We start from the raw sequence: 72089 nt of genomic DNA on the forward strand, positions 1-72089 counted from the left end.
TTCGGTGGCGGCAGGAGTCCATGACAGGGACTTGGGCTTCTGACGAAGGAGGTTGGTTAGAGGGCTGGTGATAGAACTAAAATTCTGAATGAATCGTCAATAAAAGTTAGCGAAGCCAAGGAATCGCTGCAGTTCCTTTATGGTGGTAGGAATGGGCCAATCCCGGACGGCGCTTACCTTCCCCTCGTCCATCCGGATGCCACTGCGGTCGATGGTATAGCCAAGGAACTGCACTGAGGGTTGGTGGAATGAACACTTCTCTGCTTTTAGGTAGAGCTGGAAATCCCTCAGGCGTTGCAAGACCTCCGCAACGTGGCACTGATGTTCGGCCTGGCTCCGGGAGTATATCAAGATGTCATCGATGTAGACTAGGACGAACTGATGGAGGAACTCCCGGAGCACCTCATGCATGAAGTCCTGGAATACGCCAACTGGCGTGTTGTTTCTTGTTGCGCTTCAGTGGTTGTCTTGCAGTGTGCCTGCTTAGATGCTGTCGAATCAAACCAACGTGGGACTACAGTAATTGGATGCCGTGCAGGCAGTGCGCGTGCTCTCTGCATACATACAGGTGGTGCACATTTTTTTCACAGATGCAGATACACTGAGAGCGGCGCAGCCGTGTGAACATTTTTTTCCCCCATGTTTTCATGGGAAGTAGCAAGTCTTCTCGAGTCAAAAGGCGCAAGTCCAAGTGAAGTCACGAGTCATTGATGTTAAAGTCCAAATCGAGTTGCAAGTCTTTGTACATTTTGTCGAGTCGAGTCTGAAGTCAACAAATTCATGACTCGAGTCTGGTTCGAGTCCAAGTCACATGACTCGAGTCCACACCTCTGGCATTTATGACCTTAAGGTTAGATTATTGTAATGCTATATTGGGTGGTTGTTCTGCACGCTTAGTAAACAAACTACAGCTAGTTCAAAATGCAGCAGCAAGAGTTCATACTAGAACAAGGAAGTATGACCATTTTAGCCCGGTCCTATCAACACTGCACTGGCTCCCTATCAAACATTGTATAGATTTTCAAATATTGCTTATTACTTATAAAGCCCTGAATGGTTTAGCACCTCAGTATTTGAGTGAGCTCCTTTTACATTATAATCCTCCATGTCCGCTACATTCTCAAAACTCAGGCAATTTGATAATACCTAGAATATCAAAATCAACTGCGGGCGGCAGATCCTTTTCCTATTTGGTGCCCAAACTCTGGAATAACCTACCTAACATTGTTCAGGAGGCAGACACACTCTTGCAGTTTAAATCTAGATTAAAGACCCATCTCTTTAACCTGGCTTACACATAACATACTAATATGCTTTTAATATCAAAATGCGTTAAACTCCGTTAAATTAGGTAAACCAGAACCAGGAACACTTCCCATAACACCCAATGTACTTGCTACATCATTAGAAGAATGGCATCTACACTAACATTAGTCTGTTTCTCTCTTATTCCGAGGTCACCGTAGCCAGCAGATCTAGTCTATATCCAGATCAGAGGGTCACTGCAATCACCCGGATCCAGTACATATCCAGACCAGATGGTGGGTCAGCACCTAGAAAGGACCTCTACATCCCTGAAAGACAGCCCCAGATACAGATCCCCTGTAAAGACCTTGTCTCAGAAGACAATCAGGACAAGACCACAGGAAACACTTCTTCTGCACAATCTGACTTGGCTGCAGTCTGGAATTGAACTGCTGGTTTGATCTGGTCAGAGGAGAACTTTCCCCCCAACTGAGCCTGGTTTCTCCCAAGGTTTTTTCTCCATTCTGTCACAGATGGAGTTTTGGTTCCTTGCCGCTGTCACCTCTGGCTTGCTTAGTTGGTGTCACTTCATCTACAGACATATTATTGACTTGATTGCAAATAAATGCACAGACACTATTTAAACTGAACAGAGATGACATCACTGAATTCAATGAAAAACTGCCTTTAACTGTCATTTTGCATTATTGACACACATTATTTTCCTAATGAATGTTGTTCAGTTGCTTTGACGCAATGTATTCTTACAGAACTTCATCACATCTCAATAGATCTTCCAGTGCTTCGTCATATCACAACAGATCATCCAGAGCCTGGTCACGTCTAAGCTGAACTTGCAGAGCCTCGTCACATCCTGTCTGTTGCACCCAGCAATGCTCTCTCAGCCTGTTTTATTGCTGTCAAGGAGACTATTATGGCTGTGGAACCTCCAGAGGTGGCGGCAACTGCTGCAGATCCTTCGGAGGACATCTACCCTCTCGTCACGTCTATGGAGGCTGCTTATGAACTCATTGCCTGTCCTGTTATGGCCATGGAGGCCATCTTTGATCTCACTGCCTGCCCTGTCATGGCCATGGAGGCCATCTACCATCTCATCATGGCCACGGAGGCCGCCATTAACCTGTTCATGTTCTCTCTTTCAGTCTTACCTGCGCCGCCCCAGTAGGCTCCAGTTCCGCCTGTGCCAGCCCGGTAGGCTCCAGTTCCATCTACTCCACCCTGGATTCCTGCTCTGTCGGCACTGCCCTGGCCCCCTGAACTGTCTGATCCACCCTGGCTACCTGCTAAGCCATCACTTCCTTTCCCTGTTCCCCTCTATGTCACAGTGTCTGGTCTGTGTATCCCTTGGTGTCCACTAGAGGTCTCACTTCCCCATATCGTCACCCCACTTCAGTACTGCATTTCACACTAGCCTTTATCTGGACTAATCAGTTCACTGCACACAGCTGTTCCCACTCACATTGATTTCACCTGTCTATATATACCCTGTTTGTTTCTGTCATTGTCACGGAGTCCTTGTTTAATGTCACCCTGTATTTCGTGTTTCCTTGCCATTGTTTATGTTTCTTGTTTTTTGGACTGCTTACCTGGTTCTCTTACAAGAGCTCTCTCGTACTGCGTCTTAGCTAAGACGCTACAGGAAAGTCTCTTCGCGCCCTTCATGCCACTTCCCGCCGAAACGGGTGTGGCCCAACCCTATAAAAGGAGCTCGAAAAGGCTGACTCACCTGATTTTTCATCTCTTCAGCAAAGCTCACGCATCGCTGGATCACGAAGGAAGCAAGCGCCGTCTGATAGGCATCTCAGCGGGACGAGCCATATCTGAAACTGCTGGCCTTCGCCGCCTTCCACTGCCGTTCCTGCTGCGCGTTCCGGCGCACATATCCTTTCAATTCTGTTATATCCAACTGTTCTTTATGCGTGTGTGTGTGTTCGCCCTGCGGCACACACTCGTAAAAGAGCTTGCGTCTTTTTTAAGATGCCTTCCTGCGGCTCGTCAGAGCCCCACTCAGCGAGGGAGACCGGTACGTCATCTGTGTCTCCTGCCTGGGTGAAGATCATGCAGCGCTCGCGCTCGCTGACGGCGGATGCCCTCACTGCGAGCTGTTGCCATGGTGACGCCTCATTTCTTCCTGAGCTTCACGAAGAGGTGGCAAAGGCTTGGAACGCTCCATATTCAGTGCGAACTCGTTCGTCTGTCTGACTAGCATTCTCCACACTGGATGATGCTAAAAACAGGAACTACCAGTCACTTCCGCCGGTGGAACAGGCGATAGCGACGCACCTTTGTCCGCCCTCTGCTGGATGGCGGATGAAAGCGGTGTTGCCATCTAAAGCCTGCCGCATGACGTCACCTCTGCTCGCGCGAATCTTTTCTGCTGCTGAGCAGGCTGCGTCTGCGCTACACACGATGGATGCCGATATTCCAGGGTGATCTCCTCTGTAAACTGGACGAGATGGGACCTGAGGCTATCTGTCTCGCGGATTTTAGGAGTGCTTCGCTACTAAATCCGCTGCACAAGCCATGGGACGAGTTATGGCTTCCGCTATGGTGGCTGAGAGGCATCTAGGGCTGACGCTCTCAGACATGGCAAGCGCTCCGGTTCTGCAGCGAGTCGTGCTAGACCGGCCTCGCAAAGCTCTCAGCCACACCCCCCGCCTCCTGCTGCTTCATCGAAGTGCCGGTGTACGAGTTCCGCTGTGGCCGAGCTCTCACCCAAGCGCGCCGCTGTTTCAGTTCCAGGAATTGTGACTTTTATGGTTTTTATGGTGCTGTGGTGGATGAGGATCAGGTGGTGATGATTAGAATTCAGGTGAGGGTGTGCGCCGTGATTGTGTGGAGGTGGAACCTGGCGTGTTTGTGATAGTACCCCCCTCCCCAGGGCCCGCTCCTGAGGGCCGGGGATCACGACGTCGTGGTGGGCGTACTCTTCCCCTGGGAGCTGGTCGGTTGGGGTGTCTGGAGTGGAAGGTTTCCAGTAAGGCGGGATCCAAGATGTCGTTGCATGGAACCCAGGAGCGTTCCTCTGGACCATATCCTTCCCAGTCCACTAAGTACTCCAGCTGCCCACCACGCCGCTGGGAGTCCAGGATGTCCTTGACCGAGTAGGCTGCGCCGTCATCTAGGAGGAGAGGAGGGGGGGCTTCCGACTCGCCAGGTTCTGTGGAGGGAAGAACAGAAGGATGGTGAGGTTTCAACAGTGAGACGTGGAAAGTGTGGTGAATCCGGTACTCAGGTGGAACTTGAAGCTTGTAGGTAACCGGATTAATCTGCTGGATGACTGTGAACGGGCCAATGAACCTGGGACTGAGCTTACGCCAGGGTAGACGCAGGCGGATGTCCCGGGTAGACAGCCAGACCTTCTGACCGGGTTGATATTGGGGGGCCTCGGAACGGTGAAGGTCGGCTGCCGTCCTGCGTCTATGGAGCGCCCGTTGCAGTTGGTGATGGGCAGGGCAAGCTTGATGGCAAGTAACTCCCTGTTACCGATGTCGTAGTTTACCTCCGCCGGGTTGAGCTTCCTGGAGAAGAAGGCACATGAATGGAGGCGGCTGGGGGCCCCCTGCTGCTGAGATAGGACCGCATCCACTCCGGTGGTAGAGGCGTCCATCTCCACGACGAATGGCAGTTCGGGGTCTGGATGTACGAGGAGTGGGGCGGTCGTAAAGGCCAGCTTCAAGGCCTGGAAGGCTTCGGTGGCGGCAGGAGTCCATGACAGGGACTTGGGCTTCTGACGAAGGAGGTTGGTTAGAGGGCTGGTGATAGAACTAAAATTCTGAATGAATCGTCAATAAAAGTTAGCGAAGCCAAGGAATCGCTGCAGTTCCTTTATGGTGGTAGGAATGGGCCAATCCCGGACGGCGCTTACCTTCCCCTCGTCCATCCGGATGCCACTGCGGTCGATGGTATAGCCAAGGAACTGCACTGAGGGTTGGTGGAATGAACACTTCTCTGCTTTTAGGTAGAGCTGGAAATCCCTCAGGCGTTGCAAGACCTCCGCAACGTGGCACTGATGTTCGGCCTGGCTCCGGGAGTATATCAAGATGTCATCGATGTAGACTAGGACGAACTGATGGAGGAACTCCCGGAGCACCTCATGCATGAAGTCCTGGAATACGCCAACTGGCGTGTTGTTTCTTGTTGCGCTTCAGTGGTTGTCTTGCAGTGTGCCTGCTTAGATGCTGTCGAATCAAACCAACGTGGGACTACAGTAATTGGATGCCGTGCAGGCAGTGCGCGTGCTCTCTGCATACATACAGGTGGTGCACATTTTTTTCACAGATGCAGATACACTGAGAGCGGCGCAGCCGTGTGAACATTTTTTTCCCCCATGTTTTCATGGGAAGTAGCAAGTCTTCTCGAGTCAAAAGGCGCAAGTCCAAGTGAAGTCACGAGTCATTGATGTTAAAGTCCAAATCGAGTTGCAAGTCTTTGTACATTTTGTCGAGTCGAGTCTGAAGTCATCAAATTCATGACTCGAGTCTGGTTCGAGTCCAAGTCACATGACTCGAGTCCACACCTCTGGCATTTATGACCTTAAGGTTAGATTATTGTAATGCTATATTGGGTGGTTGTTCTGCACGCTTAGTAAACAAACTACAGCTAGTTCAAAATGCAGCAGCAAGAGTTCATACTAGAACAAGGAAGTATGACCATTTTAGCCCGGTCCTATCAACACTGCACTGGCTCCCTATCAAACATTGTATAGATTTTCAAATATTGCTTATTACTTATAAAGCCCTGAATGGTTTAGCACCTCAGTATTTGAGTGAGCTCCTTTTACATTATAATCCTCCATGTCCGCTACATTCTCAAAACTCAGGCAATTTGATAATACCTAGAATATCAAAATCAACTGCGGGCGGCAGATCCTTTTCCTATTTGGTGCCCAAACTCTGGAATAACCTACCTAACATTGTTCAGGAGGCAGACACACTCTTGCAGTTTAAATCTAGATTAAAGACCCATCTCTTTAACCTGGCTTACACATAACATACTAATATGCTTTTAATATCAAAATGCGTTAAACTCCGTTAAATTAGGTAAACCAGAACCAGGAACACTTCCCATAACACCCAATGTACTTGCTACATCATTAGAAGAATGGCATCTACACTAACATTAGTCTGTTTCTCTCTTATTCCGAGGTCACCGTAGCCAGCAGATCTAGTCTATATCCAGATCAGAGGGTCACTGCAATCACCCGGATCCAGTACATATCCAGACCAGATGGTGGGTCAGCACCTAGAAAGGACCTCTACATCCCTGAAAGACAGCCCCAGATACAGATCCCCTGTAAAGACCTTGTCACAGAAGACAATCAGGACAAGACCACAGGAAACACTTCTTCTGCACAATCTGACTTGGCTGCAGTCTGGAATTGAACTGCTGGTTTGATCTGGTCAGAGGAGAACTTTCCCCCCAACTGAGCCTGGTTTCTCCCAAGGTTTTTTCTCCATTCTGTCACAGATGGAGTTTTGGTTCCTTGCCGCTGTCACCTCTGGCTTGCTTAGTTGGTGTCACTTCATCTACAGACATATTATTGACTTGATTGCAAATAAATGCACAGACACTATTTAAACTGAACAGAGATGACATCACTGAATTCAATGAAAAACTGCCTTTAACTGTCATTTTGCATTATTGACACACATTATTTTCCTAATGAATGTTGTTCAGTTGCTTTGACGCAATGTATTCTTACAGAACTTCATCACGTCTCAATAGATCTTCCAGTGCTTCGTCATATCACAACAGATCATCCAGAGCCTGGTCACGTCTAAGCTGAACTTGCAGAGCCTCGTCACATCCTGTCTGTTGCACCCAGCAATGCTCTCTCAGCCTGTTTTATTGCTGTCAAGGAGACTATTATGGCTGTGGAACCTCCAGAGGTGGCGGCAACTGCTGCAGATCCTTCGGAGGACATCTACCCTCTCGTCACGTCTATGGAGGCTGCTTATGAACTCATTGCCTGTCCTGTTATGGCCATGGAGGCCATCTTTGATCTCACTGCCTGCCCTGTCATGGCCATGGAGGCCATCTACCATCTCATCATGGCCACGGAGGCCGCCATTAACCTGTTCATGTTCTCTCTTTCAGTCTTACCTGCGCCGCCCCAGTAGGCTCCAGTTCCGCCTGTGCCAGCCCGGTAGGCTCCAGTTCCATCTACTCCACCCTGGATTCCTGCTCTGTCGGCACTGCCCTGGCCCCCTGAACTGTCTGATCCACCCTGGCTACCTGCTAAGCCATCACTTCCTTTCCCTGTTCCCCTCTATGTCACAGTGTCTGGTCTGTGTATCCCTTGGTGTCCACTAGAGGTCTCACTTCCCCATATCGTCACCCCACTTCAGTACTGCATTTCACACTAGCCTTTATCTGGACTAATCAGTTCACTGCACACAGCTGTTCCCACTCACATTGATTTCACCTGTCTATATATACCCTGTTTGTTTCTGTCATTGTCACGGAGTCCTTGTTTAATGTCACCCTGTATTTCGTGTTTCCTTGCCATTGTTTATGTTTCTTGTTTTTTGGACTGCTTACCTGGTTCTCTTACAAGAGCTCTCTCGTACTGCGTCTTAGCTAAGACGCTACAGGAAAGTCTCTTCGCGCCCTTCATGCCACTTCCCGCCGAAACGGGTGTGGCCCAACCCTATAAAAGGAGCTCGAAAAGGCTGACTCACCTGATTTTTCATCTCTTCAGCAAAGCTCACGCATCGCTGGATCACGAAGGAAGCAAGCGCCGTCTGATAGGCATCTCAGCGGGACGAGCCATATCTGAAACAGCTGGCCTTCGCCGCCTTCCACTGCCGTTCCTGCTGCGCGTTCCGGCGCACATATCCTTTCAATTCTGTTATATCCAACTGTTCTTTATGTGTGTGTGTGTGTTCGCCCTGCGGCACACACTCGTAAAAGAGCTTGCGTCTTTTTTAAGATGCCTTCCTGCGGCTCGTCAGAGCCCCACTCAGCGAGGGAGACCGGTACGTCATCTGTGTCTCCTGCCTGGGTGAAGATCATGCAGCGCTCGCGCTCGCTGACGGCGGATGCCCTCACTGCGAGCTGTTGCCATGGTGACGCCTCATTTCTTCCTGAGCTTCACGAAGAGGTGGCAAAGGCTTGGAACGCTCCATATTCAGTGCGAACTCGTTCGTCTGTCTGACTAGCATTCTCCACACTGGATGATGCTAAAAACAGGAACTACCAGTCACTTCCGCCGGTGGAACAGGCGATAGCGACGCACCTTTGTCCGCCCTCTGCTGGATGGCGGATGAAAGCGGTGTTGCCATCTAAAGCCTGCCGCATGACGTCACCTCTGCTCGCGCGAATCTTTTCTGCTGCTGAGCAGGCTGCGTCTGCGCTACACATGATGGATGCCGATATTCCAGGGTGATCTCCTCTGTAAACTGGACGAGATGGGACCTGAGGCTATCTGTCTCGCGGATTTTAGGAGTGCTTCGCTACTAAATCCGCTGCACAAGCCATGGGACGAGTTATGGCTTCCGCTATGGTGGCTGAGAGGCATCTAGGGCTGACGCTCTCAGACATGGCAAGCGCTCCGGTTCTGCAGCGAGTCGTGCTAGACCGGCCTCGCAAAGCTCTCAGCCACACCCCCCGCCTCCTGCTGCTTCATCGAAGTGCCGGTGTACGAGTTCCGCTGTGGCCGAGCTCTCACCCAAGCGCGCCGCTGTTTCAGTTCCAGGAATTGTGACTTTTATGGTTTTTATGGTGCTGTGGTGGATGAGGATCAGGTGGTGATGATTAGAATTCAGGTGAGGGTGTGCGCCGTGATTGTGTGGAGGTGGAACCTGGCGTGTTTGTGATAGTACCCCCCTCCCCAGGGCCCGCTCCTGAGGGCCGGGGATCACGACGTCGTGGTGGGCGTACTCTTCCCCTGGGAGCTGGTCGGTTGGGGTGTCTGGAGTGGAAGGTTTCCAGTAAGGCGGGATCCAAGATGTCGTTGCATGGAACCCAGGAGCGTTCCTCTGGACCATATCCTTCCCAGTCCACTAAGTACTCCAGCTGCCCACCACGCCGCTGGGAGTCCAGGATGTCCTTGACCGAGTAGGCTGCGCCGTCATCTAGGAGGAGAGGAGGGGGGGCTTCCGACTCGCCAGGTTCTGTGGAGGGAAGAACAGAAGGATGGTGAGGTTTCAACAGTGAGACGTGGAAAGTGTGGTGAATCCGGTACTCAGGTGGAACTTGAAGCTTGTAGGTAACCGGATTAATCTGCTGGATGACTGTGAACGGGCCAATGAACCTGGGACTGAGCTTACGGCAGGGTAGACGCAGGCGGATGTCCCGGGTAGACAGCCAGACCTTCTGACCGGGTTGATATTGGGGGGCCTCGGAACGGTGAAGGTCGGCTGCCGTCCTGCGTCTATGGAGCGCCCCTTGCAGTTGGTGATGGGCAGGGCAAGCTTGATGGCAAGTAGCTCCCTGTTACCGATGTCGTAGTTTACCTCCGCCGGGTTGAGCTTCCTGGAGAAGAAGGCACATGAATGGAGGCGGCTGGGGGCCCCCTGCTGCTGAGATAGGACCGCATCCACTCCGGTGGTAGAGGCGTCCATCTCCACGACGAATGGCAGTTCGGGGTCTGGATGTACGAGGAGTGGGGCGGTCGTAAAGGCCAGCTTCAAGGCCTGGAAGGCTTCGGTGGCGGCAGGAGTCCATGACAGGGACTTGGGCTTCTGACGAAGGAGGTTGGTTAGAGGGCTGGTGATAGAACTAAAATTCTGAATGAATCGCCAATAAAAGTTAGCGAAGCCAAGGAATCGCTGCAGTTCCTTTATGGTGGTAGGAATGGGCCAATCCCGGACGGCGCTTACCTTCCCCTCGTCCATCCGGATGCCACTGCGGTCGATGGTATAGCCAAGGAACTGCACTGAGGGTTGGTGGAATGAACACTTCTCTGCTTTTAGGTAGAGCTGGAAATCCCTCAGGCGTTGCAAGACCTCCGCAGGGAGATCGTTTTGGAGGGAGATGGGGCCCACGCAGTGGCGTACATACTTTTTGCTCAACGGCCTGCCGGTGATTGTGTGGATCTGGTAAGCGGCCAGCGTGGCCGCGGTTGGGAGCCTGAGCTGACGGCAGAGGGCGCCAGAGATGAAGTTGCCGGCTGACCCAGAATCGAGGAGGGCGGAAACTGGAAGAGACACATCAGCCGCAGTAAGTGTCACAACAGTGGTGAGTGATTTCATTTGGTATCGTGAAGGAAGGATGGCACTCACCATGGGACGAGGAGGACGAACGGGGCACCCAGCTATGGTATGCCCCGAAGCTGCACAATACAGACAGAGATTCTGGGCCTGCCGTCTTTGACGCTCCGCCATAGAGAGGCGGTAGGAGTCCACCAACATGGGCTCTCTGGCTGGTTCTGGGGAGCTGACGTTCTCTGGTCGGCAGAGCGGAGAGGAGGAATGCGCCTGGCCCTGGTGCTCTTCTAAGCACGACTGCATACGAGTGGCGAAGCGGATGGACAGCTGGATGAATCGCTCGAGGCCGATGGTATCCTCGTATGCAGCGAGATGCAACCGCACTCTGGGCTCCAGTCCTTGGCGATAGGTAGTGAGAAGGGCCTGTTCGTTCCACCCACTAGAGGCCGCCAGAGTTCTGAACTGCAAGGCATAATCATTGACAGACATATTCCCTTGTTTTAAGTTGTATAGTCTCTCACCTATCGAGGAGTCCCAGGCTGGTTTGCCGAAAACTTCCCGGAAATGTTCGATGAAGCTAGAATATGACTGGGTTACAGGGTTATTCTGAGTCCAGAGAGAATCTGCCCACTGTAATGCCTTGCCTTGCAACTGGGAGATAATGAAAGCTACCTTTGATCGGTCCGTTGGATATGAGAGCGGTTGCATCTCCAGGACCAGTGAACACTGAAGCAGGAAACCGCTGCATTCCTCCGCCGAACCAGAGTAGGGCGCTGGCCGTGCCATGGGACTGGCGTGCATGGCAGGTGAAGGAGGGATGACGGGGTTAGCGGAAGTGCTCGCAGGTGGTGGTGATGCAGGTGCCGACATGAGTGTCCGACGGAGTGCATCCACGAGTTCCTGGAAGGGGTCTGTGAGGCTCATGCTTGTGTCTCTCGGTGCTGGTCCGGTCATCTGTTACGGATCACTCAGAGACAGAGGAGTAACAGATGAAAGATGGTATTTATTGAATTGACATAAGCAGAGGAGCGGGAAGTGAGGGGTGGATGGGTGTTGGAATCCGTGCCGGGAAGGTAGTGACCACACACACCGTGATCTCACGGTTCACACGGATCTTGGAGGCTATCCTTGGAGAGGAGATTGAAGAAGAGTCTTCAGAGGTTATCCTTGGAGAGAAGGTAAAGAGCAGTTAGTCCAAATAGTTAGCGCACAGGAATGATCTTGTCGCGAACGTGACCGGACAATGACTGGGTGCGTGTGTGTGGTTTTTATGGTGCTGTGGTGGATGAGGATCAGGTGGTGATGATTAGAATTCAGGTGAGGGTGTGCGCCGTGATTGTGTGGAGGTGGAACCTGGCGTGTTTGTGACACCTGCCCTGGGAATGGCAGAATATGATAAAATGTTTGATCTATATGTGGCAAATAGAGTTGATGGTTATGCATCAGCTGTATTGATGCAAGAGACCTGTAGTGGGAGGAAAAAACAGCCTATAGCATACTACAGCACAAAGTTAGACAATGTAGCCCAGGGATACCCACCATGTTACCAACAGGGTTTAGCTGCAGTGTATTATGCTTATGAAAAAGCATCCACAATAACTATGGGGTACCCAGTAACTATATATACACATCACAAAGTTATGGAGTTAATCGAATTCTAGCCTATTCCTCATTACTCACATATCCAGATGTTACCATTAAAAGATGCCATACAGTTAATCCAGCTGAATGAATTCCTTTGGCTTTTGAAGGAAAACCTCATGAGTGTGTGAATGATTCCTTGGCATTTACTAGATTACGACCAGATCTTGAATCTACACCTATTTCTGAAGCAGAAGTCACTTACATTGTAGATGGTTCTAGCTTTAGAGATCACGAAGGAAATCATACAGGATATTCAGTAGTGAAGAAAAACAAAAAAGAATATGAATCTGTAATATCACAACATTGTGTACAGTCTTGCTCTGCTCAATTAGCAGAATTAAAAGCTCTCACAACTGCATGTCAGTTAGCAAAAGGACAAACTGCTAACATTTTTACAGATTCAGCATATGCTCATGTTGTATGTTATCTATTCGGAGCAGTGTGGAAACAAAGAGGTTTCAAAAAAAGTGATGGGACTCCCATCCAACGTAGTGAACAAATAGGGCAATTGATTTCTGCTATGATGTTACCAAAACGACTAGCAATAATCAAATGTCAAGCACACAAGAAGGGAAATGACTATGTCATTAAAGGAAACAATGCAGCAGATTTAGAAGCTAAAAAAGCTTCAGGGTGTCAGGTAGCAGTATTAGCACCTGTAGAACTTATCGAACCTCATCCTCAATTGGATGACATTATTCGAATTCAACAACAAGCAGGCCCCTATGAACAATCAATGTGGCATCAAAGGGGAGCTAAAAAAGACTCACAGGAGATCTGGCGTACACATGAAGGACACATTGTTGCACCTACTTCACTTTTGAATATTCTTATTACAGATGCACATGGTTTTGGCCATTGTGCAAGGGGAGAAGTAGTAGGAAAAATTAAACAGCAAGGATATTGGTCTCCTTATTTATATGCAATGGTGGATGAATATTTGTTCACATGTGAAGTATGTGCTAAATACAATGTAAGGAAAGGCATAGTGACACCAATAGGCCATATTCCAACACCTGAAGGCCCCTTTAAACATCTTGTAGTCGATTATGTGGATATGATAAAGCGTGTACAGGGCAAAAGATACATGCTTGTTATCATAGACAGATTTAGCAGATGGGTGGAGGCGGTACCATCCGCCGATCTAGGAGCAGGAACGGTAATTACATTTCTAACAAGAGAGGTAATTCCTAGATTTGGAATTCCATCAGAAATAAGTTCAGATAATGGGTCGGCATTCATACAAAAAACTGTGAAACAAGTATTGCAACAATTAAGAATAAAACCGAGACTAGGATGCGTTTATAGACCTTAATCACAAGGGTCAGTGGAGAGGGTTATTGGAGTTATCAAGGCCAAAATAAACAAATTATGTGAAAGTACTAAACTTAATTGGATTGATGCATTACCTCTTGCAATAATGAGCTATCGCATGCAAATTAACAGGAACACGCACTTAACACCGCATGGAATGCTTACGGGTCGACCCATGCCTGTGCCATATTGTAGAGGTCCCTATAAAGGACCGCCTCTAGTCACTAGGTAGTGTAACTAATATGACTGGATTATGGAGTAGCTCTCTGGATAAGAATAATCAGATGTGAGACTCAATCAAGTATATAATCAATGTGAATCTAGCCATTTTTGTTGCTAGTTATTATTCCATTATAATCCTATAGGTAAAGTATTGAAATGAATTTGCCTACGTGCTGGAATGTACAAAACTGATGAGAAACATATGGTCAGACATATAGACAGGGCCTTTCTTTGTACCCAATCATGCAGGGGGCCTCTTCTCTCTAGGGAGGTATTAAAATTGTAATCATAAGGAAAAGTTTGACTATGTGGAACCGCCCCATATAGTGTATATAAGGAGATACCAAATAACATTCGGGAGATCTCCTTGCAAGGAACTCTCGACTTTATTCTCTTTAAAATAAAGTCTTTTCTTCTGAGAGAAAAACCCCAGACTGAGTGTGCTTCTTCAGAGAACCGGCAGACGACACTACACATCCCACAAATCTCCATCAACTGCAAGATGCTATCCTATCAATATGGGCCAACATTTCTACAGAATGCTTTCAGCATCTTGTTAAATCAATGCCACGTAGAATTAAGGCAGTTCTGAAGGTGAAAGGGGGTCAAACACAGTATTAGTATTGTGTTTCTAATAATCCTTTAGGTGAGGGTATGTCTGTATACAATTAAAAGTAGACCCTTTACAGATTCGATTGATGTATTGCTCGATTGATGTATTTCTCTTATCTGTACAATCAAAACTGAAAGTGTAATTTACATTATTTTCGGGGTTATCAGAAAAATGCCTCATCGTGCATAGATGCAGGGATCGACTCCAGAGGGTTAATGCAGGAAAGTCTCTGGAGACAGCTAGGTGGGGCTGCTTTCTCATGCATGACAGCTTCCCCACAAAGGTTCATCATGGCAGATGGATGACAGGTACACCAGGCTCTTAACCAAACTTCAGTCAGCTACAAGTGGCATGATAGAGTCTGCAGGGTGGAAACATATATAATGAAAGATGCCCACCTCGCTTTTCCACTGATAGCTGGCCTCGACTTCTTGCGAGACACTGAAGCCCTATTGGACATGGGACAAAGCAGATACTGTCTGGAAACTGGGACTGGTACCACTTACTACCCGTTTTTAACATCTCAGATTCCTCTGGTGTTGACTACTACCTTGATGGCTGAAAACACTCACCATCATTTTGTAGTGGCTCTTTACGATGCCTTACCTACAACTTGGGAACCACCACTTTGATCCCTGAAGTTGCTGCATGCTGGGACTCCGATAATCAAGAAGAGTTAAGGAAGGTAATGGCAACCTGGCCTCGCCCCACCTCAAATGTCCTGGGAAAGGGAGAGGTAAAAAAACATAAAATAATCTTGACAGATAAAATGCAGATTAAATTCAGAGAATACAGAGTCTCACCCTTCAAGAGGAAGATAATTGAAGACCAAGTAGATCAAATGCTCAGAGACCACATCATTGAACCCTCTTTATCTCCATGGTCATCACCCGTTGTACTAGTCCCCAAACTGATGCCAGTTACAGCTTCTGTGTGGACTACAGACGGTTCAATAGCAAGACAATACCCGATGCCGCTCATACACAACATCTTGGAATCCATGGATGGCGCCTCCTTGTTCAGCACATTGAACTTACAATCAGGATATTGGCAGGTGAAGATGGAGGAAAGTAGCAAGGAGAAAACAGCTTTCATCACTACCAAAGGGCTATTCCAATTCCAATCTATTCCGTATGGGCTACGGAACACCGCTGCCACCTTCTAGAGGCTGATGGAAAGGGTCCTGGCAGAATTGCAGGCAGAATTGTGTTTTGTCTATATAAAGTAGATGACATCATTATCTACTCAAAAATACTAGAAGATCATATTAAACATCTAAACATCATACTACATAGACTCTCCCAGTTAAACCTTATCATGAATATGAAAAAATGTCTTCAAAACAGCAGTTGACATTCATTGGACACATAGTTTCAGAAAAAGGAGTTGAGGTTGATCCAGCAAAGCCCCAGGCCGTCACCCAGTATCCTCTGCCCAATGACCTGAAAGCCATACAACATTTCTTGAGGTTGGCGGGGTGGTACCACAGATTCATACCGCATTTTGCTTTTATCACTGCTCCTTTAAATCAGAACAGGCCCACTGCATGGTGATAAAGTCTAAGAGTTAATCTGACATCCCAAACACATAAGAGGAAATCTCTCAATGCCAAAAGACTGACACGTCCATCTCTCACCTGCAGGCAGAGCAGAGAATTAGGAAGTGACAAAACCAACAAAAAACCTTTGAGGATCATCAAGGAGTGATATACCGCAGAATACATGTGAGGAATAGTGGTGACAAGTTTTAATTGGTCATTCCCAAGCATTAATACCTGGGTTTCTTCACTACTTTCATGATCCTCTGGGAGGACATCTGGGCCAATTAAAAACCCTGTTGAGGATTTTGGATGTGACTTGTCTGGCAGTACGTCAAAGACTGATACTTGTCAGAAATATAAGCACAATAAGACAAAACTCCGACCGTGGAGCACAGTTTATCTCCAAGCTTCTGGCTGAGCTGTGTAAAACCTGGGGAAGTATCCAAAAGCCCTCGACCAGTTACCATCCACAGGCAAACCTGACAGAAAGAGTAAACCGGACATTAAAAACAATAATTGCTTCATATGTGGGTCAACATAATCAGTTGTGGGACCAATGGTTACCTGAATTTCGCTTGCTATTAACACCGCTTACCAAGAGACCACTGGAAAAACACCGGCAGAGTTGATGCTGGGTAGACAACTTCACGGTCCATTAAAAAGATTGGTCCACAGGTCAACTGCTCCTGATCAACCCTCATATAGCTTATTGGACAGACAAAACATCATGGCAGAGGAAATAAAATCCAGGATGAAAGTACAACAAGCCAGACAAGCTAGATACTACAATACCCGTAGGAAGGATGTGCAGTTTCACTCGGGAGATGTAGTCTGGATCAGAACACACCCACTTTCATCAGTCCCAAATAAATACTCTGCTAAGCTAGTGCCCAAGTGGGAGGGACTGCCGCATAAGGATACGTATATTTATAGCTGCAGTTACCAATTGCGATGTTCTTTCAGTTATTTGTTGATTGCTTTCTCCCTGTGTACTGTTTTCTCCCCGTGGTATTGCTGTGATTGACCCAGAACCATAGTATTGTGGGATTCAACTCGCGCCCCGTGGTCAAATGAAGACTGGGTCAAAACTTTTGCATTGTGGATTTTTTGTACATATTTGAATACATATATTGTGATGTATATAGGGAGAATATTTAGGAGACTAATACAGTTTAGATAGTAGAATATAATAGAGGTACATGCCCTATGTTAAATAATTATATTGCTGATAAAATAATTTTTATTATGGAAACAATGAATATATACAGAGAGGTCTTAGTTATTGGTTGGCTTTTGGATGCTAAGTGTTAAAAATTAGGATCTAGATAATAAATTCACTTTATAATATACTGAAAATATGCACATGCATGTGATATAATAAATAATAGGTTTAAAAGTGCATGAAGAAAATAGAAGGAATTGGTTAAAATAAGTAAAATTAAGTTGGGGAGAATATATAGAAAGATAGGGTTATGTTTATTGTATAAAAGTATATATTGAGTATATATTATTGTAAAAACAGTATATATTTATATTATAGGATTGTCATATTATAGGAAAAATTATGGCAGCCACTCCATTGGAGATATTATGATTAAAATATCCACTGTGTAAAAAACTGCTAAAGTTCAGTGTAAAGACAAGCTCTCAAGCAAATGGCAACAGAGAACATATATATATATATATATATATATATATATATATATATATATATATATATATATATATATATATATATATAAAAGATGACAAAATGGCCAAAGGAAGGGACATTTGATGTTGCATTGTTCAAGGAAATGGAAACTTTGATAAAAAAATCATAAAATTAAAGGCAATAGTAAAGAGAGAAAAGGAAGAAGCAAAAAGGGAAAAAGAGAAAGAAGTGTTAGACTTGATCAAAAAGGAAGGTGAAGACTCATTGAAAGTATAAAACATGCATGAAAAATACTAAAACAGCCAGACTAAGAAAAAAGAAGAGTTTTTTTTTCTAAACCACACCCATATCTGCCCCCAGAGGGACAGTTGCCAGTACTTAAGGGTTCTGTAAAAGTTTCTGGACAAATGCAAATGGAAGGACAAGTAGAATTGGAAGAAAAACAAAAAGAACCAGTTGTAAGACCAAGGAGGTGACAGACTAAAAAAGTGAGGGATATTTACATTTAGATTGTTATAAACAGGCACGCATAGCATTAGAAATAATGAAAGCAAACTATGAAGGAAAAAAGAAAATGAGGAAACATTAGAGTAGATAAGGAGAAAAGATAAAGAGATTGAAGCACAAGCAGAGGCTATGGAAGCAGAAATAGGATTAATTGATGAGAGATAGAAGTAAACTATTATGCTGTGTTCCAGGCAGGTTTTTGAGCCCGTAAATCACGACTTCAAACCACGACTTTGTAGCGTTCCAGGCAAGTCACCCCAAACTGCCTGAGCACCACTTGCATAAACACTGCATCCGTAGGCAATATTATCCGTAGGGGCTGCCATTGTTTTACGGGTTATGTGACGTCAGAGCTCGGAACTGGGAGTACAACGATCAAGTACAAGTTCACGGATGGGAAGTCATGGGTTTGTGCACTTTCACGGGTAGAAGGTTGGAAAAACACGGGTTACGGGTTGCTTGGAATGCAGCATTAGACAGCACTGAGTAAGTTAGTGAAGGGGAGGAGTCATCATTTGTTAAGGAACATGGGGACAAGGAAGAGAAAAAGGAAGACTTAGACCACTGACTGTACAAACATTTTTGACCTATTACCTATGTACAACCATAACCTATACTCAATTTTAATTAAGGGTACACAGGGACAGTGTATCCCTTGGGCCCCACAGGACATTGAGAGGCTGGTCATTTGCATCCCAGACATCCATTAGGGGGCTGGGAAGTGGATTAAGGTGTTTGAAGAAGAAACTATGGACAAACATTTAGCTGTAGGGGATATTAAAGCACTAATGGCAAAGATTAGGAATGGGATGAAAAACAAAACCAGTGCAGAGAGGACAGAGAGGAAGCCCCGTTACCCTTAAGCCCCGTTCACACCAAGAACAATAACTATAATGATAACGATATTGGCATCCACACCAGCGAACAATGTCATCTGTTTATTCTGAGCGCACGCGCGTCTGCCGCTTTAAATTCTCGAGCTTGTTATAGCAGGATGGATTCTGATTGGCTGTCAATGTTTGTATCATTCATCAGCTGGAAAAAAAATCATTCTGAAAATGATTCCAATGATACCATTTCTCTATGCCTTTATCTTTTTAGTTGTAGTGTGGACTATGCTATTCTTTAATATTGAGAACAATTTTTAGAACTATATCTTTATAGTTATCTTTATAGTTATCATGCCTGGTGTGAATGGGCCTTTATACTGGTCCTCAAGGAGTGTGCTGGGGATGTGGACAACCTGGACATAATAAGAATGACTGTCCCATTAATCCATGGCAACACCACCTAAAGGTGGAAGGGGGGAGAGTTGGCAGCAGCCCACTGTGATCCATTACAGGGTCCAGTAAACCCTTGGGGAGGTCCAAATCAAGGATATTAGGGGTGCCCAGAGAATCCTATTGGGAAGAGACAGTTTCCTATTTAAAAAACTAAAGCTGTTCAAGAACCTATTCTGCAAATTGAATTAGAGGGAAAGACCACACACCATTCAGCTGACAAAAATTACATTAAAAAATGTGTGTGTAACCAGTTTGATGGGGATTCCTAAGGAAGTAGTTATCAGTGAAAAGAAACTGACACAGATGACTATAACATCCAAATTGATAAACAATACTGAGACTGAATTGTTTAAGGAAGTAGAGAGGCTGGTACCAACTGAATTATGGTCTCAAAATGATTCAGATGTCAGACTGATAAAATCAGCAAACCCAGTGAGAGTATAACTTAAGCCAGATGCACGTCTACGCAGAAAACCACAGTACACTGAAAACATTTTGTCACAATCTATGATGAAACCGACGAGAGCCAATGAGCGTTTGATATCGTTGGCGTAAAACTTGTTGTAAAACTTCTTAACGGCACATTTGTAAATAGTTACTATAGCTACAGATACAGGATTTAAATAAAAATAAAATACTTTCATGATCATTTTATTTAATGCTTAATGACAGCATACTAATAAAAATGATGTGCCCCCACTCTCTATTATGGATCAGTGTGTGTCCCATAGTAAACCAAATAAATATTACATGATAACGGTTGAATACTCTCTCTCTTTCTCTTTCTTTTCATGTAAGGATTCTAAGAATATTTGTACCAAGAATAATAATATCAAATTTAATAAAATTATAATTAAGTGCAGTTTAATGCACTTGACTGATTGGCTTAATTTTGAAATGATAATGTTTCATGATGTTTGGACTTGCCATTTCAAAGACTACATTTTAACAATACTACACTTCATTAAAAATGTATGTGATCATTTAACCATTATCGTGCAATATTGTATTTATGTGTGTGTGTGTGTGTGTGTGTGTGTTTGTGTGTGAGAGAGAGAGAGAGAGAGAGAGAGAGAGTACAGTAAAACAGGAAAAATCAAGACAGTAAATAAAGCCTAAAGCCCGTGTCATACAAAGCAACAGGGTCAGCCCCGCCTCCTCACTAAGATGATAGTTTTTGCCTTTTCCTAGCTCAGAGTTGCTTAGTGATGGGAAGTTCGATTCTTTTCTGCGAACCGGTTCTTTCGGACGGTTCGATTCAATAAACCGGTTGAAAAAAACGGTTGACCGGTTCTTTTACGCTCGACGTAATGACGTCATTGGCGATGACGTAATGGCGTCAGGTTTATCAAACATTCAAATATATTAAGTCAGTAATCATAACTTTAGTCAGAGATGTATAAAGTACTAGAGACCCAGACTTAAGTAAAAGTACAAGTGCTCTATCAAAAAAATGACTTGAGTAGAAGTTGAAGTGCTCTTTAAGCACCACACTTAAGTAGAAGTACTGATGTATTCAACATTTTTTGTACTTAAGTATTGCAAGTAGTCTATTTGAAAATTTACTACTCAAGTACTGAAAGTAAAAGTACAAGTACTGTGTTATGTAGTTATTAAAGAAAGTAGTCAAAAGTTTGAACATATTGTTTTTACTGTTTCAAATGATTAACCTAAAGGACAATCACAATTCCTTTGACTGTAAGTTTTTGTAAACAAAAAACAGATTAAAGGGTTAGTTCGCCCAATTTGCTAAATTATGTCATTAAAAACTTACCCTCGTGTTGTTTCAAACCCGTAAGACCTCCGTTTATTTTTGGAACACAGTTTAAGATATTTTAGATTTAGTCCGAGAGCTCTCAGTCCCTCCATTGAAGCTGTGTGTACGGTAACGTTATACTGTCCATGTCCAGAAAGGTAAGAAAAACATTATCAAAGTAGTCCATGTGACATCAGAGGGTCGGTTAGAATTTTTTGAAGCATCGAAAATACATTTTGGTCCAAAAATAGCAAAAACTACGACTTTATTCAGCATTGTCTTCTCTTCTGTGTCTGTTGTAAGACAGTTCAAAACAAAGCAGTTTGTGATATCCGGTTCGCAAACGAATCATTCGATGTAACCGGATCTTTTTGAAACAGTTCACCAAATTGAACTGAATCGTTTTAAACGGTTCACGTCTCCAATACGCATTAATCCACAAATGACTTAAGCTGTTAACTATTTTAATGTGTCTGACACTCCCTCTGAGTTAAAACAAACCAATATCCCGGAGTAATTCATTTACTCAAACAGTACACTGACTGAACTGCTGTGAGGAGAGAACTGAAGATGAACACCGAGCCGAACCAGATAACGAACAACAGACTGACTCGTTCACGAGTTAAGAACACTGATCTATATATATTATAGATCAGTGGTCAAGAACCGTTTCTGTCAGACGTGTCCGATTCGAGAACCGAGGAGCTGATGATTCTGCGCATGTGTGATTCAGCGTGAAGCAGACCGACACACAGAGCGTCTGAACCGAACTGATTCTTTTTGTGATTGATTCTGAACTGATTCTGTGCTAATGTTATGAGCGCGGGTAAACCGAAGGCTTGCAGTGACGCCATTGACGCCATTACGTCGAGCGCAAAAGAACCGGTGAACTGTTTTCTTCAACCGGTTTATTGAATCGAACTGTCAGAAAGAACTACTGGTGATTCGAAAACCGATGCAACCGGTTCTTGACTGGTGAACGAGTCATTATCTGGCTCGGCTCAGTGTTCATCTCTCTCTTCACAGCAGTTCAGTCAGCACGCGCAGTCTTCTTAATCGCTCAATGATGTGCCAGCTTCATCAAACCTGCCATCTACAGTTCTGTTTGTAATGGAATGATTCGTAACATTTGTATAATTGCAACGAGTAACAATGCAGCACATAAAACAACTATCGGAGTAAAAGTATTAAACTCATCGAAAATATGTACTGAAGTAAAAGTGGAAGTAGGAGAAAAAAATAATACTCTAGTAAAGTACAGATACCGCCTTTTAGTACTTAAGTACAGTAGTGAAGCAGTTCTACTTTGTTACTATACATCTCTGAATTTAGTCAGTTAAAAACCTCATAATCATGAAAAGTTTACAATTAAGTTTTGCAACAAAGCACCCAAATACAGTAACTGCAATAATGTGCATACGAGGATTTAAGTCTTGAAGATATAAAGTAAATAAATTAGGTGTCATCAGCGCAGAAACCATGATCCACTTACTATACACAATCCATTGCGATGTATTTGTTATTAAATGAACTTACGTTTCGCCAGATTGCCCTTCATTCAAGCCCTCGGTTTACCCGCGCTCATAACATTAGCACAGAATCATTTCAGAATCAATCACCAGAAGAATCAGTTCGGTTCAGACGCACTGTGAGTCAGTCTGCTTCACACTGATTCACGCATGCGCAGTATCATCAGCTCCTCGGCTCTCGAATCGGACACGTCTGAAAGAAACGGTTTTGGTTCAGTGTACTGATGATCTGAAAACTGATGCAACCGGTTCTTGACTCGAGAACGAGAATCACTCTAACCAGCACGTGCTGCAGTTCAGTTTCATCAGCTGCTCTACTCGTGTTCATGTTCTGTTTACTACAAACTCAATTTGTGAATATGTCATCATTAACTATAAATAAAGTACAGATATTTTATAAATCATCCCTTATTCCTATTAAACATAGAGGCTTAATTATTGTCCAACTTCCCTGAAAACCCCTTTGGCCTATACATAATCTACAATATATAGATTAGAAACATTCATCTTAAAAAAAAATATATATATAAATAAAATAGTTATTTTATCACACTTTCCGATGTTTAACAAAATACTTGAAAAATTACACACATGCGCAGTATCATCAGTTCATCGGTTCTCAAATCGGACGCGTCCGAAAGAAATGGTTTTCGGTTCAGTGTACTGGTGATCCGAAAAACCGATGCAGCCGGTTCTTGACTCGAGAACGAGAACTGCTCCAGCAGTGGGCGTGTACGTTCGTTATCTGGCTCGGCTCGGTGTTCATCTTCAGTTCGGTCTTCACAGCAGTTCAGTCAGTGTACTGTTTGAATAAATGAATTACTCCGGGATATTGGTTTATTCTGACACAGAGGGAGTGTCAGTCACGTTAAAAAAGTTAACATTTTAAGTAATTTGTCGATTAATGCTTATTGGAGATACGAACCGTTTCAAACGATTCAGTTCGATTTGGTGAACTGGTTCAACCGGTTCACTACGAAGAACTGGTTAAATTGAACGATTCGTTCACAAATCAGTTGGGACCCAACGCAAATCTCACGGGAGCGGGCGGTTTGAATCTTGCTGCGGGCGGGAATGGGCGGCTAAAAAAAAACACAGCGGGATAGGGAGGTTGCCTAGCAACATGATGGAGAAGATGTCAATAGATGATGTAGAAAAGAACCTCAAACGGTATTTACAGCACAAAAGCTAAGCAAGGAAAGTCTTACATTTGGAGAAGTTTCTCAATTGTGGGAAGACGATGCGTCCGTTGCTTCAGTGCCAAAGCCGATCGATGATGAAATGGCTGAATATCTCAGCTCCCGGCTCTCTGATAACCCAGACCCAGACAGCGTGCTTCAATGGTGGAAATTCAACAAAGAGCACTTCCCAGCGCTATCAAAGCTGGCACGTTTCATCTTTAGTATCCCCGCATCCAGTGCGCCTTCAGAGCGGGCCTTTAGTGTCTGTGGGTGCATCTTGGAAGAGAGACGTAAGGGATTGGGACCGCAGTCGATCAGCAACATTCTCTTCCTCCACAGCAATATTGCAAAGTGATTCATTTGTTAAATTCATTCGTTAACGTTGTTTATTTTATGTTATTTATTAGTGTTGTTTTTTGAGCACAGCCCCTCGTTGCCATTTGTTAATTAGGTCAAGAGGCGTGATGATGCCAGTGTTATTGAGCAGGCTGCCTAAGTTTGAATGTTTTTATTCTTATTTGTATTTTTCTTTTTTTTCTATTTTTTTTTTTACATGCAGGCCAGGGAAACGAAACAAACAACCCCATGAATCTCTTTAATAATATCAATACAAATACGTGTTTTTTTTTTCTTGCGGGACGGGAGAAGACACAAAATCAATGCATCTCTATTATTGTGCGGGAATAAATTCTCAGAGTTTTGCGGGTGCGGGTGGGAGTGGACATACATATTGCGGGAGCGGGCGGGAGTTAACACATATGTTGCGGGAGCGGGCGGTAATGGTCAGAAATTCGGCGGGCGCGGGCGGGAGCGGGATGAAGAAAACAGTCCCGCGCAGGGCTCTACTCTCAAATATGTCCTGAATTGCTCTTAAGCTAAGACTTCCTATGTATAATTTTTTAAGCTAAATTAGGGGCTCTCTGGGAGGATTCTTAGAATCTTCAAGAATATGGTCCCAGATCTAACAACACATTTGACCTGGAAGAGTGTGCACATGAAATCATCCAATATTAATATGTTATGTTTTTGTATGTTATTCCTTATTATTGTAGAGTAACCTCTTATGTGTAAATATGCATTTCATAGCTTCTTTTAAAACTGACTGGATAAGCAAATTAACAAATGATCATAAGTCCATGTTTACAATTTTTTTTAAATATTAGAAAGAGAAACAACAAACTATACATTTCAAAAGACATAGGGTAGAGTGGGGAAAAGACCCCCTTTAAGGACTGTGTAATTTTCTTCAGTGAAACAAATTGAAATGTGTCCAGAATAGTTATCATAGTTTTAGTGACAATGGCATAATTTATAAACCAAGTATGAACAAATATTTAACTGTGATATTCTACAAAACTTTAAATTTTTAAACATTTCGGGTTTTTTTTCTTACTGCTGTTAATTAGATAACTTACCATGAAATCCCTGTGAGCTTCACAGTGAATACTTCTACCTCACTCATGTCAAAACAGTCCATAGATACAATAACAGTTTACCTTGACTTCATCTAGTGGATGTTTTTGGAAAAACAGCAGAGGGGTGTTTTTCTCCCACTCTACCCTATTGAGTCAATCACAAATAAAAGTCTATATATGACATAATATGCAAAACAGTGTATACAAATCAATGACTGCCGTTTAAGTAAAATATTAGGTTAAAGTATTTGTAGTTTTGGGGCTCTGAGATATGGATAGTTCACTACAAATTCACAATTAATGTTATTCTCAAGCATGACTTTATTCCCCTAATGAAACACAAAAACAGAAATGTTTTGTGACTGCTTTATGTTTGTCCATATGAACTGAACTGAACAAGAAATTAATTCAATATGTGCAACAATTCCATATCAGGTTATTTATGTAAATAAAGGAGAAACATTGAAACCTTTTACTTTTTACATTTTTTTTAGATTTATTAAAAAAATAATGAAAGATATTAAACTTAGCATTACTAAACACACTTAATCTCATTTATTAAACATATCAACATTCAAAATATTTAACCTCATTTGTCCGGAGTATAATACAATATTGCAAAAGAAAATTTTTATGTTTTTCTTGGAAGTTTGGATTTGTCCCATCTCAGCCTCCGATCTCCACAGACTTAGGAATTTGATTTATTTTTCCTTTTAATCCCATTCTAGACCTGGGCCCGTACTCACAAAACATCTTCAGGCTAAAAGTAGCTCATAACTCACAGATTTAGGAGAAAATCATAAAAATAATGGGCATGTCTGTCCTAAATGTAGGACTTCAACATTTTTGCTCCAGGAGTATTTTACAAAGTGTTTTAACAATAAATCTAGCTCCTGAATCTGTGAAGGATTAGGAGCAGTAAAGAGGAGTCCTGAGTCACTAAGACCTTTTATGTTTGCACGTCTTACTATCAGCCATGATTATTCTACTCTGTTAATTAAAAGGCTGATTATATGCATATCTAATAATTATTTTTGAGAAGCACACATGTAACAGGCAGAGGCTGACAATTAGCTGAACATTTACTTGTTTAATTAGTGACACTTAGCCTGCGTTTTCAAATCTTTCTTTGAAAATGGCAACATAATATTACCTATTATTATAATATCTATGAATAAATCTCTGACAGAGACTATCAGCCAATCAATGTGTGTTTAGTTAATAAGCATGCTGACATCATCCATAGCAACAAGCTCGACCCCGCCCCCTTACTCTGAGCTTAACCCTGTGTCTCAAAGTTAACACTATCCATCCTAAATAGTATGTGAGATTATGTGTCCCAAAGCATGATATGTTGAAAAGAGTATGCCAAAAGTCCCCAGATGGTCTACTATTTCAGGTCGATTTTTGAAGGATGTATCAATTTACATTCATGCATTTACCATAAGCGACTTACAGTGTATATCAGGCTACACGTTTTTTTTAGCCAGTATGTGTGTTCCCTGGGAATTGAACCAACAACCTTTTGCGCTGCAAACGCAATGCTCTACCACTGAGCCACAGGATCCATGCCACAATCCACTGTGCTTTGGCGAAGGATTCAGTCCAGAAAGACAAACACAAATAACATGCATTAGAAAAACTACAACATGTAGCAGATGTGCGCGATCGACGGCTCAGTAGAGAGGTTTACAAAAAAGGGCTTTGAGTTACTAATAATCAAAATGTAACCTGGTAAAAAATATTTATTTATTGTTATCCATGTTATATTTCATCTGCAACAGCAATGTGAACTTTTATAAACATCCATTTGGTTGTTAACTTTTAAATGCATCATTATGCAGCAAAGTTCTCAGCTTAAAGACCCACGACTGGCAGATCAACGAGCTACTTCTTTTCTCTCCAGTACAGTAGGAAGTTAAATGAAATGTGAAGGATGTTAACTGTGACAAGATGATTGACAGTCCAGGTTACAGTGACAGGGAGTGTGTAACAGGTCCGACAGAGCGCTCCTTCAAACACACAATTGTGTGGTGTGATAGTATGTCCCAAAACTTGCCTACTCTTCTACTACACACTTAAAAGTGTGAACTTTTTTTTTTTACCAAGAAAGTACATACTTTAATGGTGCACACTGGGACACAGGGTAAGAATTCTGTCTATTCCTTAGTTAAAGTTAGTCTCAGCAGCTTTGTGAATAGGATTTAAGGGAAAACTTAAAACTCTTAAAAGCTCTTACTGCTATTTAGGAGAACTCTCAGTGGTAAGATGTTTTGTGAATATGGGATGTGGTGTTTAGTTGGCCTGGTCAGTTCAACTAAAGCTCAGCTGACTTTAGCATTTTCACTTCTATCGGTCTAGTGAGAGAGACACTATCATCTCATTCTGCATCTGCATTAACAAAAATATCTCTGTCATGCAGTCAGTCGTAAATAAAATTTTTCTCCCATTTAAATTAGTCTTTGATGGCTGTCATTGTTAAACTTAAAATACTTAACCCATGCCGTGAAAGGCTGTGATTTTGGTCAAAACAATACTTGCTGGATATAACATTTCAGTTTGTAAGCTTTATATCTTTTTGTTCAAGCTATAGTACGTAATGCATAGACATCACTTTGTACACTGTCTGAAGGCATAATTTGCACCCTAAATGTCCATGTTTTTACACTGAAGTCAAATAAATGGCTTCAATGGTAAAAATGTTGGTGGCCCCTGATCAGTCCCTAAATGAAGAGGTGCTCTCTGTGCTCATCAGGCGGCCCCTGAGCACAGAGCTGCCGTGCTGAGACAGCTGCTGCTTGAACTCTGTGGTCAGGAAGTAGTAGATGAGAGGGTTGAGGCAGCAGTTGAGGCTCGCGATGCAAAGAGAGATGGGGTGGAAGATTTTGATGGCCTGACCCGCTTCACAGTTTGTTATAATGTTCTGGGTCACCATCAGGTACAGCAGGAAGTTGATGTGGTAAGGGGCGAAACAGAAGAGGAAGACCCCTGTGCACACTCTAACCATGCGCAAGGCCTTTCTCGTGCTGCCCGTCGAATGCTGCTTTTGGTTCCGCCGTCGCATGGATTTCACGATTAAATAAGTACATAAACCAATCATTATTAATGGACAGAGAAATCCCAAGAGCTCAGCACCAACCATCATGGAAATGGCCGAGGTTAAACCCAGCTGACGCATCGGCAGGTCTTTGAAGCAGGTTTTGGTGTTATTTCCAGAATTTGATTTTCTCCTCATTAAAATGAAGGGCGAGCAGCAGAGCCCAACCACCAGCCAGACCGCGGCGCTGATGCAGATGTCATAGCGTCTCTTCCAGTTCCTGGCACAGAACGGCCGCAGGAGGAACGCACAGCGCTGGACGCTGATGCACACCAGAAAGACGATGCTAGCGTACATGTTAAGGTACTTCAGGTAAAAACATAGCATGCATAACCCGCTGCCAAAAGGCCATTCATCTTTGAAGTAGTAGTGAATTCGAAGCGGCAGCGACAGCACATGAGCCAGATCAGCTATGGTCAGGTTAATCATGAAGATGACGGCTTTGGTCTTTTTGCTGTGGATTGAAGAAAATCCGAAGCATTAGAAGACAACTCTAAACTGTCCTCATGAAATATATCTCATAAAACCAGACACTTCTGATGGGGCATGACATGTTGATCGGAATTAAAACAGTTAAGGTGAACTGAATTAACCTCTTTTGTTAAACATACAACTGATTTATTAGGAATGACACAGTGATTTTTTATGTTTCCAGCATTCAAACTGTTACAGCAGGCTGGTCAACTTATGTTTTATGTCTGTCGAAATGTGCCACCTCTGAACAGAGTGAGCAAAAACAAATGATAATAGTGTTAAAATAAACCTACAGACTGTGCAAAAAGTGTGGTGAGCCAAGTACCCTAAAGATCACACAGTATACACAGTGTCTTTGCAGCACAGGGGCTGTTCCCAGTATAAACACACACACACACACACACACACACACACACAAACAATGTATAATAATAATAATAAAGATTCTCCAACATATGTCATAATGACCATTAGACGTTATATTAACCGTGAAACGCTGACCTTATGAATCGACAGAGAACCCAAAGAGCCAGGGTGTTGCACAGCAGGCCTGGGATGAATATGATCAGGTAAACGTATGTGTAGAGCTGGTTTATTGTGTGTTTCCAGACAGTCATGTTAGTGGAACACGACGTGTTCACAGAAGTCATGATGAAACTGCAATTTAATTTACTGTAGACTGTGGAGAATCACTGTGGAAGACAAATGAAAACAACCTTAAAATCTATGCTGATTAATTGCTGCAGTTTTGGTATTTGCATGTAGATGCAACTGCCCCAGAGAGAGAATACTTTATATATATATATATATATATATATATATATATATATATATATATATATATATATATATATATATATATAAATGACATTTATTTGAATTCATATAGCTTATATGTGAAAACTTCTATTCAGCTGTAAACCGACACACGTCATTTGTCAACTCCCTTCCTGTGTAAGCATGAAGGAAGTGTTTGTGTGACGGTTGTGGGTTTGTATAGTTTTCTCCACCGAATCTTTGTGCGTGCTTGTCTTGTATTTGGAACTTATTTCCCCATTGAGGGGTCTGCTAAGCCTAGCATTTGGACTTGATAGTGATTTGAACATTTTTATAACATTTTGGTCTTTAGATCCACTGTCTCATGTAAAGCTGGGTGTGCTGTAAACTGCAAGCACATGTTAAACAAATGGAGGAACTCTGGTTTCACAAGTATGCAAATATTAAAATTCATGTTTGGTGTTACTCATTTGATATCCTGCTGTGAAATAAGAATTGTACTGCAAACTCTGCCACTAATATATTGTTTAGTTTAAACAATTGTCCTCCGATCGTTCTGTGGTTCCAGGAGACAGTATTTAGTTTCTTCTTCCACCACAAAAGGTAGACACGTTACAATGCTCATTTGAATTTGAAAGGACATGGTTCTGCAGCTTTTTAACCTCTAATAAAACTTTGTGAACTACAATTCATCAAATACAATGATAAAAACAACAACAACAAAAACACATTAATATTTTTACCTATATTCCCCATTTAAGATGAAAAAGTAATGCACAGTATCATTTGCTTAAACCAAATATGTCTCAAGTGCTCTTAGAAAGGAAGAAAATTCTCAATGCTGTGCGTTTCAGTTGGTCCTACCTTTTGGATTGAGTTGCAGTCTGCATGTAAGATATTTGGTGCTTTCCAGTCCAGCATTCTCAACATGCAACCTGCTGCAGCAGGAGGAAGTTATCTGAATGTGACGTGCCTATAATTTCTCATGTTATTCTTCTGCTACACAGTGGTTAAACAACCTGCGACATACGGGAAAGTGAAAGTGTTTAAAATCTCTGATTTGGGGGATGTTTGATTGTTTTGACAGCAGTTACAACTGAAATTGCAGACAAACAAAAAATGGTAAAAGTTTTTTGTTGTCAGTAATTTAATTAAATTAATGGTTGTGAATTTGGCAGACACTGTTGTCCAAATAAAATCACATGCAATTAAGGTATAAGTGCTCTCTATGAAGTGGATCCAGGACCTTGACCTGATTAGTTCCATGATCAAGCTAGGAGACATGTTTACACAAATTTTATCTTTGACTATACTGTACATTATGCTCAAAAGAAGTTTGGTGTCATCCCCAAACCAAAAAGAACCATAGATAGAAAAATCTGAAGTCAAAATATTATTGAGGAAGCGAGACTATAAAGAGTACCTAACAGCTATATTTACTTTGGTCTCATAACACCTACTACATAAACTTAAATCACTCATATTTGCTTCAGTTGTTATCACTTCTTGTTCTTCATAAGCTCAAAAGTCTTCCTGTAAATCTTTCCTGATAACAAACCCAAACTTTGAATTTAAAAAGGGATTGAAATGGGACGTGTAAATGCACTTGCCATGTTTTATTTCCTTTCATATGTCAATCTTAGCTTTCCTTTCTTTTTATAAGTCACATCAAATGATCCCAAAATTTGATTCTGTCTGAACCATTCACACACTGCTGTGCTCAATCTTAAACACTTGCAACATTTATCCTTTTTCTGTGATATAGTCTGAGTTTGATATTTTTCATTGATGTTGTAAGCAGGGGCGGTTCTAGAGGCGGGGCCACAGGGGCCCTGGCCCCTGCTGAAATCTGATTGGCCCCTGATTGGCACCCGTTCCGTCAATCGTCAACAAGAAGAGCAACCGGAGAATTCTTCACAACGATCACAGATGCAATTCCACCCCCAAACAATTGGCGGCACTCGCGGCAGTAATGTGTCTATGCAACTTGGGAGAAGAAGCAGAGGTCTTGGCTTTATATTTTCCAGGCGGCAAGGAAGTCGACCGGAAGTTGAAGTCGGCCGCGAACTGCCATCTTGTAACAGAACTTCACTTGCGTTAGCATCCCATTGACTTTGCATTCATTTTGGCGTCACTTTGACAGCGAATAACTTTACATCTGAGGCGTTTAAAGTCTCCATTTGTCCATTATTTATTTCTAAAGATACAGGACAATGTATAAAGGGCTCCATTACCTTCCATGTTACATTATGGCCCCATAGAAACAGTTTTTGTAAAAATAGGCTAACGACTGCGTCATAACCACTCGACTCTCTGTCGCATTACCGTACAGACAGGAGGAGAAGCTCGCAGGCAATTAACTTAATATGGCGTACTGGCGTTACATTTTAAAATACTATACAAAATAATTAATCAGAATACTTACTCCTGCTCACTCACGCCAAAGAACTCCCCGCTCAAGCTCGCCGTCTCTGCAAGATTAACGATGGCAGTTTGCACGCACAGCTACTAGAAGATTAACATCTGTCAGACAGGTTGCTGACGTCATCAAGCTTAGTTTGAGTCTGCGCGTCAGAAACGGAAGTGCTACAAATCGCCAAAAATGGGCTTCACTTGTCTCAATTGAGTTCCAATGGGGTCGCTGTGTCCATTTCTTTTACTGTCTATGATATTTTCTTGAAATTTTGACTGTGAATGGCTTTGGTTTGAGCGATATCAGAACATTCTCTGATGTTATGCCAGTAGGCAGGAGAAAGAATCTATCTATCTATCCAACTTGAAGACAATTCTTGGTGAGTCACAAATCCTCATGTTGGTTGTCATTAAAATATGAGAGGATATTTAGCTGCTGCTCTCACTTATTTTAGGTTTGTTAACTAAATTGTGGAAGGAGCACTGGAAGCACTGTCAAAGTAAACCAATAAACTTGTTAACCCTTTGACACATACGATCACACCGGTGTGATCAGAACTTTCAGTGCATCACGTCATCAACTGCTGAATTTAAATACGCTTTCGCGCTTTGACTGGCGCTGAGCCAGATCGGACGCGCTGAGCATGTGTCATATTATCTCAATTGTTCAGTGTTTTAAACCATATAATGCTAACTTGCTTTTATTTATTTATTTTTAGACGCTTTTATCCAAAGCTACTTAAAATTAGGAATACATAAAGTGATTCTTCTTTTTAAAGAGGCCAACAAAGAAAGTAGTAGTAAATATTAGCATTTATTTTTAAGTTTACTATGAAATAAATGTATTTGTATTTAATACTAGTGCTGCCTTTTATTTTTAATAATATCATCACACACTATTATTTAGTTTACTATAATTTTATATAAAAAACTAACTAAATAAAGTGCTATAATATTATAACTATTATTAATTCATTTTTTTATAGTTATATTTAATGGACCAAACCAAATCTCCAGGTTCTCATATGCTAACCTGGCTGAAAAAATTATGTGCACCCCTGGCTATAGATCAACTAACACAGTCCATATAAAAGTGTTTAAGCTACAAAATATATTTACTTACACATATTTCAGAATCTGAATATCAGATATTTCATAATATAGTGAATATGTTTGCAAATATTTTGGATAAAACAGGAAAAACTAAATAAAAGCGATCCATGTGTCATACAGATCTATTTTGGCTGATGCGTCACATGACAATTACAACGCGTCGCCATGGAAACAATAAGGCGATACATTCTTTACGTGGCTGGAGTATTCTGTTTTCTGCTACCCTTGTCGCCACTTTTCGCTCCCAAATGCCCCAATGTCTATATTCACATCACAATCAGGGTTCTCTAATTGGAAAAAGGCACTTTGAGAAATAATGGCTTTAGAGATAATTGCAAATGAGAACATCACAGAAGTGCTGTGTTTGCTTGGACAGCAGAAATTAGTCATTGAAATGTGTGAAACGTGATGCGTTGTGTCCTTTATGCACAGTATAAATAAATGAAAAAGATCATTAATTTTACTGGCTCATATTTTTTTACTAGAGCGTTTGAAAAAGGAATGACTGCCGAAATGTATTTGCACAGTACTTAATAAAATTATTTTGTGTGCTTGAATGTACTCTGTACTCGACCCCTGAATGTAACATGTGGCCCCTGTTACAGAAAAATCCTAGAAACTAAACTGGTTGTAAGAGTAAAATATGTGAATATGTCGACTAATCACAACACCTGTGTTGTTCAAGTTTATTTGTATTCAATTCAAGTTTATTTGTATAGCGCTTTTTACAATACAAATCGTTACAAAGCAACTTTACAGAAAATTATGTTTCTACAATATTTAGTAGGAGCTTATAAGTGGTGACTGTCAGTTTGTGCACGTATAACAGGATTTTTCTGAAAAATTAATACAAGACGTAGTCAGCCAGACGATGAACATTATTAATATTATTAATAATTAATAATAATGATATGATGCAGTCACACTTGTAGCAATATTTGTTAGTTCTGTTTGTTGATTCAGGGTTAGCTTCATCTGGGGTCCTCTGAGGGTCAGCATCATCTCTTCTCAGGTGTTCTGGATCCAGACTGGAGCTTGTGTAAATCCTAGATAAAGTAAAGTTAATTAGTTTAACCCAAGCTAAAGAATAAAATGTGCATTTGATCAGATGCAATTACACTCAGAATTTAAGATACATATTTCTAATGCTTGTCGAAAAAGATGCATTTTTAATCTAGATTTAAACAGAGAGAGTGTGTCTGAACCCCGAACATCATCAGGAAGGCTATTCCAGAGTTTGGGAGCCAAATGTGAAAAAGCTCTACCTCCTTTAGTGGACTTTGCTATCCTAGGAACTACCAAAAGTCCAGCGTTTTGTGACCTTAGGGAGCGTGATGGGTTGTAGCGTGGTAGAAGGCTAGTTAGGTACGCAGGAGCTAAACCACTTAGGGCCTTATAGGTAAGTAATGATAATTTGTAACTGATACGGAACTTAATAGGTAGCCAGTGCAGAGACTGTAAAATTGGGGTAATATGATTATATTTTCTTGACCTGGTAAGGACTTTAGCTGCTGCATTTTGGACTACCTGTAGCTTGTTTATTGACGAAGCAGGACAACCACCTAGAAGTGCATTACAATAGTCCAGTCTAGAGGTCATGAATGCATGAACTAGCTTTTCTGCATCAGAAACAGATAACATGTTTCGTACCTTGGCAATGTTTCTAAGATGGAAGAATGCAGTTTTTGTAACATGGGAAATATGATTTTCAATTCAATTCAATTCAATTCAATTCAATAAATTTATTGCCATGTCAACAAGTTGATAGGAATTTGTCTTGGTACAACTCTCAGACGTAAAAACCCAAAAGACAAACATCATGAGTACAGAAAACAGACAATGTACACCAACAATACCCAGCAACCAGTAAGATATTAGACCAACACCCCGCAGAAAAAAGACAATACCCATCGGCAGAGAAAAGTGCACAGTGCATACAGTTAATAAAGTGCTGCTAGCAGTCAGTGCAGGTTCAGATGTCTGATAGCCAGAGGGTAAGTGCTGTCTCTGAAACGTGATGTAGAAGTCTTAATACTCCTATATCTTCTTCCTGATGGAAGGAGATTAAAGAGATGATGAGCAGGGTGAGAGTGGTCCGCTATGATGTTTTTAGCTTTCCTGATTATTCTGGTGGAGAAAAGTGAAGAAAGTGAAGGGAGACTACAGCCTATAATTTTTGATGCTCTGCGTACTACTCTTTCCATCCTAGTTTTGTCCTGAGCGGTTGTGTGACCGAACCAGACAAGCATGGAAAAAGTGAGCACGCTTTCAATAGTTGACCTATAAAAGTGGGTCATGGCAACTCGGCTGACTCTAAACTTTTTGAGCTGCCGCAAAAAGTGGAGTCGCTGGTGAGCTTTACTGATCTTAAAATTAGTGTTGAGCTCCCATGATAAGGATTCCTGGATTGTGGTCCCCAGGAACTGGAAGGAAGTGACCCTCTCCACCTCCACCCCATTGATGGAGAGCGTAGGAAGGGGACTAGGAGTCCTTCTAAAATCCACAACCAGTTCCTTGGTTTTTGAGATGTTAAGTATTAAGTTATAGCTTTCGCACCATTTCACCAGCCCCTCCACTTCTCTGCGGTAGTCAGACTCATCACCATTAGTAATAAGACCAACTACAGAGGTATCGTCAGCAAACTTAAACAACAAAACTGAACTGGTGTGTGATTGACAGAATTGTGTGTATAAAGAGTACAGAAGTGGAGAAAGGACGCAGCCCTGAGGAGCGCCAGTGTTCAAAAACTTTGACTGTGAGACGTAATCACCCATTTTAACCACCTGCTTCCTATCGCAAAGAAAGTTAAAAATCCATTTGCAAAGTGATGTTCTAACACCTAGCTCCTGTAAAGTGTTAATTAGCTTCACAGGAACGATGGTGTTGAACGCAGAGCTAAAGTCCACAAAGAGGACACGTACATATGTAGATTTTGACTCCAGGTGTTGAAGAATAGAATGCAAACAGAGTGAAACTGCATCATCAACACTTCTATTTGCTCTATAAGCAAATTGGTGGGGGTCAAGTGGAATACTGAACAGGTGTTTACATATCAAACGCTTAAACACTTTCATAATGACAGAAGTTAAGGCCACAGGCCTATAATCATTAAGACACGAGATTCTATTTCTTACATAGCATTCTCACTACATTATTAAACCAGGGCTTACTGTTATTAAAGACAAAAACAGCTCTTGTAGGAATACAAACGCTCTCACAAAATTGAATATAGGATGTGACGGTATCAGTAAAGGTGTTAATATCCTGACCATCAGACCAAAAATTACTCCATACCGTGGAGTCTAAGCAGTCCTGTAATGCGTCTATGGCTTGTGGGGACCATTTCCTAAAAAGTTTAACAGTTGGTTTCGCCACTTTAAGTTTCTGGCGATATTTTGGTATAAGAAAAATAGTGTTGTGGTCGGACTCACCCAAGGGGGCCCTGGCTACAGCATGATATGCCTCAGAAATAGGTGAATAGCATTGATCCAGTGTTTTATCCTTCCTGGTAGCGATCTGGATTTGGGGTTTGTATCTGGGGAGTGCTTTCCTCAAGGAGACATGGTTAAAATCACCCAGCACAAACATGGCAGCGTCGGGATTGTTGTTTTCAACCTCCGTGATATTATCTGCAAGTTGCTGCAAAGCAGCCGGAGCAGAGGCAATATAAATAACCATCAGGACAACAGAAGAAAACTCTCGAGGCAAGTAGAAGGGCTTACATATCACAGTGAGAGACTCCAAATCTGGAGAGCAGGTTTGTGACAAGTTTTTGCAATCCGAACACCAGTTACTATTGATGTAGCAGCCAACCCCACCTCCACGTAATTTTTGTGAACACGCAGTGCGGTCTGCACGGTGTAGAGAAAAACCTGCAAGTTGTAACATGGAGTCCGGGAAACTTTCAACCAACCAGGTCTCACACAGGCAGATAGCGGCGGCGTCCCTGAAATCTCTCTGTGTATGAATGAGCATAGAAAGTTCATCCATTTTGTTTGCCAGGGAGCGGACGTTGGAAAGAAACAGACTAGGTAGAGCTGGGCGGTACATGCGACGTCGAAGCCGGACAAGAGCGCCACCCCTCACACCCCGCTTCCGAGTCTTCCAGCGTTGTTTAAGCCGCTCCTTATGTAGTTGGCAATCTGGCGGTAGATTGGGCAGGAAAACGGGCATGCTGTCCCGAATATAAAGTAATGCAGATCTGTCATACTGAACAATACCAAGGCTAGCTTAGATAATTTAGAAGTTTCATCTGGTCTCGTTGAGATATATAGCTGAGTATCATCAGCATAACAGTGGAAGCTAATTCCGTATTTTCTAATAATATTACCAAGGGGCAACATGTATATTGAAAATAGAAGGGGACCTAGGACGGATCCTTGTGGCACTCCATATTTTACTGGTGGTAAATGAGATAACTCCCCATTTAAGTAAACAAAATGGTAGCGATCGGACAGGTAGGATCTAAACCATCTTAGAGCCTGCCCTTGAATACCTCTATAGTTTTGTAATTGATCTATGAGTATGTCATGATCTATGGTGTCGAACGCAGCACTAAGATCAACTAAAACTAGAAATGAGATGCAGCCTTGATCTGACGCAAGGAGCAGGTCATTTGTAATTTTAACAAGTGCAGTTTCTGTGCTATGGTGGGGCCTGAAACCTGACTGAAATTCTTCATACAGATCATCCTTGTGCAGGAAGGAGCTCAATTGAGCAGACACAACTTTTTCTAAAATTTTAGACATAAATGGAAGATTTGAAATAGGCCTATAATTTGCCAGTTCACTAGGATCTAGTTCTGGTTTCTTAATAAGAGGCTTAATAACCGCCAGCTTGAATGGTTTTGGGACGTGACCTAAAGATAACAACGAGTTAATGATATTGAGAAGCGGTTCTTCGGCTACAAGAAACAACTCTTTCAGTAATTTAGTGGGTACAGGATCTAATAAACATGTTGTTGGTTTAGATACAGTGATAAGTTTATTTAGCTCTTCCTGTCCTATATTTGTAAAGCACTGCAGTTTATCTTTGGGTGCGATGGATGAAACTGAAGTGTTAGATGCTGTAGAATCTACATTCGCTATTGTATTTCTAATGCTATCTATTTTATCAGTGAAGAAATTCATAAAGTCATTATTATTAAACGTTGATGGAATATTTGAATCAGGTGGCATCTGGTTATTTGTTAATTTAGCCACTGTGCTAAATAAAAACCTTGTTTTTGGTTATATAAAACCTTGATTGTTTTGGTTATTTTCTATGAGTTTGTGGATATGCTCTGCCCTAGCAGTTATTAGAGCCTGTCTATAGCTGGACATACTGTTTTTCCATGCAATTCTATGTGTATTTCAATGTGTATTTTTGGGTACAAATAGCAGTTGAGATAGATCAGGCAGGTTATTTGCGAATCTTTCTTTGGTGGCTGGAACAATAGTTCTGCCCAGAAGGTAACGCTGAGACATATAGTTAATATCAGTGATACGCAGCATGCACGATACAAGGAAATGGTCTGTAATATCATCACTTTGAGGTACAATATCTATAGCAGTAAGATCGATTCCATGCGATATGATTAAATCTAGTGTATGATTAAAACGATGAGTGGGCACGGTGACATTTTGCTTGACTCCAAAAGAGTTTATTAGGTCAGTAATCGCAAGTCCTAATGTATAATTTGCATTATCAACGTGAATATTAAAATCTCCCATGATTAGCGCCTTATCAACTGTAACTAGAAGGTCTGAGAGGAAATCTGCAAATTCTTTTAGGAAATCTGTATACGGCCCTGGTGGTCTATACACAGTAGCCAGAGCAAGAGATACATTAGATTTCTTTTGCATATCTGACAGTGTAACATTTAGCAGAAGTATTCAAATGAGTTAAACCTGTATCCTGTTTTCTGGGTAACAGTGAGAATATCACTATATATTGTTGCAACACCTCCGCCACGACCAGTCTGACGGGGCTCATGCTTATAACAGTAGTTTGGTGGAGTTGACTCATTTAGACCAAAATAATCATTTGGTTTTAGCCAGGTTTCAGTCAAGCAGAGTACATCAAAACTATTATCTGTGATCATTTAATTTGCAATAACTGCTTTGGGTGTGAGAGATCTAATGTTTATGAGCCCAAACTTATTGAAGATAAGACAAACCAAATTTTTTTTTTGTTCATTTACTTTACATGTTTCTGGTTTAGTCACAATAAGATTTTTCCTAGATCCTACATTAAATTTATATTTTGACCTCAGTATTCGAGGAACAGACACAGTCTTAGTAGATTTTACAGTGCAAGTACTTTTATAATTTAAGCGGGTGGAACAAAAGTCATCATAATAGTTATTTGAGAATTGTCTTACTAGTCACATGGAGCGAAGTGTTCTGGAGATGTTGTCAGAGAGCAGCTCCGCTCCGACTCTGCTGGGGTGTAAGCCATCAGCGCGAAACAGCCTAGGACGCTCCCAGAAAAGATTGCAGTTATTAACAAATAGCAGTTTCTGTTCTTAACACCATGACAACAACCATTCATTTAAGCAGTAAGTCTACTGAACCTTTCGTGTCCTCGTCGATAGGTGGGCAGTGGTCCTGACACGATGATCATCACCGCAGGCGTCGTGCTGCGAACCGTCTCGATCAGGCTGCTGAAGTTCCTCTTCAGCGTCTCTGTCTGCCGCAGCGTGGTGTCGTTAACCCCGTTGTAAAGCACGACCGCTCTGGGCCTCTCGTCGGCCTTCAGGATCACGGGTATCTGCGCAGAAACATCGAGAACACGAGCACTATGGAAACAATGAGTGTGCACTTTACCTTCGGCTAACGTAGCACGGACGTGCCGGACGATGGAGTCTCCGATGATCACAGCGTCGCGTCCTGTCTCGCGGAGGGGAGCGAAGCGGTTCAGGATGGAGATGTTGAAAGCAGGAGGGGGAGAAGTCGTCGCCCGGGGCCTGGCTCGCGTCCTCCGCTGTGGATGCACCCAGGGTCCGTGGTGTCCCGGCGCCGGAGTGAAGGACATCTGGGAAGATCGCGTCCTGGGTGCACCGGGCCTGTGCAGAGAAACACACGGGGTAGACGTGGTGGGACTGTTAGCAGCATGCTGTATACTTAGCCCGGACTTGTGAGCATCAGCCCGGGATGATTCCAGCGCGGCTCTCCGCTCTCTCAGCTGGGACTGAGGTGTCCTCACCTGCAATCAAAGGTAGACATTCATCCGCCATTAAAGCAAGTAATAGTGAGTACAGCAATGGTAATTTGTGTGAATAGAGTATTAGCAATGTAAGCGCGTTTAGCAACAACCACGCTTGCTGATGCTAATGGGCTATAAGCTAATAGCGGACCCAGGAGATCAAAATAAAACTAGTGATAACGAGGTGCTCTGTTTGTTTTTGTTGTCGAATACAATACAGAGGATATATTCACACGTTATATAAACGGAAACTATGGTGTATAAAATTGATTTTTAAGAAAAAAAAATTGTCAATAAAAATAATATAGTGACGGAGCTCAAACGCAGTACAGACGCCAACAACAAACAGGAAGTGACGTTGATTCAACGTACATTGAATATTTATTTTTCTCCCCATTGTAAAATCAGTCAGTGCATCCATGCATTCACAAAGGTTGCACTTTGCACTGAAAATTATAAAATATTCTTAATATGATACAGAATATAAACAAACACATCTGTGGACAGGGTCATGCACAGACATTTTGAGGAAGGGGCTGAAGTGGAAAAAGGGGCACTTCTCATATTTACTTTTTTTTATTAAATTTTTTTAACAATCTAATTTACTTAGCAATCTATTTTAATTCCCAATTCATTTTCAACAGATGTCTACAAAATAATCAATTCACATAGAGACTAATGAGATCTGTCAGCATACAACATTACTAATAGAATGGATCGTTATTAGATGAGGAGCCTGAGAACAAAAATATGAAGTTATTGTTTAAGACAGTAAAGCAAGTAAGATCAAAGGGGAAATAAATATATTAATTACAATTAATTATAATTAATTACAATTATTTATATAAGCTGCCAGTAGTAACTGTAGCAGAATTAATATTGTCATTAACTAATCTGTTCGTCCAGTGAACTAGTGTTATTTCATATCAACTCTAAGAAATGATATTATGGTGTAATAATGTAATGATATTACATTATTACATTACAACTTTCTTTCTTAGAGCCTGTAGCTAGATTGGATCGTAACAGGGACATTATTCACAAAGCAATAATGGTTAGAGAGTCTGACTCATAATCCAAAGGTTGCGAGTTTGAGTCTTGGGTCGGCAGTGATTGTAGGTTTGGGGAGTGAATGTACAACGCTCTCTCCACCCTCAACACCACGACTGAGGTGTCCTTGAACACTGAACCCCAACTGCTCCCCGGGCACCGCAGCATAAATGATGCCCACTGCTCCGGGTGTGTGTGTTCACTGCTGTGTGTGTGTGTGTGTTCACTGCTCCGGGTGTGTGTGTGTGTTCACTGCTGTGTGTGTGTGTGACAGAGTGTGTGCGTGTGTGTGCATGTGCGTGTGTGTGCGTGTGTGTGTGTGTGCGTGTGCGTGTGTGTGCGTGAGAGTGTGTGTGTGTGTGTGTGTGTGCACTTTGGATGGGTTAAATGCAGAGCACGAATTAGGAGTAAAGGTCACCATACTTGGCTGAATGTCACGTCACTTTCACTTAACTAATCCAAACAAACATACAATCACTCATACAAGAGGGAAGGGCAACTGAGACTGGATGAATGAAGCTATGAAGAGGAGTCAGTTAACCTTTGAGTAAAACCATCAGCGCCGTTGATAACGGGGTCCACAGCTTATACTTAACCTCTGTTTCCTGGATCTTTGGTGAATGGAAAGTCAAGGCTGAGTGTGCTTAGAAGACTAGCTTAATCCTCATCCTCTCAGAGTCTAACAGAACCGCAGACTGAGCTGTGTCCAGGCCTGACCGGTGCAGCAGTGCTGACTCTGGGACCTAGCAACCAGAAGATGGGAAGGTGATGAGAGACAAGTGAAGAGACTAAAAACCATAAGGCTTTTGAGTTCTGTGGAGGTCACACTTCTCGTGGGTCAAAGAGCCAATGGTGACTTTTAGAGGGAAAGTTTATGACTCTTTGTTTACAAGCATAGTATTTTGCAGGGGTGACCCCAAATAGTCGACGATTTGATGCTTCGATTCGAGCAGCCTGATTCGACTACCAATCTCACAGTAGAATATTCGCTGGCTGTTATGATTATGCCATTCTGACTATATGTGAGCGCTCAAATATAGAACTTGCGGTTTTCTCCCAATAAGTTAATATACAGTCTATTATGATAAAGCCGTGAATACGAATCTGAAAAGAAAGAAGCTTCAAATTAATATTTTAAACTGCGTGAATAAATCCAAGCACCCCTATAGATTTATGTTTCACTTTTTCCATAATCTGTGACCGACAGAGGATCATCTTCGGCAGGGATTTAAAACTTTACCAAGACTCAAACTGACACAGACAGAGGCTGGATTTTTTTTGGTCAGGTAGGGTACAAGTGATTTCAAAACATTTCAGCCGGTGTATATATATCGTGGATATATTCTTTACCTGATATAAGATGTGTTTGGTTCAGTCAAGCGCTTCATTGTAGTACTACGGTGATATCTCTTCAGCACACAGCACGAGTAGGACAAACAAAGCAGAATATTAATAACTATGACTGGACTGTCACACCCATACCATTATAATGAGAACACCATTATAATAAAACGAGTTCGCATTCAGAGACGTTCATTTGCATTCGGGCACTTTTTGCAGATAGCAAGCATATCAGTCCTAATATTATAATTATGTTGTACAAATAACGAAGTGTCTACATTAAATTATGAGTTTAATCCCATTAATTAAAAACTTTCTATCATATGCATCACTCTACTGGTCATCTTCAGCACGTGCAGCTCAAAACAGAAATGCAGAACATTGATAACTACGGTCATATAGGCTAACTTTATAATGAAAGAACTATTGTAAAAATCGCTGACGTTTAGTGTTAACTATCCTTTAATCAAAACATAAAAACATAATTTACCCCGTTTGTATCTGCGAGGGATTTGTTACACAATGTATTTTGCCCCGACCCAAAAAATTCTGATTCGACTATGAAAATCCTTAGTCGGGGACACCCCTAGGATTTTTGCATGTGTAATTTGATTCTGTGTTGATGAAAAAACTACAAATTTTTTTTAGAAAACGAATATGTTGCATAGGTATAAACATATAATATACACTCTCAATTAGATCATCAGAAGACGAATTCGTAGAGAGCAAACATTGTATAGGTGAGGTTACATTAATTATAGACCTGGCTGAGGTGTTCTGGTTACCATATTAACCAGGGCCTGTTTTGAGTTTTTGAGGTAAGTCAAATTTTAGGGGAAGAGTTTGTTTTAATCCTACTATCCTGGTCTGTTTGCTTCTGTAGATTTCTTCTAAATTAACCAAAGCAAGCTACAGTATCTGCATATTTAAACATAAGATTTCAAGGGAAAAGACTCTTGATGTGAGTCCTTAACTAATAACTGGACTAGTTCTGTGGTGATATGCTTTAGTTATTTTGTTTATCCAATTCGTCTGCAATGCTTTGTGTCAAATGTATGCAAATGTAAACATTTTAATTACTTAACGCCTGATTTGCATATCAATGTGGCAATTTTGAATGGCAAATCCATCCTTGCCCAGACGCTGCATCAGTTACTGTAGTTCTCAGGCTTTTTCTGGTGGGAGGGATTGGACTGAAAACAGTGGATGCTCATTAAACAGTTTTGGACCATGGCTGATCAGAGAAAAGACACATTTTCCCAGATGACAATGCATCTCATCTGATCTGCATCCATTTGTTCTTCTGCTGTAATGATGTTGTGTAGTTGGTCTAAAAATGTAAGAAGTGGTCAATGGTGTAAGGACGCAAGTTGGCATGAAGGAGGAGGACTCCATTCTTCAAATAAGAAAAAAGAGAGCGAGAAAACCTTGTGTAGTTCAGTATAGGCCAACCATAAATTCACATGTAAAAAGGTTCACAGTACTTTAGGGTACATTACTTATCGGCACATATTTATGCTGCAGGTCTTCTACTCTTTCAGAATTTCTTTCAAATGGCAGTTGTTTCAACTGTAGGTTTTTTTAAGGATTCAACACAAGAAAATATATTTCCTAACAGATGAATGAACAATATGTTAAATGTCATAACATTATATTATATTTCATTATAATTATATAGACTAATATGTGTAAATATATTACAATATGCTGAATAATACAAAAGGAGTTGCCAATATATTGTGACAATATATTTACTTATATATCAGAATATATATCATTTTTATTCAGTTATACACTATAATATATAGATGTACATGTGGTAAAATATGGTGCTGCATGTGTACAAATATACTGAACATGCAGTATATGCAAACATATGGAATCCTTGTCCAGTTGTTCCTGCTTAGTTCTCTCATTTCCCATGTGTGTACTTATAGTCCTGCACAATGATTACCCCACAAACTCACACATACCAGAAACACTTTCACATTTCAAAATAATATCTCCAAAAAAATAATAAAATAAAAACAATAAATCTCCGCCTATTATAAAAATCAGCAAAAACATTTTAACCCTAACCCATTTTAACATTTTCACTGTCCTTTAACAGTCAGAAGAAAAGCAGGCTGAACTAGAGATCTGCTTTAAATGGATCTGTGTGATGTAGCTGACACAGTACAGATGCACTGTTTGCATATGTGATACTCTCCAAAATTGCACCAGAGGGACACGCCGGAGTCAAATTGTAGTATAAAGTAGCTATTTTAGTTTTCTTTGCGTACAAAAGGTTTTCTTGTAGCCTTGATCGTAGACCTTGATAGTGTTAATTACATTGCTGTCTATGGAGGGTCAGAGGGCTCTCAGAATGCATGAAAAATATATTAATTAGTGTTCTGAAGATGAATGAAGGTCTTAAAGGTTTAGAACAACATTAGAGTGAGTGATTAATGACAGAATTGAAATTTTTGGGTGAACTAACACTTTAACTCATTCCGTACAAAATTTGTAAATATGTGTATACAGTAGGTGGCCAAACAAAATGAGCTTTCTGCCACATGAGAGCCGTCGCCGTCGCGTCTGTGAAGTGCATTTGCAGCTTTTGACCGCTGAGTGGCGCTTTAACCACAAGTCATCAAACAAGCGCATCAAAGCACATTTTCGCAAATAGACGTCAGTTTTGCCTCCTGATGTGTTACATTTGATGGCTGCAGTCAGGGAAAATGAAAGAAAAACACTGTAGTTAAAATATTTAATATTCACAGATGAATCAGAATCAGAATCAGAATGAGCTTTATTGCCAGGTATGTTCACACATACGAGGAATTTGTTTTCGTGACAGAGCTCCGCAGTACAACATAACAGCGACAGAACAAAAAACACAATAAGGAATAAAAAATACAAATAGGTGGGTAAGGATTAACAATATACAAATTGACAATGTATGGCAGGTATATTAAAATGAGCATTTATGTATGTACATGTATATTATGTGGAAAAATTTTAACTGTACGCTAAGTATGTGTGTTTGGATAAATAAGTGTATGTGTATATAAATATAAATATAAGTAGTATAGTGTGTTCCATGTATGTACATGTATATTATGTGCAAAAGATTTAAGTGTACGCTAAGTATGTGTGTTGGATAAAAAGTGTAGTGTATATAAATATAAATAGTGTAGTGTGTCCCACAGTTATTATCAGCTGTTCATAAGATGGATTGCCTGAGGGAAGAAACTGTTCCTGTGTCTGGTCGTTCTGGTGCTCAGTGCTCTGTAGCGTCGACCAGATGGCAACAGTTCAAAGAGGGAGTGTGCTGGATGTGAGGGGTCCAGAGTGATTTTAACAGCCCTTTTGCTCACTCTGGATAAGTACAGTTCTTGAATAGATGGGAGGGTTGTACCGATAATTCGCTCAGCAGTCCGGACTACCCTCTGTAGTCTTCTGAGGTCCGATTTAGAAGCTGAGCTGAACCAGACAGTTACTGAAGTGCAGAGGATGGATTCGATGATGGTGGAGTAGAACTGTTTCAGCAGATCCTGTGGCAGGTTAAACTTCCTCAGCTGGCGAAGGAAGTACAACCTCTGCTGGGCCTTTTTCACAATGGAGTCAATGTGAATGTCCCACTTAAGGTCCTGAGAGATAGTGGTGCCCATGGACCTGAATGACTCCACTGCAGTCACAGTGCTGTTCATGATGGTGAGTGGGGGGAGTGCAGGGGGGTTTCTCCTGAAGTCCACGATCATCTCCACTGTTTTGAGCGTGTTAAGCTCCAGGTTGTTGAGACTGCACCAGACAGCCAGCTCTTTAACCTCCTGTCTGTAAGCAGACTCGTCACCGTCCTGAATGAGGCCGATGAGTGTGGTGTCATCTGCAAACTTCAGGAGCTTGACAGAGGGGTCCTTAGATGTGCAGTCATTAGTGTACAGGGAGAAGAGCAGTGGGGAGAGAACACAGCCCTGGGGAGCTCCGGTGCTGATTGTACGGGTGCTGGATGTGTATTTTCCCAGCCTCACTAGCTGCTGCCTGTCTGTCAGGAAGCTGTTGATCCACTGACAGACGGAGGTGGGCACGGAGAGCTGAGTTAGTTTGGGCAGGAGGAGGTTTGGCATGATCGTGTTGAAGGCAGAGCTGAAGTCCACAAACAGGATCCTCACATAGGTTCCCGGTCTGTCTAGGTGTTGCAGAACATAATGCAGTCCGATGTTTACTGCATCGTCCACAGTAAACGTTTAGTCCTTATGAAGTTATGTGCGTTTCAAGCAGGATAAATTTCAACCCTATGAGCCTGTGCTTATATTTTCTCTAGGCTATACAGTTTTACACCATATTTTAGATTTGAAACATTTAATAGGTATGTAGTATTATTTATATTTTATGAATTATTTGTTATATTATTCTAAAGAAATTGTGTTTTATTTTGCATCGAAGCATTAAAAGTGGTCTATTTTAGGCTAGGCTACACGGATTTATATGCACAATGTCAATATTCTCACATATTAGGCCTATATGTTCATTTATATTTTAAAATTCCTTAAATAAAACAACATGCATTTTTTGTCGTGCAGTACTTCGTTATTATCTTCGTTATCTTCATTAGTACTTTGTACCTGTCCTTCATTCTGACAGAAAACTTCTTGGAAAAAAGATATTTGTCTGTACACTGATTACTGTACATACATTCACATCTATATGGGAGCATCTATGTTTAATATATACTCAAAGGATCAAACGTTATGAATATTAGATTTATCATTGTCTTCATTTCTAAATATATTTGTATGAACCAATATATATTGTCAATGTATATATTGCTGTATACTGAAAAATATAAGCACTAGTTTCCAATATATATATATATATATATATATATATATATATATATTTTTTTTTTTTTTTTTTTTTTTTAAATAGGTAGTCCTGATGGACATTATGGGAAAATGTGTGGTCATTAAGAATGTTTGACTTGCACAAAGTTGAGATCAGAAGCCGCAATGAATTATTGGCCAAAACCAGGCTTACAAAAGCTCTCTCTTGTTCCTCTGTAAATATGGGGCTTCATAAAGTTAGTGTGAACCGGAAGGCAGTGACTTCAGTATTCTGTGTCACTTAGACATATGCCACAATACTGTATTAAGAAAAACAGGACAGGGCTAGATCTTATCACACTTCCTCATCATCTCTAGCTTGCAGTATGTGTACAGTTGGAGTAAAGTGGTTAATGTTCTGCCTGAGCCCTCAACCTGAAGGAAAACTTTCTAGAGAAGAAGCTAATTTCTGATTTTAACTTTAATTTTTTCTATGTATCAACTGTTCACCACAGATGAATTATTCAGATTAATTGTTCAAGTCTAGTAATATGTACTAATGAAGTAAATAAGATGTATTTTGATTATGATTTCCCCCCTGTTAGCCTAAACATATATGGCATTAGTCCTTATAACATAGTTAATGTGTGAATGAGGGTGGGATGTTTCAGATTCTGAAGAGCATTTGATCGGACAGAAAATCTGATGAGAAGCTGAACCTACATTTTTTAAAACTTTTCTAAAAGTTGAATTAGTTTGTAATTAGATAATGTTGCAGTAGGCTACATTGTTTTAAGAAACAACATATAAAGTAAAAAAATAATTAATGTATCCAAAATAACATTTCAAGAACATCCGAAAAAAAACAATCCAACCTGGTATGTTTTCGTTAAGTAAAAAATAAAAAATAAATCTTTGATCACAGTGCACCTTAGTGACATCTGGAGGTCAGACCTGTTTTCCACCATTTCTAACAAATTAAAACGAAACGGACGATCTACAGTTTGAAGAAGCATGTGATCAAGCAAAGCGTTGGAAGTCTGTGACATACAAGAGTGGAATTAATTTCAATACAGTTCTAACTAATCTGATATAATCTCATCTAAATTAATTTGTGCCAATAAGACCAGAACTCATGTCATGTGTAGCCTGGTCAACGGAAGGTAGAATTAACACACACACACACACACACACACACACACACACACACACACACACACACACACACACTATTTGCTCACTATACCTCACACAAAACTTTCTGCTATTTTAGGTCTGTTAAAGGTGTAATTTGATGTTGCTATAAAGAACATGATTTTGTGTATTCGGTGCAATGAAATGTGTTTATACAGTTTAAGGTTTATATATATATATATATATATATATATATATATATATATATATATAGCCAAATAAACGCCGGGCCCTCTTATAGTGGCCGGGGGTGTGGTCAACACGGGCATCCAATAAAGGTCTCCGGCCTTGTCCCTTACGCACAGAGATTTCTCCAGTTTCTCTGAATCTTTTGATGATGTTATGCACTGTAGATGATGAGATTTGCAAAGCCTTTGCAATTTGACGTTGAGGAACATTGTTTTTAAAGTTTTCCACAATTTTTTTACGCAGTCTTTCACAGATTGGAGAGCCTCTGCCCATCTTTACTTCTGAGAGACTCTGCTTCTCTAAGACAAAGCTTTTAGCTAATCATGTTACAGACCTGATATCAATTAACTTAATTAATCACTAGATGTTCTCCCAGCTGAATCTTTTCAAAACTGCTTGCTTTTTTAGCCATTTGTTGCCCCCGTGCCAACTTTTTTGAGACCTGTAGCAGGCATTTAATTTTAAATGAGCTAATTAAGTGGATAAAAGTGTAAACTTTCTCAGTTTAAACATTTGCTACTTTATCTATGTTCTATTGTGAATAAAATATTGGCTCATGTGATTTGAAATTCCTTTAGTTTTCATTTTATTAAAATTTAAAAAACGTCCCAACTTTTCCGGAATTCGGGTTGTAAGATCTGGGGAGTTTCCAGGCCATGGACCCAAAATTTCAACATTCTGGTCCCCGAGCCACTTAATTATCACTTTTGCCTTATGGCACGGTGCTCCATCGTGCTGGAAAATGCATTGTTCTTCACCAAACTGTTGTTGGATTGTTGGAAGAAGTTGCTGTTGGAGGGTGTTTTGGTACCATTCTTTATTCATGGCTGTGTTTTTGGGCAGAATTGTGAGTGAGCCCACTCCCTTGGATGAGAAGCAACCCCACACATGAATGGTGTCAGGATGCTTTACTGTTGGCATGACACAGGACTGATGGTAGCGCTCACCTTTTCTTCTCCGGACAAGCCTTTTTCCAGATGCCCCAAACAATCGGAAAGGGCCTTCATCGGAGAATATGACTTTGCCCCAGTCCTCAGCAGTCAATTCACTATACTTTCTGCAGAAGATCAATCTGTCCATGGTGTTTTTTTGGAGAGAATTGGCTTCTTTGCTGCCCTTCTTGACACCAGGCCATCTTCCAAAAGTCTTTGCCTCACTGTGGTTGCAGATGCGCTCACACCTGCCTGCTGCCATTCCTGAGCAAGCTCTGCACTGGTGGCACTCCGATCCCGCAGCTGAATCCTCTTTAGGAGACGATCCTGGCGCTTGCTGGACTTTCTTGGACGCCCTGAAGCCTTCTTTACAAGAATTTAACCTCTTTCCTTGAAGTTCTTGATGATCCTATAAATTGTTGATTTAGGTGCAATCTTAGTAGCCACAATATCCTTGCCTGTGAAGCAATTTTTATGCAACGCAATGATGGCTGCACGCGTTTCTTTGCAGGTCACCATGGTTAACAATGGAAGAACAATGATTTCAAGCATCACCCTCCTTTTAACATGTCAAGCCTGCCATTCTAACCCAATCAGCCTGAAATAATGATCTCCAGCCTTGTGCTCGTCAACATTCTCACCTGAGTTAACAAGATGATAACGGAAATGATCTTAGCAGCTCCTTTAATGACAGCAATCAAATGCAGTGGAAAGTTTTTTTTGGGATTAAGTTAATTTTCATGGCAAAGAAGAACTATGCAATTCATCTGATCACTCTTCATAACATTCTGGAGTATATGCAAATTGCTATTATAAAAACTTAAGCAGCAACTTTTCCAATTTCCAATATTTATGTAATTCTCAAAACTTTTGGCCACGACTGTACACGCCCACTGTCGGAGCGTTTCTCGTTCTCGAGTCAAGAACCGGTTGCATCAGTTTTCGGATCATCAGTACACTGAACCGAGAAGCGTTTCTGTCAGACGTGTCCAATTTGAGAACCGACGAGCTGATGATACTGCGCATGTATGATTCAGCATGAAGCAGACTGACACAGAGCGTCTGAACCTAACTGATTTTTTTGGTGATTGATTCTGAACTGATTCTGTGCTAATGTTATGATCTCTGTCCACTGGAACGCTATCGCTTTTAATTTAAAACGGGTTCTTTTTGCCCCCATCAAATTGAAAAAGGTTAGAGAAAAACGTACTGTGCCATGGTATAACAGTAATACTCACTCTCTCAAGAAAGTAACTCGTAGTCTTGAGCACAAATGGAGAAAAACTAACTTGGAAGTTTTTAGAATTGCATGGAAAAATAGTATGTCCAGCTATAGACAGGCTCTAAAAACTGCTAGGGCAGAGCATATCCACAAACTCATTGAAAATAACCAAAACAATCCAAGGTTTTTATTTAGCACAGTGGCTAAATTAACAAATTACCAGACGCCACCTGATTCAAATATTCCACCAACGTTTAATAGTAATGACTTTATTAATTTCTTCACTGATAAAATAGATAACATTAGAAATACAATAGCGAATGTAGATTCTACAGCGTCTAACACTTCAGTTTCATCCATCGCACCCAAATATAAACTGCAGTGCTTTACAACTATAGGACAGGAAGAGCTAAATGAACTTATCACTGTATCTAAACCAACAACATGTTTATTAGATCCTGTACCCACTAAATTACTGAAAGAGCTGTTACCTGTAGCCGAAGAACCGCTTCTCAATATCATTAACTCGTCGTTATCTTTAGGTCACATCCCAAAACCATTCAAGCTGGCGGTTATTAAGCCTCTTATTAAGAAACCAGAACTAGATCCTAGTGTACTGGCAAATTATAGGCCTATTTCAAATCTTCCATTTATGTCTAAAATTTTAGAAAAATTTGTGTCTGCTCAATTGAGCTGCTTCCTGCACAAAAATGATCTGTATGAAGAATTTCAGTCAGGTTTTAGGCCCCACCATAGCACAGAAACTGCACTTGTTAAAATTACCAATGACCTGCTTCTTGCGTCAGATCAAGGCTGCATCTCATTGCTAGTTTTACTTGATCTTAGTGCTGTGTTCGACACCATAGATCATGACATACTCATATATAGATTACAAAACTATACAGGTATTCAAGTGCAGGCTCTAAAATGGTTTAGATCCTACCTGTCCGATCGCTACCATTTTGTTTATTTAAATGGGGAGTCATCTCATTTATCACCAGTAAAATATGGAGTGCCACAAGGATCCGTCCTAAGTCCCCTTCTATTTTCAATATACATGTTGCCCCTTGGTAATATTATTAGAAAATACGGGATTAGCTTCCACTGTTATGCTGATGATACTCAGCTATATATCTCAACGAGACCAGGTTCAACTTCTAAAGCTAACAGTGTGTTAAAAATGTAAAAGATTGGATGACCAATAATTTTCTCCAATTAAATTTGGATAAGACAGAGATATTAATTATTAGACAAAAAAACACTACACAGAATCTTGTAGATTACAATCTGCAGCTAGACGGATGTACTGTTACTTCCTCTACAGTCAAAAATCTGGGTGTTATATTAGACACCAACTTGTCTTTTGAAAAGCATATTTCAAACTAGTCATAATCCCAATTCAAGATATCTTTAAATTTAATTTGACTAGTAAAAATACAATTTAATGTATCTTTAATTCCAAATTTTTATAGATATCCAAAATACATTTGTAGATATCTGCAATTAACTTTTGACTAGTCAAAACCCATTTAAAGATATCTGCAATTTAATTATGAATAACTAGGAAGTACTATATTTGGAGATAACTGCATTTAGTTTTGTGACTAGGCCTAATTGCAATGTAGATATCTGTAGTTAACAATTTGACAAGGCAAAATACGTTTATAGATATGTACAATGTGCATGCATATGCACCATTGTTGAGCCCCACCTTAAACATTTTATTTAACCAATCCTAGCTTGGAAACAGTTGTCATCCACAATTATATGGAAGAGTTGTATAATAAAGGTCCTGTGTCTTTAGGTGATTTAAAACTGTTTAAACAGAAGTAATTCAAAATATGAAAAAAAAGTATGGAAATAAAAAGCTGGAACGTGTAAAATTGGTAGCATATACAAAGAGGACTTAAATAGGCTTTTATCCTGTTATTATATCGTAATGTTGAGACGTGTATGCTGTGGATAAAATTTTAAATAGCTCTCCTCATTTACACTATCCGTCCACCAACATGTGATGGGGATAGTCAGCACTGCAAAACATCACTGAAATCACATCAGTTGCAGTGGAGTAGCAGTTAAAGTAAATGTTTTTTGACGGGATCGACATGAGTTCACATCCGCCATTTGCCCAACATTTTTACTCCCTTTTCACATCTCATATCGTAGCAGAAAGTTATTTAATTTCAATAAAGATGAAGGAAATAATTACAAATTTGAAAATAAATATTGGGTAGGGTTAGGGCTTTATTATCCTAATAAGGTGGCATCCATTTAAAAAGTTTAATTGAAATTATACATTATTGCATACTATTTTATACTATTTAATTATAAGTGCAGATAATTGTCACTATTTGAAATAAGTAGTATAAACAGCAGAAAATATTGGTATTTTAAGTGTAAAAAGAATTATAGCTATTTGCACTTAGTATAAATAGCATATCGTAAAAAAATACTATTTTTACTTAGTGTAAATAGAATCCATCGCTAAGAAAATATGCTATCTGCACATAGTGTAAATATAATTTAATTGGTATTGGCAAATACCCACTGCCTAAAAGAATCCATTGGCGCTCATCACTGAACACAGCAGAATATCATCATCATGGATCTCTTGCTATAATACAATATAATGCTCCCAATTATTTCCTATGGAAGCTGTTTCCCCCACTAAATAAATAAATAAATAAATTATAATTAAATACATACATACATACATAAATAAATAGCAACTTTTTATCTCACAATTATACAATTGATAACTCGTATTGTTTATATCTTGCATTTCTGAGAAAGAAGTCAGAATGAATGGTAAGATAAAAAGCTGCAAATTACCTTTAATTTTCATTCCATGGTGGAAACAAGCTGCCGTAATGACATAAGTGAACCTGAATTCATACACAATGTAATGTAATCTACTAATAAATGTCATCAATGCCAGATAAACTTAATTATAAGTTTAATTACAATTATTAAATTGTAATTTTTTTTAATCAGCCTTCACCTTGTTTTGACTTCATCTGATTATGAGGCATTGTTCTTGTCCATCATGCATTTATTTGTACTATGTTTCAAGGTTTTTTTTTTGTTGTTTGTTTTTTTTTTGGTATAATTCCATTGTTTTTTCATTATGTCTAAATATACAATAAATAATTTCAGACAAGCAATTTGCAGTTTCTTGCCTTTTATTAAACATTACACAGCATTTGGTCTGTTTTACAGCGAAAAAAGCTGCCGTAATGACACAGAATTCATACACAATGTATGTAACGTAATGTAATGTAACGTAACCTACTAATAAATGTCATCAATGTCAGTTAAACTTTCATTAAATTGTAATCTTTTTAAAATCACAGGGCTTAAAGTTCTCCGGCGTGCAGCGTTTGGCTGCGGGGAAAAAATAATGCTACTTTAAAAAAAAAAAGTTGATTATCACTTTAGAGTCCATGAGTTCGCCTATCAAAAGTATGAGAGGAGCAGCTTTCACACTCCACCAAGCTAACATTACTAGCCAATCAGAATGTTTTGCTCTTATAAACACAAGACGCGCCTAATAGTATCCAGTTTCCAAAAGCTGCTAGGAGTAATGATTAAAGATGTCCATCTAGCGCATATTTACATAGAAAAGCAGTGGATCTTTGTAAACAGCTCAGAGTAATCATGTAATCTCAATAAAAACTATATGATTGCCAGAACATATTTACCAGGATTTTTGAACATGTTTACATATGATATAAATTACTTACCTGTAATTTACCAGCAAAGACTGTATGTATGAAAGGAGCTAAACTTTTCCTCTGCATCAGTGGCGGCTCGTCGGGGGAGGCAGGGGAGGCACAGCTTACCCAAAATTTTGAGGTGAAAATGAGGACGATTTAATGTTAATAAAATTCACAATTCATTTCAGTTCATGTCTCAGAATGTATTTTTTTTTGTAATTTCACAGCTGTAATACCATTACGTGAAAGCTCCACTTTTCTATCGCGAATGTGCAGAATCTGCTGATGTAATTACAACCTCTAAGTGAAAGAGAAGGGGAGGGGGAGGCTGGGGGAGACATGAGTGCTTGTGCCTCCGTTGTTAAAAAAAGATTCATTCAGCGCTGAGGAGTGTTGAGAAAAGAAACTTCATAGAGGAAGCTAGCCTCCCTTCTGGTATATCAACCAATTATCATAGAGACATAAATTACGTTCTATTAGTTTGAACGTCTCCCGGAGCGTCTAGGCTGTTAATTTACCAAGTATTTATGATGAGTAGCGATATTGAATATTTGATTGCCAACAGTTGTCATTCAAACAGTATGTATACAAATAAAACATAAAAGGAGCTAGAAATATAGGCTACTGAAGTCAGGCCTAGACAGCACAACAGGCAGCTATCTTCTACTGCAGACTTTTAAGAAGGAATGGATGTTTGTTTCAAGTGATAGGACAGGTAAGTGAATTTATATTATCTTGCTGTATGTGTGTCGTTTTCTCTAAGTTTTCTGTCTAAAAGCCCCCAAAAATCAATTTTAAAGTGGTTAAACAAATAATATTAATAACAATAGACAGGGATCCCCAGACCAATACAATTAGTGTACCTCCTCTATTTTAAAACCCACGAGCCGCCACTGCTCTGCATATGCCGTGAATTTGAATTGCTAAAAAAGTTCATCTGGGAAAACAGTGTGCATTATTTCACTAGATTTGTAACACAAATCAATAAAAACCTTGGCAACACAGGAGAATACATCAACCTATGTCTAAACATGTCATGTATTTTACATCACGATTTCAGAATAAAAGTTTCTAAATGTGGCCAAATATTAAAATGTAAAGGTGCAATGTGTAATATTTACAACTATCTATTTGCAGAAATGCAATGTAATATACATAACTATGTTTTCAGAAGTGTATAAAGCCTTACTTAATGAACCGTTATGTTTTTATTACCTTAGATTGAGCAATTTTTATCCACATACACCGCAGGTCCCCTTACATGGAAGTCGCCGCTATGTTTCTACAGTAGCCCTAAATGGTCAAACTGCTCTACAGAGCACATTTCGTCACTAAACACGGACACAATGAATGACAAATACATTAACATTTGCAATAACTCGATTTATTGAATAATTAGGTAAATACAATTCCTTAATTCTCCTTTGTAAAGAAATATCATTCCTCTCTGCTGTCTTTACAAATGACATCTTTCCTTTGGTCGGCCACCGTAGCTTCTCTAAAGGGTGGGGTGAGCGGGGGACTGAGCCGTTGGTTGCAATTAGCAACCTCACCACTAGATGCCGTTAGAATTTACACACTGCACCTTTAATGGATTAAAACATAGTTTAATCACACTTTAAAGTGAAACGTCACCAGGCTGCTTGCGCCATCTGCTGGTATTTGTTTTAACACATAATGGACTTAAGTTGGTTATTTTCATATTATGTATAGGAACAGGGCTTGACATTAACTTTTTTGCTCACTAGCCAATGTGGCTAGTGGTTTTACACAGTTACTAGCCACACATAATTTTTATTGGCCACATTTTTGTTGTTGTGAATATACTCTCATATTATATACCAGCCATTCTCCACCTGACTACCACTTTTCATTGTGAAGTCTTTTGTTTTTCTTTGTCTCTTCTTGCTTTTTGGTTTCATCGTCAGGTTTTGTCTTGTGTGTTGTCTGCTCACCGGCTTTTGTTACACCTTTTATATGTCGCCACATAGCTCCACTGGCGTCCATCTACGTAACTCCAACGGGGCAGCTAGCTGTCTCTTCATTTCTGTCACTAGTTCGAAAGTGCAAGGCAACACTGTGTGCATTAGTGATGCGCGCGTCGTCTCATAACCCGTGTCACTTTGTTTTCGGGGCGGGTCATTAAAAACAAAAGAAAAAAAATCCATACTTGTTGTAGTGTTGGGCGATATGGTCATTTTTTAAATCAGATCGACGATATTATCGAGCATGGGTGGAGCAAGAGAGAGACTCTTTTTTCTTGTCATAGCAGAACTATTTGGTGTTTTAAACCGTGCAGGTGCACGAGAGAGAGCCAAACAAACTGATAAACTAATGTTAAATATAAAAATACTGTATTTTATTTAAACAGCTAGTTCATATATAGTCGGACGCAACTGTCATATCACTGTCCTGTGACAAATCTGCCGCATCTGCGCAGGGAAGTTATCAGTCTAAATGTTCTGCAAAATCAGTCAACGGTGAAAATCAATAGTAGATTTAATCAAAAGTCCATCAGTTTAACACAAATATTGGACATAAACGAACACGTTAAATATAAAGTATTGAAAACAGGTAAGTTGATATATTTGGAGTAAAGTTGAATTGAACTGATGCATCAGTCATACATCGCTCCAGACCGCGCGCCTCATGATGAGACCGACGCACCGTCACAGAAACAAGAATGAGATGTATTCTTTCATAACTGTGGTATTGAACTCAGTGAGGGCTTGTTTACAATATTGAATACATAGACCGTTCATTTTACTTGTTAAAGTGCAATGAAATACCTTATATCTGCAGATGATGTACGTCTGTTAGTGGATGGAGACTTCACTGGCTACATGCGCTAATCCTCATTTACGTGTGTGTGTGAAATGCGGTGCTGAAGTGAAATAGCTGGGCAGTTTGATAGCTGAATTATAATAGGCCGCCTCATAACCTGCAGGTCTGGTTGGGGCGGGTAAGGAAATTTTATTTTATTTGAGGGGAGGGCCAAATAATTTCATAAAAGCGGGACCCGCAGGTTTGGAAAAAACCCAACCCGTGCAAAATCCACCCGCATTTGGCGGGTGTTAATGTCAAACCCTGTATAGGAATATTACATTATGTATTTTAACAGTGTTTTTTAGTACAATCATATAATTTCTTGGTTTTTATATTTTATTTGAGGCGATTATTATTGCGTCATCATTAGTTTATATATAAATAGTCATACTAAAGCCTGGTGTTATCAGATTACTCCGTTGTCAAAATAATCAGTAGATTACTTGATTACCAAAATAATCATTATAAATGCAGCCCTAGGTTAGTTAAAATATGTCTAAATACAACTGCATTGTTTTATTTTATGCAATTAAAAGACACATTTTGTCATTGAACATTTCTTAAAAATAGTGTAAAAATATTGTCATGTTCTAGTGAACCAAGTATCTGTATTTTATCTCATCTCGTGAGCTATCGTCACAGCCCTATAGTGCTGATAAGCGGTGATATAGCACATCATTTTCCAAGTGTTTGATACAGCTTTTCATTCTGCAGGTCAATCATATATTCATCAAAAAGAAAATCAGTTTGAATAAAGAAAGCAATAACTTTGCCATAGTATCCTTTCAAATGTTAAAGTTGCCACACTCATTGCATGCTTTGCATGTGCTGCCCTCTGGAAAAAAGTTTAGGCTCAGGATTTGTTTTTGCTTTAACCCCTGAAATCAGCCATCACTTTTTTTGACTGCATCTGATTAAGCATTTTTCTTGTCCATCATGCATTCATTCGTACTACAGATGCTGGTTATATAATTAGAATATCATCAAAAAGTTTATTTAATTTACTAATTCCATTCAAAAAGTGACTGAAACTGAAAAGTATGAAGATGAAAAGTATGAGCATGTACAGCACTTAATACTTCATGCGGCGTGGCATGGAGTCGATCAGTCTGTGGCACTGCTCAGGTGTTATGAGAGCCCAGGTTGCTCTGATAGTGGCCTTCAGCTCTTCTGCATTCTTGGGTCTGGCATATCACATCTTCCTCTTCACAATACACCATAGATTTTCTATGGGGTTAAGGTCAGGCGAGTCTGCTGGCCAATTAAGAACATGGATACCATGGTCCTTAAACCAGGTGCTGGTAGCTTTGGCACTGTGTACAGGTGCAGAGTCCTGTTGGAAAATGAAATCTGCATCTCCATAAAGTTGATCAGCAGCAGGAAGCATGAAGTGCTCTAAAACTTCCTGGTATATGGCTATGTTGACCTTTGACCTCAGAAAACACATTGGACCAACACTAGTGGTGGGCGATACTGCAAAATTTGGTATCGATCTGATACCAAATACATATAGGGTCAGTATTGCCGATACCGATACGATTCTTTTTACTTAAAAAAATACTTTTGTGTAGGGGAGAGCAGTATGTCATTATTTCTGAGGTGAATAAATGATCAATTCTTTAGGCAATATTTTTTATTAATGTATTGAAGTCCACAAAATTATTAGTTATTAGGCACTGTAGAATAATTTTTTCCAGCCTTTTAAAAAATAAATAAATAAAAATAAAGAATAACAAAAATCTCTCCCTTTTTCTGGTTTTAAAAGCAAATGAAATAAAGTGAAATAAAGTGCACACAATTATTACTGAAGAACAAACAAAGAACAAATATACTTGTGCAGTTACATTTGCCATCCTGATCTCTCATTTAATGTGCTATCAGCTTCGCTCACTCTGTGCGCTGCTCCTCGGCGCGTTGTGTCAGTGAGTCACGTGACGACACAACAACTTTACACTGGACCTCAATCAACGTGGATTGTGTGCCTCTCCTCTCTTCCTCCAGACTCTGGGACCAAAGGAAATGCTAAATTTACTTTCATCAGAGAACATAACCGTGGACCACTCAGCAGCAGTCCAGCTCTCTTTTGCAATGACCTTTTGTGTCTTGTCCTCCTTGTGCAAAGTGTCAATGGTCATCTTTTGGACAACTGTCAAGTCAGCAGTCTTCCCCATGATTGTGTAGCCTACAGAACTAGACTGAGAGACCATTTAAAGGCTTTGCAGGTGTTTTGAGTTAATTAGCTGATTAGAGCGTGGCACCAGGTGTCTTCAATATTGAACCTTTTCACAATATTCAAATTTTCTGAGATACTGAATTTGGGATTTTCCTTAGTTTTCAGTAATAAACATCAAAATAAACATTTGAAATATATCAGTCTGTGTGTAATGAATGAATATAATATACAATATTATATTATATATATTTCACTTTTGGAATGGAATTAGTGAAATAAATCAACATTTGATGATTCTAATTATATGACCAGCACCTGTATTTTTGATGTTTTTTTTTTTGTTTGTTTTTTTTGTATAATTTATACATAAATTCAGATGAGCAGTTTGCGATTACTCTGCATTCCGTCCATTTTGCAACATGATTCAATTAAAACACAGCACTATACGTACATTTTACTGGAGAATTTTACCACATAAGGCTGCATCCAGATTTATTTAATAATCCATGAAGCACATCATCCTTAGCTTTTCTCTCTGTGGCAACAAAAGCAGACCATGTTAGCAGAGAGGAGCTCTGGGAGGATCAGAGTACAACAGCAATTCAGATATCTTAAACTATAATTGTGACTAGTCGAAATTGAATTAGATATGTCACTAATTACGTTTGCGGATGTATGACGCGTCTATTGAAAAGATCCATTAAGTACTTAAGTACTAAGTACAGATATCTTACATGGAGTTTTGCCTAGTCATAAAGTATTTAGAGATATCTCTAATACGATTTCTTACTAGTCCAATTATAATATCTCGAATTGTCAATGTGACTAGTCAAATTACAATTGTGACTATCCGAAATTATATTTATGGACAGTCAAACCAAAGTTTTAAATGCTAAAATGGCTTGCGATACCCACCAACACGATCACTGTCACGTGATTACTGATCCTCCGCACCTGTCGCTGCCTAATCAGGTTTATAAGCACACTTACAACTCACTCCTGGTGTCCGGCCTTCTATGTGACTCCTTTATCTAGCTGTGCTCCTCATCGTCATCGTCGTCTGCTTCTCCATCTCCCCTAGGGATGTGCTGAATGATGCTTTTGAAGCATTGAGGCTTCTACAATAAACTGCGTTGATGCTTCGAAGGTTTTGACACAGTGCTCTCCCCACCATCTGGTGGTCAATAAAAATTCTTACACCAACTGTATAATTTAGATGTTTTGGTCATTGGGATGTCTAACCTTTTTGCTAATGCTTTCAAATATTGCTAAAAAAAGAAACATGTCTATATAGAGAACATTTAGTTGACAGTTTACCAGGTTTTAATAAAAGTGATCACTAGTGTGTTCAAAGAATAACTGTGACCTTTTCATTTGTAAATTAAGTGAAAATAATTAAATAAGACTGGTAATAGTAGTAAAAATTAAGAAGTTATCAAATTAATCATTTGTCATTTATATGCTTAAGGTTCCAGATGTAAGACTATACTGTTAACAAGAAATAACCCAAAGTTGACAAGTTATAAACCTAGATAATTTAGAGCAGCTCTATTCTTCCCGATACCACAGGCCACAGAAAGCAGCATGAAACATGGACTGTGTTGATGTGGTGTTTAAATCTCTGTGTAGAAATAGTAGTAATGATTGTGGTGATAGTGGTTACTTTAACCAAAGAAGAAGAAACCAACAAAAATAAAATAATTTCGAAAAACTGCAATATATCTGAGCAATACATGAGTATATTATTTTAAAATTAAATATTCAAAAGTCACAAAATAGGCAAGTAAAAGAACAGCAAAAACAAAATCCCTTCAGAATGATTTAGAGTCCCTTTCCTCTAATCCAATGAAAGTTATGTGCCAAAGTGCGTCTGTAACAGCATATTTAAGAGCATTAAGGCAGCTCTTGAGACCTGGACACAAGCCTTTTTGAGTGTGACACAATGGACCCATTGCTCTTGTAATAACAAGCATTTGGTCAAGTAAATGCAAGACCAGAGGATTTTCCTCCGTCTTCACATAAGACCCAGTTTCTGATATCCCACATGCTATTGTGTAAGTCACTTTAGATTCTGACAAACAAAACTCATGTTGCTCAGATGAGAATACATAATGTCCAGCTGTTTGTTTTTTTTAGCTGTTAAAGTGAGACAAAATGTCCAAAATTATATATGCTCAAAGTAATAACTTTTGCAATAACAGAGTAAGAATTCTGTGTGAGAAGTGTAAGATGATAGACAGCAGAGTAATAAATGCATGCAAAAGATCTCAGAGATGAATGAGATGAAGCCCACAGCAGGCTGGATGGAAAATTTTCTCTTCGTTTAGTGATGCACCCAGTGAGAAATCTCTGAAAGTGTCCAAAATCATAGGAGATTATCTTGTACAATATGTGAAAATAGAGTTACCATAGTCAAATGTGTTCTGGGAATTTAAAAGCACTAATTAAATGGTTAGTTCACCCAAAAATGAAAATAAAAAGCCCAAGTTTTACTAACCCTCAAGGCATCCTAGGTGTATATGACTTTCTTATTTCATAAGAATCCAATCAGAGTGATATTAAAATTGTTTTGGCTCTTCCATGCTGTGTAATAGCATGGGTGGGGTTTTTTTGTTCAACAGTCCAAAGTAGTCAAATAAAGTCCATCCATAATAAAACATGCCTCACACAGCTCCAGGGGTGAATAAAGACCTCCTGTAGTGAACTGACGATTTTTTAAAGCATATAAAAAAATAAAAAAATAATAAAAATCCATATTTTAAATAATTGTATAATACTACACTGAGCATAAATACTTCAAAGAACAAATTTATTGTATTTACATGTTTGTGTGTGTATATGTTAATTTATCTCACTTTGTATGTTCTGGAATACTCACCACGTTTCTGTTATGCCATGCACGATTAAAATATAATGCACAATACAAAACACAATCTTGCTGCTATTATTAACACATTATACTGTTGCTAAATGTACATATTCACAAATTTCTAGTTCACACATTAGTTTAGGGGCTAATTCTCACTATTAACTACAACTTTTGCCTGAATAAACTCCTAATTTGCTACTTATTAATAGTTGTTAAATTTAGGTATGGGGTAGGATTAAGGGTAGATATCTCAAATATTGTGGGCTTCAACTTGTTTAGGCACATTTATGTAAATCAGCTTTGAAATATCACAGATTGTGTAAAGCATTATACAAATAAAAATTACTTGACAACATTACTGCAATGTCCTACTCTTTATTTACACAAAATGGCACATAGCGGTCATGCAGAATACAACATTTTGCTTACATGCCTTAAAAAACGTCATTGTGCAAGGCAATTAATTCTCAGATTTGTCACAAGGGGTGGACATTAATGTAAACAGTCTTCTGCTAGTCAGTAGTGTAGCAGCAGTTTAAAGAGAATCTTACGGCAAATTAGTTCATAACTACCTGAATAGGGTAACACTTTATTTTAAAGTGTCCTAGTTACACGTTGCTTACTATTATCATAACAACATTTACATACTTAAATGTATGTAAATTACACTGTGAAAGGGCCACCTTAAAATAAAGTGTTAAGGCCATTGCACAGCGAGTCCGAATTTTTTTAATGCCTTTTTCCGTATTCGTTATTCTAAAAATATGAATTCTTGCACACTGACTCAAATGCTTATAACTTAATTTGTTGTGAAAAAGCAAAACCGTACTATATTGGGTCTTCTAGCAGTTTTTGCTTCTTAAAAAGAGAAAAACAAAGGAAATACTGGGTCCATCCTATCCTCAGATTCCCCTTCAATATTAAGGAACAGCATTATTATCACAGGCGATTTACTTAAGGATGTCAGTGGCTCAGTTTGATGCTTTGCTAGCGATACTAGAGCCAGATATTAAAAAGAAGAACACCAATATCTGTGAACTTGGTGTGCAAGGATCTTTACAGTGTTTTGTGCTACGAGACAAAGTGGATGAACTTGACAATCGCCATTCTGGATTTTGGTGTTCAGTTGAATGGTGGCTCTGAATTGTCAAAACACCTCTTAAAATGCTTGCTAACATAATGTGAGGTCCTATTAATTTTTCAACATGCTAAAATCTCAGACTCTGCATAATAACATGACTAGTTTGGACATTTTTTGAAATTCAGGGCCATTGAGGCTTATTACAGCCACAGTAACACATGATTGGATATTTTGGGCGTGCATTCCCATCTGATGGTGCATAGCTGCATACAGAAGTGTGCTTTTGTTCTTAGCATGTCTTACTCAAGGACCTCACAAGTTTTCAAGTATATCTTCAGTTTTGTGCAAATCAATTGTTTTGCCTATAGTAATGTGCCTATAGTATTAATTATGCATAATTAAGTAAGTGTATAATTAACCTGTTAACTGTCACCCCGTCCCGTATACGGGACGCCTACGTTGACTATACTATATTACAATCAAATCTAATCTAATCCTGACAAACTATATATCGTTGGAAAGGTTCAAGACTCCCAAATATATATTTTTCCAATATTATTTGTTAAAAATTATGTAGGAAAAGTAATAGATTAATTTATGACAAGAGTGCACCCTCAGAAATCTACATTACAAAATGAGTTTTGACCTTTGTTTAAAAAAAAGACTTCCTCGTTGCCTTTTTCTCTATCATGTTTTAGAAATCATCAGAAGTTATATATCACTTGAAAACATAAAATCTCAAAATTCATCCTTTAAAACCCATTTTAAAATCAGACATTGCATTACCATGTAAATGGCACATCAAAATCATGTTACAAAATGTTTTCAGTCATGAATTATAAAAATTTAGGTTTGTATCATGCACATTCAAGTCTATCTTCAAAAACGTGAGTGACAGTTAAGGGGTTAAGATGTATAATTTAAATGCTTATATGTCATATTAACATTAATTTTTGAGAAAGAGAGAGAGAGAGAGAGAGAAAAAAAAAAACACTTCCAAACGGTGCTTTGGCTGGGTAAAAATACAATACGATAAAAAACACAAGTGCTATGGTAATATTCATTGATAAAATGCAGTGATGAGTTACTCTTAGCTTACTGGCTCACCTGTAAACCTAAAAGTAAACAACACAACTAATGGACAGAAAAAAATCATAAAAGAGACACAGATGTTCCATGCATGTGTGCCATTGAGTACAAATTCCAGTAATTGTATTTAATGCTACATCCTGAGACCAGAATCTCATAGATATCCTTCTGACTGTAGTCCTGGAACTATGTATTACTTTCAGAACTGGGTCTCACTGGCTTGATCTTTTCCATTGCTGGCCAGTATATGGAGCTCAACTGCGTGTGTGTCAGGATTATCCTTGCTAGATACAGGGCATTCACTCTGCAGCATGTTTTCCTGCATGGCCTGGCACTTCCCTGTAGTCAGTGATTTCTGAAAAGACTCAGAGGTAAAGTAGTAGACAACCGGGTCGAAGCAGCAGTTGAAGGTTGCAATGCAAAGTGTTATGGGATACAGGATTCGTGCAAGCCTCTCCACCCAGCAGCTCACAAGTGCTCGAATGCGCACCATGGCATAAATAAACAGAACAGAATTGTAAGGTACAAAGCAGACGATAAAAATGGCCAAATGCACTACAATCATGCGTAAAACACGCTCCTTGTTGGTGCCAGTCTGACACAGTGTAGCAGGTCTACGTAAAGTCCTTAGCACCATGGAAGAGCAGGCTAGGTTGATCATCAGTGGGATAAGGAAACCCACCACTTCAATTAAGATGGTGATCTTTGACAAATACGTCTTCCATGTTTTCTTGGAGAATCCCTCGAAGCAGGTGGTGCTAGTTTTGGACTGGTTGGTGGAAGAGAAGAATGTAACTGACATGCCCCCACCAAGTATCAACAGCCAGATGATACCGCACACGATACCTGCATTGCGACGGGTGCGGATGGAGAGTGAACGGAAGGGGTAAACGATAGCCAGGAAGCGATCCACACTGATGCATGTCAGGAACAGCATACTGCCATAGATATTGGTGATGAAGGCTCCTCCAGAGATCTTACACAATGTATCACCAAATGGCCAGTGGCGATTCACGTTATAAAAGATCTTGAAAGGAAGAGTAAAAACAAACACTAAGTCTGATAAAGCTAGATTGGTCATGAAAAGCGTGGTCTCGTTACGGATTTTAATGCGACAGCAGAAGACAAACAGTGAAGCACAGTTGGTGACCAAACCCAGCACAAATGCAACACTGTACACCACACCATACAGGTTGTACTTGAAAGAGTCATCAATGCCACAGTTCTCCATTCCAGTCTCATTAAGAACAAGACTGGCCATGATGGCACTTGCAGTGGAAGCTGTACTTCTGTTTTCAGTTAATTCCCAACACTCAGGTCTTCATGATCATGCTTTCCCATCATCTTTGCACCATTTCACAAAGCTTCATCAGATGAACTTCTGCTTTGAAAGCACAGCCAGGTACCTTTTTCTAGGTACAGCAAAAGACAAATCTGTAGTTTCCTGCATGGGGGACAACAGCAAGAAAAAAAGTTAGATCTGTTCTTTACAAACCTGTCCTGGAGACCCCTCACTACTAGAGATTTAGACTGTCTCCCTTGTCTAACAGAGATAATTGAGCTCATCAGCTGTGAACTGAAGATGTGAGATGAGGGAGACAGTGGGTTTGCACTCATATATATAGTAGTCAACATTTAAAGTGGATCAGAAAAGTTCATTAAAGATGTCCTAAGACAAACACATTTTGGTTTTAGGTTTTAGGACAATTTTGATGAAAGGTTTTGATCCACTTCAAATGTTGACTACTGTATACCTGGTCCATTCTCTGAATACAGTTCCTTTTCTGACATTTAAAATGTGGACAGAAAATACAAGGAATGGGAAACCAAGAAGATGTGGCTCCAACTTTGTTGTCTTGAAGCTAATGTTAGTACTGTATTCCTCTGATAAATTGCTAATGTAAAGTTTGCACTCATTACCTTTTGGCATTTGGCATTCCAAAGGTTATACAATCTCATCATAGCACTAACTCTATTTCTAAATTGTTCTCCCAAGTTTTAGATTGTCTTGCTGTGAAGTAGGTCCTGTTCCTGGAGGGAAAAATGTTCAGCCAAGTTTGTCTCCAACCAGCTCCAATGCACTTAAGGCTTTTTTCATTAGGTAAATTCTGCAGGACAGTGTTCCTCTAGGAACAGGTGAAAGCACAGATATTCTAGTGCCTGTAATCCAAAGTCACAGGGGACATTAGAACATCTTCATCAAACCTTAAAATCTATGCAAACATACTGTTTAAATACGTAAGCATGATGGGAGCTTTCCATGATGTTTGTGGTTTGAGAGATGGTTTTGGAGTCTTTGGGGTTGTCTGAGAAAGCTACACAACCCAGCATATTAGAGTACGTACACAGAGCTTGTGAAGTGGCATGTACAGAGATCAGGTGTGCATAGACCGAAATGAAATCTCCATTTGACCAGAAATCTGGTGCTTATCTGTCTTCCAGGTCCATATGTTGTTAAACAAAAATGCAGAGACTAAAACTCCTTTGGCACAATTCCTGTGTTATTTAGCTGTACAACAAAACTATTTTAGAAATAAACTAATTATTGTATTATTACAAATATATTTTAGCAATACAAGTAAATATTGAGTATGAATTCATTTCCGTTTAGACACAAAATATTGCATTTTATTTGCTCTGCCAACTAAAGTTTCAAAACAGTCACAGAACCGTTGTGTGAATGACTCCAAGCACAGGTGCACGGGGTGATGTTTAGTTCCTGAATGAATGAATGAATGAATCACTCAGTGACTGAACACAATAATCCCCCCCAACTGAATACAATCATTTGACCCCCCCCCCCCCCCCCATTATACTGTATATAACAGATCACAGATAACATATCCCTTCCTGTTTTATGTCATAAATGTCATTGTGATGAGTGGGGCAGGGCCGAGAGCCGTTGGAACGGGTCGAGGCCGGTGGCACTGACTGGTCTCGAGTCCCACGGAGGAGCTCCGGAAAGGATAAAAAGAAGAGTTATGACAGAGAGAGATGACCAGGCCTGGGTTTTATTTTGTGTTTTGGTTTTGTTTGTTGGCGGCAGTCATCCATTGCCCTGTTTGTTTTCTCTCTCACGACGTTTTTCATGAGTTCATCAAAAAACAGTGGTACGTCAGAATCATTCATCAATCATGGTGAGTAATAACTTCTTTTGCTGCTATTATTATTTGCTCCGCTTGACACATATATAGTTTATCTCTCTCTGTTGGCCTCGAGGGATTCAGATGTGATAAATGCAGGGAAATAGGCTGACAGAGAAGATTTCAGAATTAGAGACACGCATCCAAACTTTAATTGAGGACAGTAAGAATGTGAGGGCTGTAGATATGGCTTTGGATGCGTCTAGCTCAGGGATTCCTGTACATTGTTCGGTTCTGGTTACAGACCCTTTGAAGAAGGGCAACTGGGTGACGGTGAGGCAGCGTAGTCGTGGGTCAAAACACCGCTCTTCTGTTCCGATCAAAACATTAAACAGGTTCTCCCCACTCAGTGATGCACCCACTGAGAAACCTGATGAAAGTGCTCTAGTTATTGGTGATTCTATTGTATGGAACGTGAATATAGAGACACCAGCCACCATAGTCAAATGTTTACCAGGAGCCAGAGCGCCTGACATCTTGGCAAATTTAAAAGTGCTGGCTAATGTTAAATGTAAATTCAGTAAGATTGTTATGAGAGCCATGGGAACCATGTAGAGTTAATGAGAATGCGCAACCCACGGAGGAGCTCCGGAAGGATAAAAGGAGGAGTGTCAACAGTGTTGGACGAGAGAGGACCAGGCCTGAATTTTATTTTGTGTTTTGGTTCTGTTTGTGTGCTACAGTCATCTGCGAGAGGCTGTCATGCTGTTTTGTGTTTATTTTATTAAAGTTTATTTAAATGTTCGCTGGTTCCCGCCTCCTTCTTCCTGTACTACGAACTGTGTTACAGAGGGTTTGAAAGAATAACTCATTTGAAGCAATGGTGCTTTATATAACATTATCCAGAGAAACAAGTGTTAATGATTAATCCCCTGTGATGTTTGTACTGGCTACTGTATACAGGCCACCAGGGAACCATACAGACTTTAAGAATGTGCTGATTTTATATCAGAGTTAGTGCTGGCTGCAGATAAAGTTTTAACTTTTAGTTTTAATAAAAGTTTTTTTTATATCCATGTTGATAATGAAAAAGATTTATTGGGTCAGTATTCATAGACATTCTGAACTCTATTGGGTTTAGACAACACGTCTCAGGACCTACACAATGTCAAAATACTATGGAATTGATGTTGATGGTGTTGAAATTATGCAGCCAAGCGATGATATCTTAGATCATTATCTAGACTTGCGCAAACTTCATATAGCTAAAACTGTAAATTCTTCTTTACAAGTATGCTAGAACTTCCTGATTCATCTCAATTCCTCAGGAGGAAAACAAAACTAGACAACATTCTTTTGAATAGATTAGAAAACTTTGTTGGCATTAGTGGAAGTGCATTAGCATGGTTTAACCTTTGCTGTCAGAGATCGTCAATGGCCCCAGATTGTTATAGTTTAACTTTCACAGCACGTTTAACATCACACTTTCTTACTTGATTTGGAGAAACTGTGCATCAGTTGAAAGTTAAAAGATTCTAGCTTCAATATTTGACAAAACATTGTTGCAGTGACAGTAATTTAGTAATTTATGTCTGAAGTGCACAATAATAAATATGTATGAGTCATTTTTATAATAGGAATTCACCAAGCATTCAGATTCAGTCACGTCTGCAGCAGTTTATTTGTGTTCACATAGATTAACTGAACAGTGTCAAATAGGGTTTATAGTCCAAAGTTGCATATACATGGAGATGGATGGATATATTTACTGATGTTTACTTCATATTTCTTCAGACAGAAACATCATTACTATTTATTTTCCGCTGATTCACGCAAACTGATAATAATAGTCCACTCCCAGCGCTGTCTCTGTGTGTAAGTGAGCCGTGAGACCTGATTCGTCTGTGACTTGTCCATCATAACTGTGCATCATATCCTGCCCCGTCCTATCCTGTGATGCACTTCCTGTACACTTCCATGTTGATATCCAACCACAACAACACAAAACTCTGTACCCACGAAATATACACTATTATGTTGGTACGTGGATTTTCTTGAGATTTGGGGCATTTTTATAACAGTATTGAAAATTTTTGAGTTTATGTTCAGTTTTTGAGATTATGTTCTGAAATATCAAAATGAAGTATTAGTAGAAGATTAGTAGTTTTGGCTATAGCTTCATTATGTTTCTAAAGTCATATCCTACATCAACATTGTTTTAATATATATATATATATATATATATACTATGTGCATCCACCAGCCCAGATGGTAATCAAAGTATCAAGTATTATAACATCAAGTAATCAAAGAAGTATGTCCATAGTGAACAACAAGACCAGACAATAAGGGTAGGCAAGGTAAGTGCTTATATGTGTGACTAGATAAGGTGATCAATGGCGGGATCCAGGAGGGATCCAGGAGGGATGCTGGGAGATGTTGTTCAGTTTTAACAGAGCAGGTGACTGAAGTATTTTATATATAGGGCCCATCTGCCCTCTCTGGTTCATCAGGGTCAGGGTTATGTTTTGTGTTTCTGCAGTACTTTGAGTTTGTTTGTCTTTGTGGTTCATTGTTGAAGTTATTCTGTTAGTTTGCACTGCATCTAGATCAGATTCAATTTTCTGTGTTTATAAGTTGCCATGGTAACTCATTATTTAAAGTTTTTTTATAAGTCACTCATGTCCTGTCCAATATTCATGGTGGTTCTGGTTGTGTTTTACAATGTTTTGTTTTAAATTCCTGTTAATAAAGTTTGACTCTGCTTACTCTGCTTGTGACAGTTCTAAAATTGAAAAAAGCATTTTTTTTTTCAGTTGACCCCCACAATGTTCCCATTAACATAAAATTCAACAACGATTACAGAAGTCAACCACTGATCTATATATGACTGGATCGCTCATCGCGTTCTAAACTGCCAACAGACAGGGAAGCCACCGGAAGTGTTCGATCCGCCATCTTACTAATCCCTACCAGCAGAGAGCCCCATTGAGTTACATTCAAACCGCTGTCCTGAAATAACTCTATTTGAAGCAAATCAGTCAAACGGGATTCGTTTTTATGTTATGTGTATGTTAATTAATGTTTACTTCATTACAACTGAGCCTGGTTTCTCCCAAGGTTTTTTTCTCCATTCTGTCACCGATGGAGTTTCGGTTCCTTGCCGCTGTCGCCTCTGGCTTGCTTAGTTGGGGTCACTTCATCTACAGTGATATCGTTGACTTGATTGCAAATAAATGCACAGACACTATTTAACTGAACAGAGATGACATCACTGAATCCAATGATGAACTGCCTTTAACTATCATTTTTGCATTATTGACACTGTTTTCCTAATGAATGTTGTTCAGTTGCTTTGACGCAATGTATTTTGTTTAAAGTGCTATATAAATAAAGGTGACTTTGACTTCAGATGTTACCTGCAGTTTTTACAATCTTTTTGGGGCAGGATAAGCGATATATTTAAACCGTTTAGGTGTGTGTGTCTGCTACACACTGCTGACACAGGTAACTGATCTAACACAAAATATAGCTTATTTCTTTATGAACATAATTATTCAGGAATTATTAACATGAACATGAACGTATTAGTATCAGAAATGTATTTGAATATATTACAATGAATAATACAATAGCCTCTGGTAATACTGCTCTATAATGAAATGGAAATAAATCCATATTGTGTATATAGTCATTTATTTCTCAGGATAAATTATGATGTGGATATTTTTACTGTCCTGATTGAGCAACACCTATTTCAGAATCTCCAAGATCACACAAATATATTTATTACCATTTCCATGTAAATGTTGTATACCAAATTAATAAATAATTTAACCACCATTTAAATTATTACCGTCTTCAAATAAATGATGTTAACGAAATTATTGTTTGCTACTGTACGAATAAAAACACTATAAATTATATAAACAATGAATAACGTACAAGGCAAATAAAGGTATAGATAGCATAAATCTTTCTTCAGATTTCAGAATGAGCACTTTGTTGTTATATATATATATATATATATATATATTATATATGTTGAGGTTGTGTCCGTCTGATGTTTATCATGTTCATTCATGATATTCACTACTGTAATGAATGTAGCTTTTTAATAAGAAGAGGAAATTCCTGACATTTAAAAAATAACCGTTTACATGCCTAGGGTGTTAGCATTGTAATAATGTAAAGAGATACTTCAGATTTGATCAGATTTCTGACTTGTTAGGTTTTCTCATTAAAATCATACGATTTACTATTAATTCAATAGAATGTCTATGCACACTAGGGATTACCAATATGGCGGCGTATGAGTAATCAGTCATTAATATGTCCTGTACACACATATATATATATATATATATATATATATATATATATAT

The 72089-nt window shown here is 40.0% G+C and overlaps 2 protein-coding genes across 2 annotated transcripts; both read right to left on the minus strand.

The window, feature by feature from the left end:
- Positions 1-27092: 27092 nt before the first annotated feature.
- LOC132110246 (putative P2Y purinoceptor 10) lies at positions 27093-30660 on the minus strand. The gene is made up of 3 exons (XM_059516839.1): positions 30289-30660; positions 29149-29339; positions 27093-28627 (listed from the first exon to the last, which is right to left on the minus strand). Exons 2-3 carry the CDS (start codon positions 29295-29297, stop codon positions 27793-27795), a joined length of 984 nt encoding a protein of 327 aa, XP_059372822.1. The 5' UTR covers positions 29298-29339; positions 30289-30660; the 3' UTR covers positions 27093-27792.
- A 33784-nt stretch (positions 30661-64444) lies between these two features.
- Positions 64445-66062, minus strand: lpar4 (lysophosphatidic acid receptor 4). The gene has a single exon (XM_059516840.1). It carries the CDS (start codon positions 65880-65882, stop codon positions 64821-64823), a length of 1062 nt encoding a protein of 353 aa, XP_059372823.1. The 5' UTR covers positions 65883-66062; the 3' UTR covers positions 64445-64820.
- Between the last annotated feature and the right edge of the window lie 6027 nt (positions 66063-72089).

Source organism: Carassius carassius, chromosome 29, assembly GCF_963082965.1.
Source record: "Carassius carassius chromosome 29, fCarCar2.1, whole genome shotgun sequence".
Lineage (NCBI taxonomy): Eukaryota > Metazoa > Chordata > Actinopteri > Cypriniformes > Cyprinidae > Carassius > Carassius carassius.

Bases quoted from the DNA above. Each gene is read 5' to 3' on its own strand.
- LOC132110246 (XM_059516839.1), bottom strand. From the start codon at position 29,297: ATGACTTCTGTGAACACGTCGTGTTCCACTAACATGACTGTCTGGAAA. The intron at 28,628-29,148 runs GTCAGCGTTTCA...TTCAATCCACAG, and splicing joins GTTCTCTGTCGATTCATAAG to CAAAAAGACCAAAGCCGTCA.
- lpar4 (XM_059516840.1), bottom strand. From the start codon at position 65,882: ATGGCCAGTCTTGTTCTTAATGAGACTGGAATGGAGAACTGTGGCATT.